The sequence below is a fragment of the Labrus bergylta genome, chromosome 24 (genome assembly GCF_963930695.1).
Source record: "Labrus bergylta chromosome 24, fLabBer1.1, whole genome shotgun sequence".
NCBI lineage: Eukaryota > Metazoa > Chordata > Actinopteri > Labriformes > Labridae > Labrus > Labrus bergylta.
Window position 1 is genome coordinate 12,855,298 of NC_089218.1, and position 60,948 is coordinate 12,916,245.

Genomic DNA, 60,948 nt, shown 5'->3' on the forward strand with positions numbered 1-60,948 from the left:
CAGGCAAACATTGGGTCCAGGCGGCAGTCCTCTACCTGCCGGTGGCTGAAGGGGGACATAGACTTATAGACATTCAGTCAAAAATTGCCTCATTCAGACTCCAGACTGCACAGAGACTCCTTTTCACTTGTGGTCCCAGCTGGATGGACATCGCTCGACTGCTGCTGAGGAGAGCTGGACGGCTGGGGTACACTAAGCAGCTCTTTCTGTTAAAGCTTGAGGAGGTGGATCTCACTGGATTAACATCCTTTTATATGTCTGTAATGCAGGCATGGAAAATGTACACATTCAAAAGGGAAAAAACTGAGAGTCTGGGAATGTGGATCTTTGAGGAACCGTTATTTTTTAATGATTTCATAAGGACTCCAACTTTGCAGTCAGCCAGTCTCCGGGCCAGTTTCAGAGAGGCAGGCTGCACAAAACTGGGTCACCTGGTAAGACTGACCCTGGACGCCCTCAAAGAAAGGACCAATATCACCTCCAGCCGGGTGGTTGAAAGAGTGGTGGAGGAAGTCTTTGCTGCACTTCCAGTAAAACTTGTGACATTTCTAAACATTGAGAATCTGTGTGAGCAGTGGAGTGAAGAGGGCGAATACAGCTTCCCATCTTTGTCTGTTACCCCAGATGTCAGGGAATGGCAGGAAAGAGGAGGTGGACTGCTGTCCTTTAGTACTCCTGTTCTGGGAAAGTTCCAGGATGCAGGGAAAAAGGCACTCTATCAGTCCTGTGTTAAGGTCCTACATCTTCGTGGTCTGTCGGGAGTGAAAGAGTCGAGGTGGATCGAGTTTTTTGGCCCGGAGGTTTCCCCGAAAGGCAGCTGGCGGTCCCTGTCAAGCTGCCTGTTGAGAAGAGAACAGCAGATCTCCAGTGGAGAGTTGTGCATGGGGTTATAGCCACGAACAGATACAGAGCACACCTTGATCCAGGGGTGGGAGAGGAGTGTTTGTTTTGTTCACTAACTGAAACTTTGTCTCATCTGTTTGTTGAGTGTCCCAGGCTCTCACTCTTGTTTGTCCTTATGAAAAGCTTGTTTGAAGCTCTCGGGGAGGATTTCTCTTATGCATTGTTTGTTTTTGGGCCAAAGTATTCTGCAAAGAAAAAGACTGTACATACACTGATGAACTTTTTATCCGGCTCGGCTAAGTTGGCCATTTGGCTTACACGCAAGAACCGAGCTCAGGGTACTGGCTGTGTGGAACCGGTGCTGGTTCTGGAGGGACTTTTGAAGGCCAGACTAAAGGTAGAATTTGCCTATTATCAAATGATGGACAATGTGCAAGACTTTAATAGTGTATGGGCTGTGGAAGAAGCTTTGTGCTCTGTGGGTGGGGATGGAGAGCTGATTATTCATTTTTGATGCAGTAAATGTTGTTTTTGTTGATGTTGTGATTTTTGTTGCTCTTGTTTTGTTTTATTTTTTATTTATTTATTTATTTCCTTCTCTTGATCTGAGTGATGATGTGACAGTGTTATAATTTTCTCCTGGTAGTGGTAAAATAAAAGGTATTTTGAAAACCAAACCAAAACCTCTCTCCTCCTCTCTCTGTTTCTTCTCCTCCTCTCTGTTTCTCCTCCTCTCTCCTCCTCTCTCTGTTTCTTCTCCTCCTCTCTGTTTCTCCTCCTCTCTCTCATCCTCTCTCTCCTCCTCTCTCTGTTTCTTCTCCTCCTCTCTGTTTCTCCTCCTCTGTTTCTTCTCCTCTCTCCTCTCTCTGTTTCTTCTCCTCTCTCTGTTTCTGTTTCTTCTCCTCCTCTCTCGTCTTTGTCTCTGTCCTGGGAATAAAAAAACCTCACACACCATTTGTGTTTTGTAACACTCACGCTTGTTTATAAATAATCTTTCATGTTTCCAGGACGTTTAAAGCACAACAACAACACCACCAACAACAACACCACCAACACCACCACAGGTGATGAAAGTTTGCAGGAGGACTGTAGTTCAGAGTAGAGGTGTGCATGAGGGGAGCAGCAGAACATCTCTCTCGTTATGTTCACAGAGGATTAGCATTATCTTCACTAACGAGAGGATCAATGAACGTTTAATTCATCTGTGAGCTGCTGGAGTTTAAAAAAACAGTCCTCTCTCCCTCTCTGTGTGTGAGCCCAAACAGTCGTTTTACTCCATATCTGTTTATTCTCTCATAGTTAGGCTGCAGAAACATCAACAGGACAACAACAACAACAAGGACTCAGGACTAACAGGACTGTTCTGTAAACATGATGATCACTACTTATTTTCTGCAGCAGACTTAACCATAACCTACACTGATGGTAGAGGCTGCTGAGTAAAGAGTCCATCAGTATTAACTCATCCATTCATACACATTCACACCGCAAACAAAGCAGCTGGAGCAACTTGAGTATGTCCCGCCCAGCTGCACATTACTACGTGGCTGCAGCAGCACTACATTACTACACCTTTAATACATCACATTACTACAGAGTCGTATGGGAGGAGGCTGAGTGTTCAGGTGGAGCTCAGAGAGCAGCTCAGCCAAACCGCTGCACCGCTCCAACATTACATAACGGATGTAAGCCTCTCAGAGACAGCAGCAGGAGCACAGAGACAAAGACACACACACACACACACACACACACACACACACACACACACACACACACACACACACACACAGGTGTAAAAATCTGAGAAGATATCAGTGAGGTGCAGTGTTTACAGAGAGCAATGTGAAGGCTGGACACTCAGGAGGATACACAAACGCTCTCTCTCTCTCTCTCTCTCTCTCTCTCTCTCTCTCACTCACACACTCTCTCACACACACACACACACACACACACACACACACACACACACACACACACACACACACACACACACACACACACACACACACACACCCTCTTATAGTTACTACAATAACCCGAGGTCTCTGCAGAGCCAAATACCTCCACATCCTTCTCCTCCTCTTGTGCGTGTTTACAGCAGCTCCATCCTCCATCCACACCTGCTCATACCTGCCCCCCCCCCGCCCCCACACACACACACACACACACACACACACACACACACACACACACACACACACACACACACACACACACACCTTCGTGAGCTGAGCGATCTTCTTGCTCATCTTCAGGTGCAGGTCTTGTGTGTATTCCAGCGTCAGTCCTCCGTCGTAGAACATGCTGGATGAGAGGGAGGTGGTGTATTTGGAGCTGGAGGTGGTGGGGGGGTTGTACGGAGGCTGCCAGCCAGCCCCCGTCGCCATTTTCCCGGGAAAAAGGGGAGCGGAGAGGACGCGGTGTTTCAGAGAAAATGGAGCAGATCGTTACATCGTCCCATCCTGATGTCTGTCTCTGATCTGCTCACACATACACGCAATGTGTCCGCGACACCGAGCTGCGGGCGCGTCACCGAGCACACTCATGCACCCGCACCGGGAGCGTGCTCACAGGGATCAGAGCGGCGGAGACGCGCCCCAGATGCTCAAGCATCAATTGATCCACGCTGCTGTAATGCAGATGATGGACAGCATGTGATGCGTTCATGGAGGATATTCAGGATACATGGAATATATCCAACCAGTGTCACGAGTAAACAGTGACTTAACCAGTGAACGGGTAATATTTACAGTCTATGATGAACAGCCATGGGCATTTGATGCATTCAGGGGCTGTAGGAAATATTTTATTCTACATCCATGAGTGATAAAATTCACAGGCTGCAGGAAAAAAATCAAATCTTATTAGTGTAAGTAGTAGGCAGCAGGTTTACAATCAGGCCCCCATGAGCTCGTGGTGCTTTACAGGCTGCATGATGGCCTGGAGGAAATATGAACTATTTAACATGTAAAATCAGGAAACAGTGACCAAACCACTGAGGCAGCGATGATGCACAGGCTGCAGGATGGTGCATTCAAGGCCTGCAGGGAATATGATACATAAAACTAGTGCAACCGGTAACCAGCCAACACCATTGTATGATGATGTCTGCACATTATACACTTCCAGTTTCCTGTGGGACTGATGATAATAAGAATCAAACTTTATTATTCATATTCTCTCTATTTGAGTTGATGATTTCTCTCTGTCTGATTTATTTCACCTCCTAAATATATGAACGAAAAGTCAACCTTCTTTATAAATGTGTTATAGGTAATAAAGTGTGGCTGATGAATGAACACTTAAAGATTTGGCATTACGTCACTCTAAAGAAACTGTTAATAGTCCCACACTGACACCTGCTGGACATATTTATGAATTGCAACACAATATCCAAAAAGATCAGTTTTAAGAATCTACAAACTAAAATAAAAATAGATAAAAACACAACATTAAGACAAAAGAATCCATCTTTCATGACAGCCCCATAAAATACCTTTTATCATTGTCAATAAACGATTAGGAAATGATTTTTTTGTACTTTTCTAACCAAAAGCTAATAATCATTACTGTTGTGGAGCTCTGCTCTACATAGAGTGTGTGTGGGGGTGTGTGTCTGATTGGTCAGTCCAGCTGGACTTGCTGCTTCTTGATTGGTTGAAGCCTGACTTCCCAGTTTTTAAATCTGCTGCTCTGTCTTCACCTCTCCAACAGAAAGATCTAAGCATTGCAGCTGAAATGATGATTGTGACACTTAGATAAATCTGAAGCCTGATTACTTCCGGTACACCAACAAACAAAAGCATCATCGCAAAATACTTAGAGCTCCTGTCATTAAATTTCTGTTTGGGACGATTTGGCTCCATCTCGTGGACAAAACGTAGACTGCATATAACATGTGATTTACAGTCAGGGGTACATAGATATACTGTACATACATACACATACATACACACACATATATACATATACACACATACATACACATACATACACATACATACATACATATACACACACATACATACAATAGGTTCTTATTTCACTTAAAAAACATTTGTAGAGTTAAGTGAAAATTCTTTTTTTTTTCAAGATTTATTTTTTGGGCTTTTGTGCCTTTAATGCAGAGACAGGACAGTGGATAGAGCCGGAAGCCAGGGAGAGAGAGCGGGGAATGACACGCGGAAGGGGGCCACGGGTGGAGGTGAGCCCAGGCCTACCGCTCGAGACGAGAGCCTCAACACATGGGCCCTAACCATTAAGTGAAAATTCTTCATCAATTACTTCTTTCATGTCTTTATTCTCGTTGAAGACTTTTGGGTTGAGTATCCAGACACATAGAGAAATGACTACAAACACCAGTAATGTTTAACATAATTTATATTTATTTTTCTTTTGAACAAAATGTTAATAAATGTATTTGTTTTACGTCCAAAAAAGATCATGACTCGTGGGACGCATTTTATAAATAATTTCATCCAAGTCTTTTTGTAGAAAAAAAAGAAAGTAAATTAGCAAACTAAAGCATCTCTAGTATGACAATATGACAACTTTATCATAATTTTTTTCTCTATATTTGAACCCTTTTTCTCAATTCAAGCATCATTTTTTTGTATATTTTTCTCAAGACCTCTTCATCTCATCTTTTAAACATCCAACTTAGTCCTACTCATCAACTCACACCACTGCTTTAGACAACAGAAAATGCGGCAAAAATCTCAAAAAACAGACAAAAAACCAAAGAGGCAAACAGAAAACACAGTGAGATTCCAACAGTGAGGGGTAGGCACGGGAAGATGGGGAAAGGGAAGGTGTGGGGTGGTGGGCGGCCATTTTGGGATTCCACATCCTAAGGACATATTTACAACAGAAAGGACAAGGTGGTGGTGTGACGGTGTTGGTGGAAGTTGGTTTGTGGTGGGGTTCATCTGCATAGATCCACAGGACTCAAATCATGAACAGCTAAGAGATCGAAGGGGACGGAGCACAAAGAGTGAGCCTGTTACATCCGCTGCTGTCTTCAAGGGAATGTCGTTTTTCGTTATCACAGTTTGCCAAGGAAAACAAAAGTAAATGAAACAAGACAATCACAAGAGACTATCAAGCAAAAAGGGGATCAGGGTGTAAACTGGGTGGAGAGATTTGGGGGCCAGTGTAGACTTGACTTTGCATGTGACATCCCACTCCTGTGATGAGTGTGAGAAGAGCAAACTGACAGCCTTTATATGATGTGAAGCGAGGTAAGGGCGGGATTTAACAGGAGTGCACTGAAACCACATTTTCACAGTTAAGAACAATTTGGAGTTCAAACTCCAATCTGTCTTAAATTGCTGTCAATCTGTCAACAAGTTGCTCCAATAAACATCTTTATTTGAATATTTTTGTTAGCATGCTAACATTAGCTTTTCATTTTTTTTGTTGCTTGGGTATCAGATTTAAACATCTCTTTGTGAGTCCCCAAAGCTAAAAATGGGAGTTCTAAATCGTCCTTAATCCCTGTGTGAACTTATATGGTAGCAGCTATGCAGGGGGGGATAAGAACATCGGATGGATCAGCCCTTGGAAACTCCTCACACTCCTCGTATGCTGATGCTAACACAGCCCTTTGCTAGCCTGTGAAAGATAGCAGTTGATCAGCTCGTCTAAGGGTATTTAAGAGTCGACAGGTTGATTGATTGATTGATTGATTGATTGGTCTGCTGGTCACTCGCTCCACTTCCAGGTAGCAGAAAGAGCCACAAAGTAGGACACTAATGCTGGCTGTTTTTTTTCTATATTGCTCCATTTGCCAGAATCTGCCTCACTGGGGTGTACACAGCAGAGAGGCACTCGAAGATCCGGGACCTCATTTATCAAACCAAGTGTATCAACAAGTCGTCGATGTGTTCCCAGAAATTCTTGATAAAAAAGTAGCGATAAACACCCCCAAAATGTCATGGTCGAACACATTGTACTGAAAGTTCTTAATGCATCATGACTTTAGAGCTGAGTTCATGCACTGGCCATATTATTGGCGGCCATTTTATTTTGTTAGGATGGGAGTAGTGGAATATTTCAAGGTTAAACAACACATCTTAATACCTCATAGCTAGGTTTAGACAACAGCTAAGGTTAGCATTCAGCCACTTGCTAGATAATTTACATTAGCTAGAAAGTGACTGAGAGCAAAATACTCTAGTTTGGTTGTGTCACACAATTTGATAAGAAAGATATAAAATCTGAGCTTATGTGCTTGCAAGGAATTACTTCCTAAGTGATAATGTTAGCTAGCACAATATCTAATGATGAAGCTAGCTGTTAGCTAATTGGTTAGCAAATATGTTGCTTTACAGAGAAATCTGCCTTCATGTCCCTCCAGATTTTTACAACTAATTGTCTTTTCAGTTGTTCTTTTGACTTTCATATTAATCTAGCTAGCTAGCGGTTTACTGGAAGAGTGTCCCACTAGCTAACAGTAGCCACCTAAGATATGCAGAAGTATGCTTTGGAGGTCAGCTGTAACACAGAGTGTTGTTGAGGTCTGATAGAATTATCTAACAATTCCTCCTTTTTTATATGCTAACATTGTTCACCATGCAGGTGGTTTTCATGTTTTAATTTGAATTCCTACAGGTGACGCATTTTCAGAGTTTCACAAGCATGGAAAAAAAATCGATTCTGTGTGTAGAAACAAGTATACACATGGTTGATAAAGGAGGTCCTTGGTGTTTTGGCATCATGCAACTGTTCTCTAGTATCCCTGGGTTGTCCCTGCAGCCTTATGTACGACTTCTCTAAATACTGAGGCGTTCAGACGAGCCACCGGGCTGCCTATCTGCAACACCGACACTACCGTGTGAGGTAAACTGAACACTTCAGAACCTAGAGAACACCACTTCCTGTTTAGGAGCCCATTAGCTCCTGCAACACCTTGTCATCATTAGCTGAACCCTTCTCTATGTTAGCCACTTGGTCACTCCCAACTTGCTCAATGGCCCAACAAGTTAGAAGAGAAAGTGAGCCAGTCTCAGAGCACTTAAGGTCCTAAAATGTGTAGGCATGTACCGCCAAAAAGGGGGTTGAAAATAAGTTCCAAGTGTGACAAAATACAAGCAGAACATTAGAATATTGAAGAACATACATTTTGTTTTCAGAGAAACAAGACCCATATGAATGACGATGGATCAGATGGTCCTGGCAGGCCCCTCAAGCAACACATACAAAGGTTGTAAGAAGATGCCTCGAAGGCGATGAAGAGCAGGAAGTGGAACACAGTTGATATGTCAAAACATTCTGGCACCTGAAAGAAATGCAGCAAAAATCTAAAGGTAATGACGAGTGAGAGTGCACACTTCATCAATGTCCATATTTTCCCCTCTGCCATCCAGACACACTTTGAAAACGTTAGGGTAGGAAAGGAGGGAGGGAAGGAAGGAAAGGAGGGAGAGAGAGAAGAAGAGGAGGGACAATATGCTCAAAAAACATTTGGATGGAATAGAAACAATGAGCAGGTTTCAAGTGGCAAGAGGTCAGTTCTTCGGGGGGGTTGGTTTTCAAACATCTCGGTTTGGTCGATGTCCAATCCCAGCGCCCTTAGCTCCAGTTAAAACCTTCCCACTTCCTGTGGTAGATTGTAGAGGCATATTCTGCATGTCTCGCCAGGTGTGTCCCTGGCAGCCATGCCATTTGTAAAAGCCATAATCCTCTGGATGACATCACCTTTTACAAGCAACCAAATTCATCCTCCAAGGTTCACTCCTCGTTAGAAGCGCTCTCCTCAGGCGAGAAAATGGCAGCCACGCCCACCAACGTGGAATTATGGGAGGCTGAAATGATGATGACAGTGTGTAGGAGGACAAGGGCCAGCAGGCAGATCTTCAGTCGCCCGCTACACAGTCTCGAGGTGGCAGCTGAGGTGACTGAGGCCCCCTCGGGCTGGCAGGAAGATGCAGTCCTTTTTAGTGTCTCGCCTGAAGGGTTGTCCATTTTGGAGTCCCATCGGACATCGCAGCACTCCGCTTCACTGTCTGATAGATATTCTCCCAAGAGCCCTTAAAAAGAGATGACAAAGGGGAAATATTCAGTCATTTTCCTGGAATACAAATCTTTTATTTAGAGCCTGACCGATATATTAGTAGGCCAATATGATCAGGCCGATATGGACCTTTGAGATATATTGACATAGGTGAACTGTTTTCTTTTTAGATATGAGTTGTTAAAAAATAATTCTATATGGAACAAACAATAATATCTGTTTAAGAAAGCAGCAAAACGAGTACATTAATATATCTGAAAAACCAGAACACCACACCACATGACATACATTTTATTTTCTTACCACTTTTACCTGCTTTTGTAACATAACAATGAGTAAGATTTTTTACCTGCTTTTTGTAACATAACAATGAGTAAGATCTTTTACCTGCTTTTTGTAACATAACAATGAGTAAGGTCTTTTACCTGCTTTTTGTAACATAACAACGAGTAAGGTCTTTTACTTGCTTTTTGTAAAGTGTCTCGAGATAACACTTGTTATGAGTTGATCTTTTTTAAACTTCATTCATTCAGAAAATTATTTTAAAAATGTCTTTATGACTGCCCTTTACACACTTGTCATTTTGACAGCTCATTGGCTCATAAAATGATGACATGATTCTCAGCACAGGTCCACAGGTCTGCTGTGATGCTCAGCTCTGATGGGTTTGTTTGTTTGTTTGTTTGTTTGTTTGTTTGTTGTTGTTAGTCTGCATCAATCCAGTGTCTGCTCCTCGGTCAGTACTCCTGTATAAACGGCTGTAAATATTGAGACACAGAAAATGTGAAAACGTCCTGCTCTGAGCTCGGTTATGCTCAAACACACCACTAGGTGTCATTGGAACGCCTTGACAAACATCTCTCTGTTTTCCTGCAGGAACTCCTTCCAGTAAATATGGAGACAGCATAAATTACCACCGAGCATCCTTTTTTATAAAAATGCTTTTTTCACTCCTGTAAATTGAATCGGGGGGCTTTCTCACTGCGACGCCTGCATGTGCTGAAAGTCAGCCGCTGATGTCAACAGGATGCAGAATTTGACAGCGAGGCGTTTTTTTTACCTGTGCAGATGAAGCTCGGGCTGCCGCCGTGGATCAGGTCGTCATTATCGGGCAGGATGAACGGACAGCTCTGCTGGACCTCCAGGCAGTACTGGTGGCATGGGACCCTCCTCTCACAGGAATGCGGGGTGGTGGGGAAATACTGAGCGCACAGCCAGGGCTTATAGGCCGTCTGAGGAGGAGGAGAAGAAGAAAATTTAAAAAATGTTTACAGATTGAAGCCCAAACCCTTTAAGGGTCAACAGAACTTTTTTAATTAATTATAGCTCATGAGATATTAGCCAAGACTAGTCTGCTAGCAGGGAGACTGGGTCAGTCGTACTGCAGAGTTTACAGAACAAAACTCACAGCAAATAAAGTCAAATGATTTGCATTATGAGAGGCTGCTGAAGCAGGCAGAAGATGATTTCACAAAATCCTTTACAATGATAAAGGTCAAAAGCATTTAAACAGCAATGAAGGGCTACAGTTCATCATTACCATCTCTATTCAACTCAATGTGTGGGTTGGAGTATGACAATAGTCAGACAGTGGTGGAAACTCCGATCAACATACCCCCGAGGTCTAGCTGAAGTCATCAAATGTCAAAAACATATGAAAAAAGATGATTGTCCAATCCAGAAAAAGATGACTTTTTAAAGTTAATGCTTGAAAACTTACAATCTTTAAAAGTCTACTCTCTAAACTCTACTCCTCTGGAGTCTTATGATTAGGTTTGGTTTAGTTTCCAGGTAAAACATTGAACTTCATAACCAAGGGGCACACAATGCCTGTGTCTTATTGAAGTTTCTGTCGCCTTCCCAAGTGAAATGTGAAGCTGAATGTAAAACAAACAGACGTGAGAGTAGATGGAGACAGATGGTGACATGTAACAGCAAAGCTCAGAAAAACTAAATGAACTTTAAGGAAACCCCCGATCTGGATTCATGCTCGTTTCTCGCTCGTTCTTCTTCATGTGTTTAAAAAAAAACTGAGATTATCATCAGAAAGGAGAAATTACAGCAAAGATCCCCGACCGTCCACTGAGGCTGTTAACAAATCCAGAACCCCTCCTTGCTGCTAGAACCATTAACAAGCTGCTGGGATGAAAGGTTAGTGTGTGTGTGTGTGTGTGTGTAATTATCTAGATATTATCCCGAGTGCAGATGTGAAAACGGCTTAGAGGTGTCATTAAAAAAAATCCTGATTTGTTTCAGCTGCTGTCACTTTAAGGCCCCCCCTCCCCACGTGCCCACTGTCTCCTGATTGGTCGGCTCTCTGGAAGCCTTTCAGGGCCAAAAGCTGCAGGGCTGCCAGAGGGGTGGCTACGCTCTGGTGTAGCATATATAAACGCCTTCATCGGCCTTTACATAGAGGCTTGAAGCTTGGAAAGTCTCTGTTTCAAATCGGGAAAGTCTCTGTTTCAAATCGGGGAACTCTCTGTTTCAAATCGGGGGACTATGGTGTGATTCACAGAACGAGCCATTTAGTGCCCTCTGCAGACTCATCCTGGGATTACTCCAACATACCTAACACCATAGGTGAATTTTTAAAATGGGGATAAGAGGTTAATTTGAATAAAGTGCGCTGATGGGGTAGCTAGCCTATGTTGTGAATTTGACATTGACATGCTGTTAGCATAATGTTTAGCCGTTATATAATCACCAAACTAGTTTGGCATGTTAGCTAGCTGAAAGTAGCTATTTAGCAACAAGCTGCTAATCACTAAACGTAGCTTTTATCACACCTGTAACATGGTTAAAAAGTCGCCAGTGACTACTTCATATTTAAACTTATTTGACCAACATTCAGGTTTGAGGTGACCTACTGATGTATAGCTTAAAGCTAACATAAGAAGCTCCAGTACTCTCGTTAAATTATTTGTGTTTTGCTACAATTATCTGTTAGAAATCATGTTTTGTCTCATGCTAAAGGCTAAGGATGGATGTTTTCATGGTTTCACCCACATGACAAAGCATACCAATGTGACCCTTAATCAGCTAACTGGACAAAGCCCTGCCTCAGCATGTGTAGCCCACAAAAGGTGACTCTAAGCATCAGCAACTTGGACCCGCTGACGTCACAGCAGCAGAGATCATGTCTCCATGGAACCGGATGGAAACACACAACAGTGTCACCTATTGTCTCACGGATGCAAAGGGAAAGGTCTGTCCCTAAAATAATGAAAGAAACGCTTGGCTGTGAGGCAACAAAAAGCCTTTCAGAGAGTCATTTTGATGACACATTCTACATCTGCTCTGATGAAAATAAGCCATTAGCAGCAGGCAGCTAATTAGCAGGTATAGTAGGATTATTAAATATTCATCTTGAGGAACCACCTCCCCAGAAAATAAGCAACAATCAAACATAATGAGTCAAATTCTAAATTAGCAACAAAATGTTATATTTAAATGATAAGTGGTGCAGATGATGACACCACCTTTTTCAAGTTTAGAGCCGCCCACTCTTATTACGACATAAACAACAAAATCCCCTCAAATCAAATCTCTCATGTGTTAACACCAAACCTGTAAAACAAACATGGACGCCGTCTCAGCGACGTTACCCATCACTTTCTGAAGAGTCCATATTGGAAAAGCTGTCACCACCTAACTTTCAATCGGTCTTAAAAAAAAGGCCAAGAGGTGGAGCTGAGGCGGGCCTTAAACCTCCCTTTCTCCCAATTTAGCCACGCCCCAAATCATGCAAATGTGTGCAAAAAAAGAGTTTGCTTTCATACAACATAGTAGCCTAGCAGTGGCCATTTTTAATTGAGAAAACAATACTCTACTTAGACTTAGACTTAGACTTAGACTTTCTTTATTGTCATTCAAACTTGTACTTTACAGTGCAGATAAGAACGAAATTTCGTTGCATTTGGCTCGTTGTAGTGCAGGATAAAACAGCAGCAAGTATTTACATATAAAAAATAAAAATAAGGTGCAGATATAAATAGATATAAAAAGAAAAACTATGAGTAAAATATAATTTTATAATTTTACTCTAATATCATGTGTTATCAATTAAAGGCTTAAAGGTTTGTTGTTGACATTACTTCCTACATTATTTTCAGAAGACAATCCAGAAAATTGTGATTTGTTTCCTGCTTAAACATACAAAGATAACAAACCGTGCACAAGCAATTATACTAATTATAAAAATCTGATTATGGTGAAGACAGCGATAATGACGAGGACAGCATGGACCTGAATGCTGTCTGAGTGTGGCGTTTACTGAAAGGGTTAAGTCCTCATACCTGGCCTCCCAGGGAATACACTCATCCTTCAAAACAAAAAAAAAAAGGTCAACACTCTTTGACGGGAGATCTGTCTCCATTTCAGTCAAGGGTGTGCCACAGGGTAAAAACATGCTTAATTTACTCTCCTGTTTGTTATAACCGACATGTTCATTACAGGGTTATCTGGATGAATCACTTGGTCACGTTTAGTCCCATGATCCTCTGCTTCAGGCAGCAGTGTTCTGCAGAGCTCTACAGCTGGATGTGCAGCTAACCAGGAGAAAATCAACCCACATCATTGATTACACTCAGAAGTTAAAAAGTCACCCTGATTTTGGGATTTTCAGCGCAGCGGCTTCCTGTCTGCGTAAAACGGCTGCGATGATTTAGCATAAATGCCTGCCAACGGTGAGATAATCCGTCTAGGGATGCTGCGGCTATCAAAAGAGAACCAAAACAATACGATCGCAGTCAGACAGGAAAATCTGGGTCCTCCTGAAGATGCAACTGTATGCAGGCAGTTGCCAAGGAAACAGCTTTTTTCTGCTTTTCATTAGAGCTCAATGGCTACTGCCCCGCTTTCTCTGTTGGGTTTTTTGTTGTTGTTGTGTGCACATGTTTAAGTGTGCACACAGGTCTGTGTGTGTGTAAGTGTGTTGGTTGTGATCAGCGTGAAAAAGGAAGCATGTGAGAGCAAATCGAGTTAGTCAGGAAGCAGGTCTGGAGTCTGATTTGATCAGTCAAATGTGTGATCAGTGTGAACGTCGCCGTGCAGCTTAGGTCTGCTTCAAACAATGTGCTGAGCCTTTAAAACACACAGCACTTTGAGGGGTCATGTTGGGGAACCCTTCATATAAACATTTCAAAGATTAAATCAAAGCTTTTAGACATGATGTAAAACGTGCCAATGAGACATTTTCTCCCAGTGCGTACATGCACATCTTCTGAAGCCTAAAAATAACATTTGAAAAATTAAGATTCAAACGCTGACGCTTTGGCAGATAAGTGTCAGCAGTGCTGGCATCTGAAATTCACCACAGTGATTACTATTATATAAGACCGCAGTCTGCAAGTGATGGACTGCTCTTTCTGTTTCTGTAGCATGCAGTCCTCGTGCTCCGGGCCCGCCGCAATAAGAACACACTGTTCAGAACTTTAAAAAAGCACTTTATATTTTTTTCCTTTTTAACATTTTCTTAATGAAAGCTCAACCTTGACTTTTTGTCCCCCCTAAGAAACACAAAAAAACGTCAGACCATGCCACAGATTCTAAACCTGCAATTGAGCAGATGGATGCCTAAGGTGTTTGTTTTTTATACCTCTAAATCGAAAACTAAAAATGTGAATTTTTCTCACTTTGTGCTTATTGGAACATACTGCAGCAGCCACTGGATCTAAAAGAGCCCACATTGTGTTTTTGTAATGTTACAAATTTGCCACATCAGCCCCTCTTGCAAGATGCCAATTGTGCTAGTAGCAAGCTAGCTAAACTAGCTGCAAGTACTGCTGCTTAGAGCATTTTAAGCTAGTTAGCCTACTGGATATATCATTAATGATATCAAACAGCTTCCATAGCTCCCACTCTCAGGATTGTATATGTCACACTTTCTAGATGCTAGGATGCTATAGCTAGCGTTAGCTGCCTTTCTTTAATGCTTCAAGGTGTGTCAGTATGGATAAAGACCAAGCACTCAAAAGTCGCTTGAATAGTCTAAAAGTAACATCAGCACTTCCTGTGTGACTTCAAAATACACAACAAGTTTATGGTTGTGCCTGAATTGCAGGACAATAAACATCAGGACCTACTTGCACGCCAGGAGGATTTACATGGCCTACACTGTCCTCTTTGAAATGGTACAAACAGACACCCAACTAAATCACACATTGAACATGCTCTTGGCTACAGCTTCCTGTTTCAACCAGGCAGAGTCCTTATTGTTGGACAGCCATCAGCAACAGCCAACCAGGTTGAGAATAATGGCAGGGGCCTTCAAGGGGGGTGTTTCTGTCACGCTGTCATCAATCAATCTGAGAGCGAAAAACATTCTCAAATCAAACAGTGGACCGAGCATGTCTCCACGGGGGAGCGTGTGTGTGTGGGGCGGTCACACTATTTCATAATGTACTGATGTTGCAAGCAGCAGGTAGTGAGGCCGCAATACAACTAAAAAGGATGAAAAGCATTATGGCACTATTCCAGTGCCGTAAGGTAAATTAGCTGCTGGCATAATCTCATCAGATGTTTAATACGACAGAGATTGTCGGCATCATGGGGACGCACAGAAAAAAAGCTCAGATGGTTAAAACGTCCTGCCGACACTTCTCTCGTGAAATCGGGTCATTTTTTGGTCATTCAGTAGCCAGCGGCTCCGGCTGTCTCAGGGCTGACAGCTTCCTGTAAACCTGACATGCTAAGAGAAGGCTCTTCCTCCATTCTGCTTCGTCCCCGGCGCAGGGCTTCCCCCTCACCGTTTTCCCATTCACACGCCTGTCATCTGACACAGAGAGAGCACTGTGGGAGAGCTCGCCTGCAGACAAGAGGAAACCACTGAGCTGCCAAAGAAATACACGGCGTTCATTCAGTAGCATCAAAACAGCAGCTGCAGAAAAAATCAAATGTTCAATTTCAACCAGAACTTTGCTGATCTTCTTATAAATAGGACGTCATCTGTTAATTCATAATCCCACCGATGAAAACAGCTGCTTCTTAAATGTGATTTCTTCTTTATGGCAACAAAAAAGAAACTTATACAAACAGAAGAAACCGCTTATTCTACAATTCTACAATCCACTTAGCAGACGCTTTTATCCAAAGCGACGTACATCAGAGAGTAAGTACAACACAAGCAAGGATCTAGAAAAAAGGGAACAATGTCAGTAAGAGCAAACGATTAGCTTTGAGTCTGATTGGACACACAGGTGCTGACAGGAAGTGACCAGAGGCAAAGCACAACATTGAGGCCAGTTCTTGAGAGCTCTAATCAGTATAGAAACCATCTTATAAGTCGTCGTTATCAAACAAAAACCATCGTCATTACCATCATCATCATCAATAATATGGAGACCATCATCATTAAGTTAGTAGGTATTCATGAAAGAGCTGGGTCTTTAGCTTTTTCTTAAAGGTGCAGAGGAGTTTGGAAGTTCATTCCACCACCGGGGGCGACAGAGGAGAAGAGTCTAGTCAGCGTCTTAGGACCCTGTTGTGAAGGTTGGATCAGGTTTCTGCCTGTTTGCTAATGAGCATGCTAGCACTAGCTTCATCTCACGCTGAAGACATGTGAGTGCTGAATCTATTTCTGAACTGTCATGTGTAAAGTTAACTGTACTCCTGTTGGTTTAAAACTCCCAGCTATGTAAGAAAAAAATAAAGTACAAGGTGTAAATGCGCGCGCGCGCGCACACACACACACACACACACACACACACACACACACACACACACACACACACACACACACACACACACACACACACACACACACACACACACACACACACACACACACACACACACACACACACACACACACACACACACACACACACACACCCGCTGTAAAGTGGAATGACAGAGATGACTATAAAAAGCGTATGAGTCAGCCGCAGAGTGAGATCCCGAGTAGAGAGCTGAATGACACAGATCATTACCACGAGCACAAAGCATGGCCGGGGTAGAAGAGGAAGCCTGCACTCTCACACCACTCAGGATCTCTCCAGATGTTTTTCTTTGTTGTTTTGTTTTTGTATTTTATTGCACTGTAATTTACTCATTGTTTAGCAGATTAAACCAGGCGGCTGCACATGACAGCAGATATTTCTCAGGTGGAGTCCATATGAGGGGGTGGGCTTGTTTTTGTTATAGGGGATCTGGAAATTAAAAAGAGATTTTTATAAAACACAACTGAAGAGAAAAACTGTCAATCCTGACAAAATGTTGATGCTCTCACAACTTGAATCTCAGCGGAGGCCTCAGCTCAATGACGCAATCCTCAATAATCCAGCAGGACAAGGTGTCTGTCTTCCTGCATTGATGTCCGTACTTATAACATCCCATTCCCCCGGTGATTTAACGGATCCAGGCGCTGCATCTGGAAAATGACACTCGGAGGCAGAGCGTTCTCATCAAATTAGAATGGTTTGCAATCTCAGTGCAACCCCTTGTTTGTACGTTCTCTGTCATCTCTTTACCAGGGAGGACCCGCTTAAGAAAAACAGGAGCGATGAGGGTAAGGACTACACATTCAACTGAGCTTAGAAATGGTGTCAGGTGTCGGTTTCTTTTCTGGTTGACACACCGGAAAGCGATGGCCTGTGGGTTCGGAAACTGGAGGGGGAACTCGAGCCAAAAGCTTTCATACCTACTAAGAGGAATCTCTGAAACAATCAGGCTTACTGACATGCAACAACACAAAAAAAGGATCAGGAAACAGCGCTGTAGTTAAAGATAAAATGGCATTTGAGAGGACATAAGTACTGCAACAGGATGTGCTAAATGTACAAATGTTTTTTTGCTAATTTTAGTTTTGCTACGTCGTCATAAATTAAACATTCAAATGCTTCAAACCCCATTAAAAAAAGAAAAAAGAAATCTACGCCCCGCATTGCTTATGCAACAAACTTCATGTATTTACATTCTGTAATTAACCTTCCATGTGGTAGTTCTCATTGTTTGATGCGGGGGTTCGTCCCCTTCTAGATACACAAGGGATAACAGGAAGTGATGCCGCGTGTAATCAGAATCATTTCCTTTGAGATACACTCAAGAGTTTTTGGCTATGTTATTAAACTTGTCTTGCATCTAAATGAGTATTTTAAATCCTAAAACAAAGTGTTCAATAAGGGTCTGCAGTAAAAAGTCTTGACAGATTGATGGTTTCATGCTCGGCACATAAAGGACGCATCTGTGCTTCATAAGTATTCAACTCTGCTGCAGAACAGAGAAACAGACTCATGTGCAGCTCAGATAATCTCATAAATAAATCAAGTTAAAAAATCTAAATCGGCCAATGAAGGCATGTCAACTTCTCAGAAGGAAAGGACTTTGTTTAAAGGTGAAGACAGCAAAGAGAGTAACAGATTAGAGTCTTCCAGTAAGCATGCTGCTGTTACAGCATATTACCGCTTTTTTTTGTGGTCAAAGTTAAAGAAGCAAAAAATGAAATCAAACCGGCCAATCAGCTTATTTTGTTAACCACAATATGGTATGAACTCGGACAACAACTTCTACATGTGTAAAATGTTTGTTGTCTTAAATTAATGTGTTGTACATCTATATTCAGAGAGGTTTGTTTTTATCCACACGGCATGAAGTTGCACATTCGCATCCTGACACATTAGCAATCCATCAATAGTATCGACGGGCTTCCAGAAAGCCTGAACCTTTTTCACTGGAAATGCCCTGTCGAGCACACAGCATTGTGGGGCGTCGTGAGTATCGAGGTCTGGCTGAAACCAAGTGAATCCACCTATCAGGACATGGAGGCAAAAAGATGGCATCCATTTCCCTGAACCGTGTTTTGTAGATCAGTTCTGAGAAAAACATGGTCATGAATGTGTAAGGCCGGATTTGTTTTCAAGCCCGGTTTAGCATGCAGGCGCAGAAATGAGTTGGTTACAAAACAGGTAGATCGAGGAATCAGCTTTCAATCTGCTCTAGAAAAAAAACAAAAAAACAATCTCAATATGAATTTAATGTTTTTTTTTATTCTAGGGGTTTTGGTTTCATGTTTAGTAGATTAAGCAGTGCTCTGGTCGCAGGATCCTGCTTGGCTCGGGTCCAGCTCTGCAGCTCTCTCTTTTTCAAAAGGTTTAAAGAATTCATTTTCGGCTCAAAGCTCTGGGAGGTTGCTGTGTAGGTCAGGGTGGCTCTGCTTTCTCTATTGATGCAGAGGCTGCTGACTGCAGGAGGCCCGACCTGCAGCTCAGGACATATTGACTGAACCCCCACCCCCCTCTGAGATGTCGCTCCACGATAGAAAATAAGCTGGATAAATGCTGAGTCTGCACTTCTACACAAGAACCAAAACAAACTGAACTTAGCTTGGCTGTGCTGTTCATGTTATACGTTCTTCTTTAGTGTAAAAAAATACTGTTTTAGGAAACCGCTCATTTGAAACTTCCAAACTCCATTCGATCTGCAGAGTCCCTCTGCACCTTTAAGAAAAAGCTAAAGACCCAGCTCTTTCATGAATACCTACTAACTTAATGATGATGGTCTCCATATTATTGATGATGATGATGGTAATGACGATGGTTTTTGTTTGATAACGATGACTTATAAGATGGTTTCTATACTGATTAGAGCTCTCAAGAACTGCCCTCAATGTTGTGCTTTGCCTCTGGTCACTTCCTGTCTGCACCTGTGTGCCCAATCAGACTCAAAGCTGATCGTTTGCTCTCACTGACATTGTTCCCTTTTTTCTAGATCCTTGCTTGTGTTGTACTTACTCTCTGATGTACGTCGCTTTGGATAAAAGCATCTGCTAGGTGAATTGTAGAATTGCAGAACTGTAGAAACTGAATCTTTTGTATTAATCACCAAATACTCACATAAATATTTCTCACTCCAACCTCATAAAATAGCTTCATCTGTGGCCTTGGGCTTCTTTTCTTTGATGGTCTTAATACTACTACAGCATCAGTTTAGCATGGTCAAGCTAGGAATAATAATGATGTGCCTTAAGGCAAAAAAAATGATAATATGTTTGTAAGCATCAACCAGTCAGATTTTTATTGAAAAAAAGAAAATATTGCCTGGTGGCTTCACATTTTACATTTCATTTGGGAAAAAGATCATGAATTTGAATTAATTGAGGACTAACGTATTTACCATTGGCAGTTGGTTCACTATTCGGGGGTCAGAGAGGACCAGGATGGACTAGGATGTACAGCTTAAATCGTTAGCTTGATGCTAACACATAAGGGCAATTGCCATTAACTGCCTCACAGAAAAAGCATCATGATCAGGATCATTTTAAAGATTCCATATTGTACTTGTTTTCATATTTTATGTTGTCAGTCTGTGAAACTTGTTGAGTAGCTTTGCATTATTTGCAGCTCATAAAACTCCTAACTTATCTGATACTCACGTCAGTTAAAAAAAAAAACATTTTCAGCCTCCGCCTGACACGGTTCATTTTAGCTGCTGTCTCTTTAAGTCCCCCCCTCCCCCACGTTACCAATTTCTTCCAATTGGCCAGCTCTCTGGAAGCTTTCCAGAAGGGCAGAATGCTGCAGGGCTGCCAGGGCACACAGGGAGGGCTGCCCTGGTATTTTGCATGTTAGAATTTAAATTTCCCATGCCACTTTTGCTTCGCCATATAGTGGAAAACATTACCATTCCTGTAAGTAAATTGTGACCTCAGATATATCCCAACAACTTTCACATTTCCAAACTCACAGTATATGTTATGTATATGCAATGTAGAGTTGCTTCCATTCTACTAACACTGTTTGTGCTACGTTTTTTTGCATTCATCTGTTAAAGATAACTCAAGGAATTAATGACGTCATGGATGATCCCTATTTAAGGCAAATGACAATCATTATCAGCCAAGTGTTAATGGCAGTGAGAGAATGGCGAGGAATGACCAGCCTGAGGGAGGAGAGCACTTAGCATATCGATTTATTAGCCGGACACAGAGGGCTAATGTCAGAGATCACCGTGTGAGTGATGGAGGGCAGATAGCTGAGGTGGACACTGCTGTCCCTATGTAACACTGCCTCTGTGAACAGTCACCTCAAGTCACTCCCTAAGAAAGAGTGACACCGTCATTAACAGTCACACAGGAAATAAGAACAAGGGTGTACCATGTTAGCATTTCTGTGGCACAACAATGTATTCAGCTAAATGCTAACACTGCATTACAACATGCTCACATTGATAATACCTTTATGCTCACATTTGGTTGGTATCTGGGTAGGTTAATATATGTTAAACATTTTAGATTAGCAAGTTGGCATGCTAAAATTAGCTAATTAGTAAAGCATAATTCCGAACAGAAGAACAAAAAAACAAATATGTGTTTCGAAATAAATCATGTAGCATAGCTAAAACTGTGCAGTTGGAATATTAGAAAATACTGCGTACACTATAACTGATGGACTTCTTACTATGGCACATGGTACCTGTTGTCCTATCTGCAACCGTATAGCTTAGCTGTCTTATAGTCATTGCAAACAATGAAGATGCTAACATATGTGGATCTGAATAAATCTACAAACAATATGGACACAAGGCAGGATATACAAATGTTATTATTACTCTGTTGGTTCTCATACTTTGTTGACAACTTTTCTTCTAGTGAAATAGATTTTCAGGACCGAATAGCATTTTATTTTAACATGCTAGCTTGCTAACTCAAAGGGGATGACAACAACTCCTAAAAACATAGGGAACTGAGGGTAAGTCAGTGTTGGAAGTTTGAATTCATCAACCAAAGTACGCCTACACGTAATCCCTCGAATCCTGATGCCTTACAGTTATTTGTTTTCCAACTTCAAGAGTTAGCGGCTTGCTAACAGGGTCTTCCCTTTTTTGAGAGCTATTTCAGAAAACGAGCTGTCACACTGGAGTCAGTATGATGTTATCAAATCTTTTTCTACCAAGGGATGAAAGAAAAAACAGAGTCAAGCAATAGCTTCCTGTTAGCACCGGCATTACTCAGGCTAAAGCTAATTAGCAGCTTGAAAAGCAGTGTGTCAAACATAAACCAAAAACAAAAGCTGCTGCTATTTAGAGCTCTGGTAAATTAATAACAGATATCTGATAACTAAAGCTGTCCAGGAATGTGTGATTAATATACAAGGACAAAATTGAAGTTAAACAGCCAAGAGGCCTCTCTTTCCGCCCACAAGCCCTGCGATGATACATCCCCCCCCGGCCCATCTCTCAAATCAACATCACAGCCTTGAAAACCAAACTCCTCGAGTCATTGTGAGGCAACTTTTCTGATATCTTGGCGGCATTTTGAGGCTGTTAGCGAGTGTCAAAGGGCAAACATGATGAATGATATACGGCTAACATGTACTGTTCAAACAGAGCTGAACACTGTAGAGGAGACGGGCCCTCGGGGTGACAGCGGTGCAGCTCCTCAGAGTGCGGCAGAGCAGCTCTCAACTCAGGTGGCCACTTGGCAGATCAGATGTGAGGATTTGGAGGGGAGGTCAGGCGGGAGCAGCATCAGGACTGTGGGTGGACCAGGTGGCTCTGACAATTGCTCAACATCCTCTGTCTCTTCAGCTAAACTGAGCCACTCTCTCAGGCGGATCGCTGCTGAGCATAGATTTGTAGTTTTGTAACTCAATACATTTAATGACCATTTAGTTTTCATCCTTCTCTTGGCAATGATAGAACAAACAGTTAAAGACATGGACGATAAACTAAATGTAAGGTATGGATAAGGGGTAAGGCTTAGTCCTCAAAGACCAGTCTAGAGACCACTTTTTGGAAGGCCTCGGTCTAGTCTCGGAATGTAAAGTATTTTTACTCTACTCTCGGTCCCAGACTGGGCGGATTCCGGATTTTTAAACCAAGACCAGTCAAGACCACAGCTGAAAGACTATTTTTCCAAGTCATTACGGTTGTTAGAATTGAAAACGTCTCTTTCTAAAGGAACTAATGACTTCAATTCATTGGCCTTGTTCTTGTCTCGGTCTGGTCCTGCCTTGTTCTTGGTCTTGGTCTGGCCCGGCCTTGGTCTTGGTCTTGGTCTTGTCCCGGTCAGGTCCTGCCTTGTTCTTGGTCTTGGTCTTGGTCTGGCCCTGCCTTGGTCTTGGTCTTGGTCTTGGTCTTGGTCTTGGTCTTGTCTCGGTCTGGTCCTGCCTTGATCTTGGTCTTGGTCTGGCCCTGCCTTGGTCTTGGTCTTGTCTCGATCTCGTCCTGCCTTGGTCTTGGCCTTGTCTCGGTCTGGCCCTGCCTTGATCTTGGTCTTGGTCTGGCCCTCTCTTGGTCTTGGTCTTGGTCTTGGTCTTGGTCTTGGTCTTGGTCTTGGTCTTGTCTCGGTCTGGTCCTGCCTTGGTCTTGTTCTTGTTTCAGTCTGGCCCTGCCTTGGTCTTGTTTCGGTCTGGCCCTGCCTTGGTCTTGGTCTTGTCTCGGTCTGGCCCTGCCTTGGTCTTGACTCGGTCTGGATCCCTAAAAATCGGTCTCGGAGCACTCAAGTCTCGGATATGTCTTGGTCCCGGTTAGTGTGGTCTTGGCTACAACACTAGCAGCTACTGTTAAAATAGAAAGTGAAGTGAATAGAAGTGTCTGAGACTTTCATGCTTCATAAAGTTGAGCTGCTGCTTTACTGATTCCAGTCTGCTTTTTCTGCAGACTTTCCTTTTATGACACCAGTTGTCCTCTCTGTTGCCTTTTCTCTAAGTCATCCTACCTTTAAATTTTAAACTATCTTGCTGAAAAGAGTACACCATAACTTTGTGTAAATTAAAAGCTGAGCTGGTTTTTGTGTACTTTCAGATTCATACTGACTGACTAAAGAATGATAGTATGGGTCAAATCAATATGTTGCTTTTACTGAGAAGGGAGAATGTTTATCCTAAGCCTGCAAATCTACTCCTTTGCTCCATTGAGCCCCATTGTTTTAAAGATAGTTCAATGAGCCACACTGTTGCATGAATAGAAATGTTCTTTATGATGAACACACTCTGTTGTTTGTTTCCACTCAGTCTCACTTATGCCACCGTGCTGCCAGCAATACTAACCAGAGCACCAATGTGGATTCATCCGCAGCTAAAAATAGTCCCAAACAAATGCACTATTATTTCCTCTTTGAAAAATGGATCTTAAAACCTACATTGGCCAGCTATTTAAGGACTTAGATAGTCTTCTCTAAAATGGAAACACAAATGTACATCCTCTATAAGGACCAGCTGGCTTAGAACTGATGTAGTCAAAGTATTGGAAGGCATACTAACCCATATCATCCATCTACACAAAGGAGTGATTCACAACAACAAAAATTTCCAGAGCATCACAACATTCAAAACTACACTTTGAAATGTCTGAATCACTAGGTTCAATATTTGTTAAAACTCTTCCAAAAGCTCTATTGACTTCAGATTTCTGGCAGCAGCAGTCCGCCAGGCTGAGCCAGAGGAGCACAATAACATTAATAGGCATCAAAACAGAAAGCATCGAGTAGGTTACCTGGAAAGGAAAGGCTGCTTGTTTGTTTCAGTTTTTACACATTTCACATTCTAAAACATCTTCCAAACCTTTTAGAGAATAACTTCTACGACACTGAATCTGCTTTGCCACAGTGTGAATCAAAATGGCATATTTTAAATATCGATACGGATAAAAGAAATCCTTTCAATGGGATCATCTTTGCTGAATATTGACATGTTGGTGCAATTTCATCACTGTGCTACGGTGCTACAAAAAGAGGCAGGAGCGCTTTTACACTTCACCTATTATCCCATTAATGAATAAGAAAGAAAGCTTAATAACTGGCTGCTCATGAATGAGAGAGTAAACAAAACAGCTATTTTCTTTATTGGCTAGCACTAGCATGTTCCTGGCTTGCTAGCTTGTAGGCTACCATGTTGGCTACAGAAGATAGCAACTAGCAAGTATTATTTAGCCCTCATTAACTACCCTCAAGCGCAGTATATTGACAATAAATAAAGAGCTACTGTTATTGACACTAGCATGGTTCTGGCTTGCTAGCTTGTAGGCTGCCTTTTTGGTGAGAGTATTCTTTATGCTACACACCCCATGCACTGCCTAAACAACAAGTATTGGCAATATAGAAAGAAGCTCGCAAGCTTTATCCATTGGCTAACACTAGCATGTGCCTGACTTGCTAGCATGCAGGCTACCATCTTACACCACCTAGTAAGCAGTCATTTTATCACAAGCCTATAGCGCTGCCTTGTTTCAAAAATGTGCTGATGAATTCCCCCACTTTCTGATGTCTATTGAGCATAACTCTGAAACTATAGCTGGTTGTCTTTCTTTATTCTGTTTATATTATCACGTTTTTTGTCCTTCTCCACCACTTGTCAATCAAGAATATTTGTGAGAGAAGAGAAGCAGCATGTAAATATGAAAGGTCAAGTCAGTTTACTATTAGCAACACAAGCTAAACATGAGCTACAAGCACTTAGCATCAGGGGCAAGGGAAAGCCCTCTGCCTCTGCTTGACTGCTTTAAAACAAGTCTTTATAGTGGATAGATAAGGAAATTGTGAAGGAGAGAGGGGAATTACATGCAGGGAAGGGGTAACAGATCAGATCTGAACCCAGGCCGCCTGCTTGGAGATCTGTAGCCTCTCTGTACATCGGGCGCAAGCTAACAGCTAGGCCGCTGGCGCCCCATTTCTTTCAATTTTACAATGTTACGCTGCTTATGGTAGGAAATAGGTTAATTTAATTTTATGGTATCCAGAGGTGGTCCAATTTAAGGAGGCTAAAAACATTTAACAATCTTAAAAATGTCATGTTAAGGTAGACTCGCGTACAATCAGCAGTGAGAAATGTGATGGTACTCAAAGTGTAGAGCACCTTTATTCTGTACTGTAAGGAAAACCTTCATACTGCGCTTTCATAAACAAAACTCATGTCCAGTGACTGAAATTCATTTAGGAGGACAAAAATCATCCTCAATCATCCTAATGGGCCGCACAGAGCTTAACAGGGACTCAAACATAACCTTTTACCTAGTCCACTGTATACATGCAGACCTGGTTTGAAAAAAAAAAGCCTCTAAAAAGGGCACTTGGAGAGAGAGGGGTACCTTACCGCCGGCTAAAGGGGGAGTCAGATAATCCCATTTGTGCCAAATTGTGGTGGAATTTACATGTGATCATCTGGAGGATGCACAAAGGATATTTGAGGTCATCAGTTTAGCTTTGGACAAAACCACTAGTACCCCCATGAACAAGACTACAAAACCTTCACCCTGCTCCTGCTTTTTCTGCATTAGTGAAATACTTAAACTCAATAAAGCACACAACAGCTGGGGTATGCATTCAGGCCGCCCCTGTAAAGATAATCCATTCAAATACCTATGCAGACAAAGGGACTGTTAGACTAATTGATGTCAAGCCCATAAATGAATGAAGGTATTAGTCTGACCCTTAGGTGTTTCACAGGGAAAAAAAACAAAAAACATCCTGCCTGCAACAACTTCATTTTCTCACAATTACAACGCAAAGTAATGGATGTTTTTATTCTAATTACATTCTGATTGTTCCATTATTGCAAACATGAAAACAGGTTGGCAACTAAGTGCAGTTTATCTCCAGGGAGGAAGATTTTCAAGAATGTCATTTTAGAATTCAAAAAGATATGAGGCAGCAAAATGGAACAGTCCAAATTGAAAAAAACATGTGTGTGTGGCTAGGGTTAGGTTGATTGGACAAATAACAAGTCTTGGTTTGGTTTTGCATCTGGAAAGTCCAATCTGATTTCAGGGGAGCATGGCCTGGGTAAGCCCCTGACAGTAAATCTAAAACAACCCATGGAGGGTTCGAGACAAAAGACTATCCCAACTTTTATGGTGTGAAACGTTAAATCACTGGAGATCTGTTTTAAAATGTGCATGACTTAAACACACATTGTTTTTAAATTTGACACAGTGGAAGTTATTTTGTCTTTAAACTTACAATATTTTAAATTTTTACCTTAAAAAAATCTAAAAATGAACTTAACTTATGTTATATTTTTGTTTTTGTTGAGTTGACATTACCTTAAATATTTTCTGACAGCCGGAGAAATCACAGGATGGGACAGAGCCACCATGGCAGGCACAACATGTTTATCGTTGCCGTGGAAACACTGGATGTTAAGTCAAAGACAGCTAAATAAGGAAGTGTGAGAGCTTCTTCTGAAAGCAGATTGTAGATTAAATTTGGACACATCATCTGTAAACATGTTCTCTTCCTCTGATCGCTTTCACCTGTTCGTCTTGACTACAGTCAACTTGGACTTTGTTTACAGCGGGCGAATCACTCCCATGATTCCCCGCCTGACTTGAAGTCATTTTTCCGTTATGGTTTTCATTGACCACCTGGTGGTGGAATTGACATACTGCTGCTTTAAAGACGATATAGAAGCAGTTTGTTCAGATTCAGTTTGTGTTTAGACAACATTTAATGTTTGAGTGAGTTCATAATAATCTTTGTCTAAAAAGGACACACAACTCGGCCTTCCTCTCACATATTGGTCAAATAAATACATCTACACATTTGTTGCTTTCACACATGAACAAAACTCCTGAAAACTTCCTGAAGTCTTCGGCATAAGCTGCATGTGCACAAGTTTTTCCTGCCAACCCCTCTGATACATTTTTCTGCATGAAGTTGGAAATATGAAGAAAATCTACCTGAGTGAGCAGAAGGGGCTGGTGAGGTTTATATCCTGCGACCAGTGTATAGACTGTATGAACAGTATGTTCCTCTCTGCTCTTTTGTTAAATCTATAAAGGTGTCAAACTACATGTAGCATCAAGGCTAACATTCTTATTCTAGCTCCGTACACCAGACTCTGTTCCCTCATCTGCCACTTCTGCGTCATCCTTTTTTACGTCATGTCTTATACCTCTGCCCTCCTGTCCAGCAGGGAAAGTCACCCACTGTGAGGTGCATATTTGAACAAGCAACTGTCAGCGGCAGTCTGCATAAAACATGTTGTAGAAATGTTCTGGAGTCTTGTTGTTTGAGAGAACCTAAAAACTGAAAGTAAATTTGTATTTAGAATCAGACTGAGAAATGACAGCCCAATGCTCAATATGGTTAGACTGTACTTATGCCTAAAACCTCTTTAAGCTAATGCTATGCTAATATTCGGCTTTGGTCACAATCTTAGTTTAACATACTAGCTATGTGGTTGCTTATTAGAATATGATAAAAACTAAAAAGCCATTTTGACCGGATGGTATAGATGAAGCAACAGAATACCTAGTTTACTAAATGGAATGAAAATGTTACTTTGAAGAGACTCTCCTGCCTTTATAAACAACATTACAGCATGTTAGAGTCATTTCTGCACATGGCATCTGCGGAGGTAAATGCACCAGAGGTGCATGAGGCCTTTTACCAGGGTAACCCACTTTAACCCCCCCGTTCCCTGCAGCTACTCCCTTCCTCCTCGAGCTGTGTGTTATCTCAGATCTGGTGTGCTGCATGCTCACTGTTAGAAACAATATGGAAGTGCTGCATGTTCACTGTTTAGTGCTGCATGTGCACTGCAGTAGCTATCCCCTTCTCTCTATCTTCCCTTTCCGCCTCATTAGCATGCAGCTCACGCATCTGCCCATTCATAAAAGGGGCTGCCGTGGAGTGGGCCAGGCTTCTTGAAGAGACAAAACCCTCTCCAAGGTCAGCATTCACAACCGCCGCAGGAAAGAAACAATGGCGGAAATCCCGCTCCAGTTTGCGCCTTTTCTTGCAACAAAGAGTAAACAAAGCAATGCACTGCAACAATCTGTCGTCCATCAATGCACAAGAGCGCACACACACACACACACACACACACACACACACACACACACACACACACACACACACACACACACACACACACACACACACACACACACACACACACACACACACACACACACACACAAGGTGTTTCGGGTAATATGAATAATGGATAAAAGGCTAACAAAGGCAGCAATCGAAAAAGCTTGATCACAGGATATTCATGCAGATGAGGTGAAAACTGAAGGATTTGGGGGATGAGAGAGTCTACACTGATACACACAGTGTGGATCTGTTTGTCATCATTAGCCCTTAATGTCATGACAGGATATCAGATAAAATCATCTGACATAATAGATATGAATGATTGAATGCAAATGTAGTTTAAAGCTTGTCAATGAGATAGGCAACATGTAGGAAACCCTACATTCACTTTAGTACCACAGTGTCTCAAATTACCTTCAATAGGACATTTATGAGTCCCTTCATAACTTAAACACTGACGGGAGTGACATCCCATGTTCCCATACATTTACCCCTGCAAAACAGAAAAGTTGAACGCCAAAACAACTAGCTGAAAGAAGCTAAAACTCTCAATTTAGCTCGTGTGAACTCCAAAATCAGATGATTATTATTTTGTGTTTCATGATACCAGGAACCCAATTAATTCATAACAGAAACGTATGAATGTTAGCACTTTATTAAATATCTACTCAATTAGCAGAACAGTAGAATCTCAGTTTCATAAGACCCAACCCTAGAACATCTACCACTAGCAATTCAAATGTAAAAGAGAATTCCATTAAACTTGAAGCCCACCCAATATAAGGATTAAGGTTGCTGCAACTTTCAACAACAAACTGTTGAAAGAATAACTGTTTTCAATAATAGCAGACTGAAGGAGAGACTACTCGTCTGTTTGTCAATATTTTTTTTTTAATAATGGGAGACTGTTCAGGAACGTTTTAGAATGTGGAACGCCATGCTGTGATCTCTGGATTGCTTTTAAGTTAAATGCTAATTCACCAACAGTTGTTAGCATGCACACGTGCTAATCGTGACAACAAGATTGACTCCTCCACCAACCATCTTGATTTTTTTTTCAGGTTCAGTTTTGCTTTTTAAGCGATATATATTTGTGGTTCATAAAGTATTAGTACTAAGCATGTGTGAAAGCTTCCACACGCTACGGCTAGCAAAGTAGCTGCACAAAGTTCAAACTTTACTTTGATACGGTTAGCAAAGAGACTTGAGTTTGTTCTCACCAAACCAGAACAGGTTAGGTGTAGAAAGTAGAAACGGCCCTTATAGTTGTTTTGATATTTCCAGTTGTGCCATACTGTTAGCAGACTCTAAACTGGGTTTGAGAGCATGGACTGGTTACACATTATGGTGGGATTTGTTTAAAAGACAGATTTGTTGTTGCCTCTTCCAAAACCCCTAAAATGCATTTCTTCACAAGGCTCCATCTGTGTTAGAATTCTGTTTCAGCCCCCCCCCACCCCCCCCCGTCTGACAGCTGATATCCTCGTGGTTACACATCATTTACTGCAGGATTGCATAACCGTCATTATTGTAGGAAAACGAAGATAACAGATGAAGAGAACGCAACTTTAACACTTCCTGAAAACACAAACATGCATATTCCCCTGGCTCTGATGCTACAAATCAAACAGGTTCCCGATTGAAACATGATATCTTCATTGAGCTCGGCCGCTTGCCCCATTTCGGTTCAGAGGAGCTGCCCACTATCAAATGAAGGACGATTTAACAGCGGAGGGGCTCGGCGTAAAATCAATAGGGATCAACCTCTTGGTATTGCTGCCACCCGTCCCTCTGGCGGAGATCAATGCAGATGTGTGCGGTTGACAAGGATCTAAAGAGGGAGCACACTGTGGACGCTGTCCTCTTTTCCACTCGCACACAACACCCGGCTAAGATTAGACTTTCAATTGGACCTGGAGGGGTGGGGGGGAGGAGGGAGGAGACAGATTTGTGCGCAGACTTATCAGTGATTGTGTTTTGAAATGATTTTTGCATCACAGCGCTGGTGGGAAAAGGCAGTGAAGAAGACGCTGGGATTGGCAGTTGTCAATCCTGCAGTAGAGGTCATAGAGGGTCATGACAGTAGAAGTAAGAATAGTTTGAGTAGAAGCAGATTGAGTCGCTCAGGATGAGGGTTTTTTAGGTGTAGAAAGTTTCAGTTTTAGGGTTTAGAGTTCACAAATTACTAAGGAGGAATGATGTCGTTGACACCTGTGCTCTCTGATTTATTATTCCGGTCGAGGTTCAGTGTTTTTGTTTTGAGAAGTTGTACATGTTTTTTTTGTCTCAAGCTGTGATAATGTTCCGCTGGGAACTCGGTTTGTTTTCTGCTGTGAAAGATCAAAAAAGTGAAGAGCCCTTCAAGTCATCATTCAAACTATTGGTTTTGTTGACATGCTCTGTGTTACATTAATGCTCTAATGGAGGCAATTTCAATATTTGAGCAGTTGCTTTAAAAGGAAACATGGCAGCTTTCTGGAAGTTGATCAAATGAATTAATTGATTAGCAAAAAACTCATCAATAAATAAAACAGATTATTCATTGTTAAAATCATTTTCACAAGTTTTCCTTTGTTACTTTAAATTAACTCGACCGATTTATCAACCAGCCGATAATATCAGCGACTATCGATATTTGATAATTTTATTGCAGATATGCGCCGATATTACAGATTCATTCAGCAGTCAAACAGCATTTCATTGTATTACACTAGCAGTTCTCTGTCACCAGCAGAGGGCGCTGTATGAATTGCAAAAAGCATCATCACTCTGCAGAGTGACAAGCGATGATGCACGTACACGCTTAGTTACTTTCCAGTCGAGTGACCATCTTGTCTTCATTAGAAATCTTTATCATCATATCATTATATCATAATATCATTTTAACTTTTTTGTAGAAGCTGACTCAGGGAGAAACACACAAAAATTCCAATGTACCTGTACTGTCCTGTACCTACGCAAATGGCAATAAACATCTATTCTATTCTATTCTACATTGTGTGGGTTTCATTTATGAGAAATGATTGACAGGGACCAACAAACACAAAAAAATGGCATGGTGCATGGGGAGTATATGTGATCAAACTGACCAGTTAAGCCATGCCCCCTTCAACCCAGTGGGAGGAGCAAGTGAAAACATCACTTCGGGGTTTATACTATTTTCCTTCATTGTCGTAAACATGGGAAATATTCAACAGCTTTGAAGACAAAAAAAACCCAACATTATTTTACAACCTTTATTGTTTTCAGTTGTCTTAAGACAAACTTCCAAATGTAACCTCGACTGCTTTTTTCACCTTTGATGACAGTTCATGTTCTAATATATTGCACTGCTCATGCGGGGGAACTGATGGCCTAGCGTTTAGGTGGCTGCCCCATGTACAGAGGCTGTAATCTTCAAAGCGGGCGGCTCTGGTTCGAGTCTGAGCTGTGACTCACTACTGTATCCACTGTGTTATTAAATTAAAGGCAGAAGCCAACAAATACATCTTTAAAAAGATGTTGGTGCATGTGTATATTTCAGCCTATGTGTGTGTTGCATGACTTACAGAGTGTAAAAACTGAAATTTCACCTTGCGGGGATCAATAAAAAAGTTAAAATCTGACTCAGCTTTTGTAGCTGAAGTGGGACAAAGACAAAATTGTGAATGTTATAGAAACATAAAATCTAAATCTAAATGGTGCAGATGCTTTAGGATTTATTAAAATTGTGCTACATGTGAAAAAATCCTTTTTCTGTTTTTAAACTGTGACAACAACAGACAGGAAGTGATAAGAGTTCAGACAGCACAGTCTTTTGTTTCTGTGAGTCTTTGCCCCGGCTCATCTTTGGTTATTGTTTCTTTGTTGTGAAACTACTGGTGAGTTTGACATTTTGGGTTCACACTGACTAAACTGCTTTCAAGTCCGCCTAAGCGCCTCGACCGAGGTTGAAATGTTTCCCCACTGTCGACATGAATGGAGAGGTTTTTTGGTCGCGTCAGGTGATGGAGAATCCCATCGTGAGGTAACAGCACAGCGGCCATGTCCACTGTGTGATACTTCACCTCAGGCTGCAAGAATCAAAGCACCACCTGCGGACAGCGACACAAACACTACTCTCCATGTCGAATAGCTCCACTTCAAATTTCACATATCATCCTTTTAGCTGTAGAAAGAAAACAAAACTCACTAAAACCTGAAACAACCTGAAACAATCTTTTTAGTTAATGTTTTCACTCTTGCTTCCACACTGAAAAATAGAAAAACGCGCCATATTTACACACACACATCCATCTCAGCTGGGCTTAAAGCGGGGCACTGCCAAGCGTCTCGGAGGCAGGTAGCCATTAACTCAACGAGAGTGTGACATTATCGCTTGAGTCACCGCTCTCTCTGTGCCCCTGCCAGCCACCATATACAAGACTGCAGCAAACCTATAATCAAGAAAGTGATAGAGAAGGGTCATTGTTAAAGGAATTAGCAGCTTGACTAAATTACTGTTTTCTCTGGAAGTGCAGAGAGGTTAGCACTGGGAGCGGGGGAAATGTCAGCCTGAGACTGGCAGCGGGCAAAACATGAATGTGCTTCTGTTAAAGTCTTTCTATGTGATTTTTCACACTTAAATGTAATAGAAATCAAGTATATCCTCTGAAAATAACTCTGTGAGTCATGACTGTTTACAATGGGTGTAACACCTGAGTCCCACTGTCTGTGATGTTTTCAGAGTTTTCAGAGTCCTATCTTCAGTTTGTTTACATCGCCAGGACAGCCGGCTGACTCCTCCCCTCATGTATAAAAGTTGTTTAATTGAGGGACTAGAGAAAAGAAGAATAACATACTGTACTCACTGCTTAACTGTGTTTCTAGATCACGTTCATTTCAGGTAAATTTACATGCAGTGTGAAGATACCAGCATAATAAAGATCACTAGCATTAGCATGCTAACACAACAATGCAGCGCAAGGTGTTTTGGTTTCATGCTGGTGCTCAAGGGGCGACATCTGCTGGATCAAAAAAATTACCTGTGAAGCCTTTAAGAGGAATGTAAAGAGCAGCGCCAAGGGTTCTTCAGTCTATATGAATGCAATCTTTCTTCTTTCTGAAACTGGAAGGCTCGGCTGGATTCTGGCATGTTGATGCGATGTTCAATGTTGGCTGTTGCCACCACCTTTCATTCCCTGTGTGAATGCTTGTATTTACACCGACAAACCTGGAAGAAAGTCCTGCAGGTTGCTCAGGTAAAGCTTTACCCACACATGAGTTGTAGTAAGTGTGCCGAGAAAGAGAGACTGGATGTGAAGCTGCCAGTGCTTACCAATGAAAACAAAAAAGAATACATCTTTTCACATTATGATCATTCTTCTTCCTGTTGTGTAAATCTACCTGTCAGCCCATCAGGTTCACAACAGATGGCTGTCTACCTATGAGTCTGCTCTGTAAATAACACCGCAAACAGTATGGTCTGGATGGAAAGTGTCATGACATCAATTTTGTTGTGATTTGGCGCTGAATATAGAGCCTAGTTGACTGATTGATGTATCGATTGGTTATCACATTAAGATGAACAAGTGTTGATTTATTTCCTACAGAATGTCGATGACAAGTTTCCAGAGGCAAATATTCTGTCTTTAAAGGTTTTATATGCAATTTTTTCATCCAGCAGATGTCGCCCTTGAGCACCAGCATGAAACCAAAACAACTCGCACTGCATTGTTGTGTTAGCATGATAATGCTAGTTATCTTTAGTTAGCTCGTAGCTTCACACTGCATGTAAATTTACCTGAAATGAGCGTGATCTAGAAACACAGTTAAGAAGTGAGTACAGTATGTTATTCTTCTTTTCTCTAGTCCCTCAATTAAACAACTTTTATACATGAGGGGAGGAGTCAGTCGGCCGTCCCGGCGATGTAAACAAACTGAAGATAGGACTCTGAAAACTCTGAAAACATCACAGACAGTGGGACTCAGGTGTTACACCCATTGTAGACAGTCATGACTCACAGAGTTATTTTCAGAGTATATTCTTGATTTCTATTATATTTAAGTGTGAAAAATCACATATAAAGACTACAAAAAGTTACAAAAAAAGCCAAATGTTGATGATTATTCAATCCAATAAAATTCTCATTTGAGCATTATCCAATCAAGAAGGAAAGTTTCAAAACATCTGAATGGCTACAATCACTTTGCATATGTCTTTCATAAAATCCTTTAAAAACACAGGTTGCATGAGATGACTGAAACAAAAGGCACTTCATAAAAAGCATGTGTGAGTGTTGAGTAAGAAGAGTAAAGAGCCATCTTTGCTAAGCTTAAGATAGGAGAAAATGAAAGATGAGAGTGAATCACAGAAACACAGAAGAAGAGAGATTCACTGCCCATTTTAAACCAGGTAAAAATGTAAGCTTGCTTTGCAATAGGCTCTGTGTAACTGAATGTAAATATATCTAAATGAATTTTTATAATCAGGCAGATGGCCTTGTTAGATTCGCCTTCCTGACGCCTTGTTGCTTGTGTTTCAGCCACTGGGGTTGAGTGAATGGAGGGGCCATCTGGGATTGGCCAGGGCTTCTGTGAATGAGCCGGCGGAGCGCCATTCAGCACCGCGGAGCTGTCCGCGGTGCTGAATGTGGAGCTGTCCGCGGTGCTGAACGCTGCTGGTGGTTTATTTTTCACACATAACAGCCCACCTTCTTCAGTTGAAAAGCGGGTAAACAGTGACACGGGGCCTACAGCTGAAAACGAGGCCTATACGTGAGGGCCTGCCAGTGAGCAAACACAAGAGCCTTCCGCCACATTAGGCAGGGAAACCACCTCTTGACTTTAATGAAATGCTCTCGATATTAAGTGGGCGGCCATGATGAACACCTGGCGGACTGCGACAGCACACACACAGGCTCCCAGGAGTTGTTTGCATAGGGCAGCAGCAGCAGCCTCCTTCCTGGCTCATTAAGACGCCAGGTTGTAAAAAGCCCCTATCTGTTGGCCAAAGGGAGAAAAGATACTAGCAGGGGCAACATTAGCATGGGGGGGCCTTAAACACAATGAGGGAGATGAATGAACATGAGGCCTGGAGCCGGGAGTCTCCTTGAATCTGTCATCCGTCTCCATGGCGACAGGAGGAGGAGGAGGAGGAGGACCAAAAAAACTGGCATCTATCCGGGCCCCAAATCAACAGATGGCCACCACATCACCCCCCCACCTCCAAACACCACCACCCCCTTCCCCCCCTTTTTTTTTTTTTCCCTGCATCCTACCTTGCACTGCTCCATGCACGTCCTCACCGAATAAGCCCCCGGCTCGTATTTCTGAGTGAGCAGCTCAAAGTCCTCGTATTTCTCCTGGGCGTGCTGGTCGTAGCGCTGGTACGCCTGCACGCACTCGCTGCATCTGTTGGTGTCATCGGTGAGCAACTCGAGGCTGCAGTTCAAATTGTCCGGACTCGTCGACCCGTAGAACAAATCCAGCAGAGAGTAGGAGTTACAAAAGGAGAGGTACAAATCGCTCATATTTACAGCCCGGGTGCCCTCTTTGTCGGAGAGGCCCTCGCACAAATCGTCGGCGTTCGCGAGGGTGAAGCAGTCTTTAGATAAACTATCCTGGTGGCAAGTTTCGAGCCGCCACAGATGTCTTGTGGAGTTTCCTATAAAAATAGCTGGGTTTCCTCTGAGGCTGCTGTGTGCTGAGTGGGTCTGGGGTGACAGGAGGTGGGAGGGTGCGAACTTGACCCGGGTCCGGGCCTCGGCGCAGAACCACAGGTGATCAGAGAGGAGGATGGTTAAGAACAAGAGGGATGCCAAGGACAGTCGCCATCTCTGCGCCCTCTCGGAGTCGGTGAATGGCTTTTGGTTGTCGCGGGGGGGCTCTAGCCAGATTTGGAAGCCGTCGTCATCTTCTTGCTGCCAACACGTCCCAGCACCCCTGGTCATATTTTGGGAACCGGCCGACTCCACCGTGGGGGCTCCTCTGCCGCAACAGTCATTGACGTGGGGGTCCGCTTCGCGTTTTCCTCCCCTCAGTTGTCAGGCGGGTGGGTTGTCCCGGCTTGCCTTTTGCGTTCAGCGGTAATTCCCATCAAAATGCGCGTGGGCCGGGTGGCAAATCAGACGCTGGCGACCACGGGCCGCATCCTCCATGGCTGACCGGTGAAGCCTGTGTCCTCCCCGTCCGCCCTGAGCTCTCCGCCGCCGCTGCCGCTCCGCTCCTCTGCGTAGCCTCGACTCCCCGTTTTTCGAAACACTCACCGACGCGTTTTTACGTTTTCCCCGGCCTCGGTCGTGCAGGGACAAGGGCGCTATCCTCTTCCAACATGGCGAAGCTGTCTGTGTTCGTGTTGGCCGGATGGGCCCTGCAGCCTGTGACAAACCTCTTTTCCCTTTTTCAAGCCCTCGCCGTCTTCATCTTCGCTGCCGTTGTCAAGTTGCCGCCATGTTCGCCAAGAGACGGTGTGTGTTTGCAGGAAGCTGCGTCAAGGTGGCGGCAATGAACAGCAGCATTTCCGGAATTTTAATTCAGAATAAAGTTAGTTACTTTTTACCCAAATCACAGTTTATCAGCACATTAACCACATAATACTACTACTACTAATAATAATAATAATAATAAATTGTATTTATAAGCGCCTTTCAAGACACACAAGGACACTGTACAACAATCAACATACCATATAATACTTTGTTGAAGGTTTAATAGCTCAATACATTTTAGGAATCCCTGATCTACCAATACCAAGGCTTTTCATTGGTTCATAGCAAATGTGTGTTTTATAGCTGTTTTAAATATTCTAAAAGGAAAAAAAGGAGCACAGCTTTTAAAACAGGACAATGTAATTTTATTTATTTTATTCATTTATTTTAATTTATTTTATTTTTTTATTTTTTTATTATTATGTTTTTTATTTTATTATTTTATTCTAAATCTATGTTTTAGTATCTATCTATTTTTTTGTATATTCTTAATTTTTCTTTTTTTATTTAAATTGTACTGTGTGTACAAAAGTGTTCACTTTTTTGCAATCTTTGCTCTTGCTGCTGTAACAATGTAAAATTCCCCGTTGTGGGATAAATACAGGATTATCTTATCTTAATAAAGAAAAAAAAGAAAAAAATAACCTTGCTGGCAAAATATAGCAGAATGAAAATAATTGTTTCTGTGTTGTGAATGACGCAATTACAATTTAGATATCTTAAGATTTTGTTTTAAATAAAAATAGATGTTAAAGGAAAAGCTCGCCATGGCATATTTATTTCATTTTATTTTGAAGGCCTAATTGACAAACATTACAAATCGCGCTCTTAATATCGACGGCTTCACAACACATCTCCAGCTCTGACGTTATGCGCGCGCACCGCAGTTACCGCATCCCTCAGTGCTGAGGTGCGTCAAGTCGGATATGGTGCGCAAAAAAATGTCACCAGCAATCATTTTGAATTTGACTTCAAAATGAAAGCTTATGAGTTCAGTCTGGAAATGAAATACTTTCTCAGTTATGAAGCTGCATAGTACAATAATAAAGAAAAACAACTAGAATAAGAACATCAGCTGTAGCCGAGATACTACTCAATAAAATGTACTAACAGGATAATGAAATTAAAATTGCTATTTTATTTTTTAAACTTCCCCTAGAACGCTCGTGCTAGCTTATTTTATGGTTGACTTGACACTCGTCCATGCAGCCAGGTTGGTACTCACCTGGTTTCACACAAGATGCTCCACTAACAAAAACCAGACTGTTTCCTCTGGAGAGGTCAAAGTCAATGTTTTTGCATTTTCTTGAGCCCATGTCTCACTAAAACAGACACTTTCAAAAAGCGTGTCTTGTGGTATAGCCTCAGAATGTGGCACACCTGACAACTCTTTGGAAAATAATCCCATTAAAAGACTTCATCTGAGATCAAAGGTGACACAGTAATGCAATCCAGATGTTTGCAGCTGCATTACAACCAAGAGAAACCCCTGTAAACAACAGAAGTGAAGTTTGTTTTGATGGATTTTCTTATCAAGTGAGTCAAAAGCAAAGCAGTCTGTCAAGATCAGCCGCATGCTGTGTAATGTCATCTCTGTTGCAGAATGTTAGAGAGCACAAATTTACCCTTAAAATGTGTGTTTAAAAAAACAATCGAGGAAATTTGACTTGGTGTTTTGTTGCAAAGGAGCAAAGATAGTAAGCAGCTATAAAAGCAGCAGTGCTCCTGACTATGGAAGAGGATTGGGGCCACTGAAAAAAAAAAAAAAAATTTGGGGGGAAAATTAAAAAGAATATATTAAAGAATATTTTAAAAAATGGCCCTAATCCTCTTCCGTACCTGACAACTTATAAATAATAAGATAAAACATATAAGAAGACATTTAAAAATATACATACTAGAATATAAACATATTGATGAAATTTCTTTTTTATTTCTATTTTTTTTTTTTCCTGTAGCACTTTGAGATTTTTTTGCAAGAATGTGAAGTGCATTACAAATTAAATGTATTATTATTATTATTATATGATAACACAAACATGTTAACATGTGGAGCTGTGTGCAGGTATATGTATTATTTACAATACAGATATAATACTTATTCAGCACTTTTAGCAGCCACAGTGATTTGAACATCTTAAGATGTTTCAGATCAATCGGCTTGATCATTTATATAGCTCAAAATGGAGCTTAATTCTTTTTTCCCCCATTGAATTACTTCATTAAGGGTGGGCTGTGCTAATTGCTGCTAACAAACCTTCTCTGCAGCCCTAAGCCTCTCTTTGGTCTCCACAGGAGCTCATTTACTTCCGCCTGCACGCGGACGCTGGTTGTCCAGCCAATGCGTCCAACCCATTTGTTTACGCTCTTGTCCATGTAGCTCTACGGCAGAGCTAATTAGAGCATTCATCCCATTAGCAGATGGCATTTCTGCAATGCTAGCTTTTCTGTGGCTATTTGCAAAGGCTTACTGTTTCCATCTCTGACAGTCTTTTCAAACATCCCAGCTCTTCTGCAACACATCACAACAAAAGCCACCACGCGGGTGTAAGCACCATGTTGAGGTCCTCTAATGAAAGCCTGTCAGTCAAACGTTCCCCCCCACAACACCTGGAAATAGAGTAGAGTGGGCAGCGACTTACTAAATGCTTATTGGCGCACAATGTTTTTATTCTTACTAGTAAAGGAGATCATTTTCATCTTAGGTATCTTGAGCTTTTTGTGTTGTTGTGTTTTTTTTTTAGATGAAGCGTTTTTCAAAATAAAAATACTACATTTTAAAGGTATGGTTTAAAAAATCCAACCCTCAAATCCTACAGGGAGCGCAACGCAAGATGTTAAAGAGATCAGGTATTCACAGTAAATAATTAGGAACAGGTACCTCATCACTTTTACTGTCAAATGTATTCACACGGCATTTAAGGCCCAACAATGCCCAGGACGCCACAGGCACCCTGGAGGCGACGCTGATGAAGGTTATAACATATCAACGAGTCCCAAGGCGCACAGGTGACATTCTTGAAGACAGTGGAAACATGGAGACATCTTTGTTGGAGGGCCTTGAGCTGAACCAGTTTTAACGCCACCCCTGTGGTGTTCACCTGTCTCTCTCTCAGAGAGAAAAAAAAACACAGCAGGCACAACAGTAGTTTTTTTATCACAAGATATTTATTATTAACACCAATAATCTTTTTATTTTCACGACTCCAACAGTTTTAAAAAGCTTTGAGAAAGAACTACAGCAGAGCCTTAAAAAAAAGCATAGTTTTTCTCTTCCAAATAAAACATTAATACCAGTTTGAGTGTTTAAAGGAGAAACATGGTGAATGAAAATGTTTTTTAATATAATTTAAAGGCTTTATATGTTTTTCATCCAGCAGGTGTCGCCCTTGAGCAACAGCGGGAAACCAAAACAACTAGCGCTGCATTGTTTGTGTTAGCATGCTAATGCTAGCGATCTTTAGCTAGTTCATAGCGTCACACTGCATGTAAATTTACCCGACTCACAGAGTTATTTTCAAAGGATATATTTGATTTCTGCTACATTTAAGTGTGATAAATCGCATATAAAGCCTTTAACTCTTAAAATTAAATTAAAAATCTTCGCCTTCCATACTTTTCACATTATCCAATCATTTAAAACTATCAAGCGGACTAAATATCTCATTAAAAACAGGAACAAAAACATGGATTGTTTGCATGAAAGTGTAGTGTTGCATCGCATTGCTTATCGAGTGTTTGAAATTTGTATTTTTCAGCTTTTTAAAAACATTTTATGACTGGTATCTTTATAAAATATTACTAATAAAAGAGGATTTATCCCTGGTGTCAGCTGTTCAGGCCAACAGGAAGTCTTCAAACTGAGTAGTCGGAGTCGTTCATCAGATACCCCGCTGTGATTGAATCCGTCACCCATGAGTCTCGCACTATCTTAAACTTCTTCCTGAAGCAGCGTCTCAGAGTTCTCAAATCCAGAAGTCTGGTTTCCTCTGCGATGATAACGTGAGAGACTCCTTCCTCAAGCTTGTGCAACACCTTCCCCCCGTGGTAACGGAACTCCAGCGCCCTGATGTCCAAACATGAAGCGGATAAGGCGGTTTTGGGGTCTCCTATGTTGGCGTAGCGGTCCATGTAAACCTCAAAGGGTCTGAACAAGCTGGTTGGAAGGTCCTCCCAACCGTACCGCTGCTCAACCTGGCCCACGTTCACTCCCGCCGGTGATGATTCGGGGCCACTCATTCGCCCGAACACCTCCCGCAGCTGCCGCTCGTCCGCCGCCACAAAGTAGCTGTCTCCGTAGCAATCGTACTCTTTGGCAAAGTGCTCCCTGGTGGAGGGTGACATGTGGATCATGTGACCAGGCTGCCACGGGACGACCTCTTTGTGGTGGAGGCACTCCAGCAGCCAGGCGGCCCGCACCAAGTCGTGCTGGTCGGAGGAAATCAGGTTCTTCACACGCATGTTCTCCACCCCGGCAATCACGCAGTAGGTGTCCCGTCCCGGGTTTTGAACCACAATACCTCCACACCTAATGAGAAAACGACACAATCAAAGTCTTATTCTTGGGTTTAACTTGGAGCATTATCGCACTCTTAGTTTATTGACCACACCTGGTTTTTGCTGCTTTAGCATTACTAGTTTAAGGTGGCTAATGCTAAAACTACTATGACTTGTATTATCTCTTTTTTGTTATGTAATCAATATTTTCATATAAAGAACGAAGCCGAAGACTATTTTAAAGGTTGCTTTTAAAAAGTGAAAAGTGACATCATTGCATTGAAAAGGAAATTTAGAAAGTCATATTGACTGATACCAGCAATGTAAATCTTCCACTACGATCTATAACTTTAGAAAAGGAGACGAAGCCCTTGGCTCATGAAAGAGACATAAAAAAAAGGAACTCCAATTCAATTCAATCAATCAATTTTTATTTGTATAGCGTCAACTCAACAAGTGTTATCTCGAGACACTTTACAAAAAGCAGGTAAAAGACCTTACTCATTGTTATGTTACAAAAAGCAGGTAAAAGACCTTACTAATTGTTTTATTACAAAGATTGCCTGAGTCTCTTTCATATTTATTTCCAAACTAAATATTTGTAAAAAAAATAATATATATATATATATATATATATATATCAATGCCATATTCAGATGCCACAGGTATGTGTTTGTGCGTTTGGGTCACCAGCACATAAAGGGTTAGGGGTTAAAGACAAAGGAACCTGAGGAGTTGCTGGAGACCAATTGTAAAAGTGAGCGACTATTCATCAGAGGACACAAACAAGCCTCCAAATCAAAGCTTTGCTATGTTGCTCCATGTTTTTCTGGATGTTAGCAACAGGTGATTTTCTAGTCCAACAGTTAAACATTAAACCTCCAACAACAAGGTGTCATGTTACCTGGCTATCCCCTTTTCCAGCTCAGCCTTGGGGTGATCTTCAGTCCCATTCAGAATACAGAACTCAACATCCTCAAACATATCGGTCTCCTTGGTTACCCCGGAGAGATCCTGGGGCTTAAAGTGGTCAACGATCCCGACCACTTTCTTGGGTTTGGCAGGCATCTTGCGCTTCTTCTTCTGCGGTTCGTCGTCGTCGATGCGAAGGTGCCTCGAGGCAAGTTTCCCAGACGCCTTACCACGGAACTGATCCAGCTCGGCGAGAGTCATGCACTGGTGCCACTCCTTGTCGTCCCGGATCTTCTCGATCCTCGGGAAACGCAAGGTGCAGTTGGTTTTGTACATGTCGCTCCCCACTATCTCCGCGGCCTTGACCTGGACGATGACCGAGTTGCAGGGCTCGATGTAGACCTCCGGTTTCTCGGTTCCGCACAAGATGGAGGCCGGCGGGTCGTTCTTGCGGTAGACTTTCCAGTTTTTGGCGAGCTTCAACCCGAGGTTGTACAGCTCTTTCATGGTGTAGCCGGAACCAATTCGGCAGAGGGTGTGGAAAACTTCAGGTTTCTCACCGGGCTTTGGAGCTTCCGCGACGGCGCATAAGAAATGAGACATCATGCCGCCTCGCCTTCCTTTCCCCCAGTAGCCGCCGACGATCAGCAGGTCCAGCTCGTCCATCAAGCCGTCCACGTATTCCGGCTTTATCTTCAGCCATCCCTCCCCTCGCTTGTCCGGTTTATAGATGGACAAAGGATCCTTCACCATGATGCCTTCTTCCCTGGCGTCAATCGCGTCATTGAGCGTGTTCACCACTTCCTGCATGGTTCTGGCATCCGTCTTTGGGACGAGGTGTATCCTCCCCTTGACCGGGGTGAAGACCGTCTGCAGGGTCTCCAGGCGTTTCTTCAGCGTCTCTTTGCCGAGCTTTTGGTCGTTCACCAACAACACATCGAAAACGCAGAAGCACGTCTGTAACTCGGAGTCCTCCATGAGCCTCTTGATGTCGAATTTGCTCCCTTTCTGCATGAAGGTCTCAGTCGTCGGGTTGTACGCCATCATCTCTCCATCCAGGATGCAGTTTACGACGTTGCTTTTGAAGTTGTTGTGGATGTAAGGCGTCAAAGAGCCCTGCAAGGGGGACCCCCCAAACTGCTGCGTGTACTCGAAGGCGTTCCGACTGAAGTACTTGTACACATCCCCGTCTTTGTGCAGCTGTATGCGCTCGCCGTCCAGCTTGGTTTGGATGAAAAAGGGACTGTTTCCCATCTGTTTCTCGACATTGCGGATGTTGGCAACGGCCGCCAACATGGGCTTGAAAGCGGAGAAGAGTCCGATGGAGACGTCGCTTAAAGACACAGAGGGGTTGCGGAGCTGTTGGCAAACCTTGTTCAAGTCTGTGTTGACATTGTAGAGGTCATTGGCGTCTGGATGGAAGACTTGGAGGACGGTCTCTTTGCTGATTCCGAGCTTCATGTCCTTCAGGATCATCCGGATGAGCCACTTTTGTTCAAGAGCCGAACTCTGGGTGATAAGGTGCAGCAGACTCTTTTTTACAAGATCCTTCTTCTTGCTAGCGTTGTTGACGGCCACCGAGTCTAAAAAGTCGTTGACTTCTTTGACACTGAGGTTCCCTTGGCTGGTGCAGCGTTTCTTCAGCACAAAGTACGCCATGCCGGCAAAGTCTCCCGCTTCTCCCTGGGAGGTAGTGGGAGCACGGTAGTTCAAAAGTTTATTGGCTTCTGGTCCATTCTTTGGGAGGCCTAACACATCGATGTAGAGTTTAGCTAGCATGCTCTCTTTGATGCCATATGCCATGCGCTCTCTTTCAAAGGGGGGGACTATGAGGCGCATGGCTGGGTAGAAAGAGTCTGTGGTTCGGGGCTTTTCCTTGTTGAGAGCGGCGTGAAACTTCCTCCATGACTCAATGAAATCCCCAAGGATTTTGGATTTCTCCGGACGAGTTTTAGACTTCTGGATTTTCTCTAAAGTGCTGCAGAGGTGGATAAAGGGAACCTGAGCCGCGACTGAGGGCTGGTTCCCTGTATCGCTTGTTGAAGGTCCTTCCATTGTTAAGACCTAGAACAAATATGTCGATGTAAATCAGCCAAGTCATGCAGTATTCAATAACGCAAGTTTTTCATCAATATAGGAATTATATTGGAGTGTTTCCCCTAGGTCGGACAGCGCCACAGATACTTGAAGGAATAATGGTGTTCATGTGTTTCTTTTAATGACAGCAGTCAATATAACAACTGAACAATTATTTCAACTTGTAGCCGTCTGTCCAGCTTAGTTCTTGTTCCTACAACTCCCGTTTCCGAGCGCACCTGAATGCATCTAGTGATTTTTTTTTTTTTTTTTTTTTTTTACAAATTTGCCAAACATTTTACTGTTTTACATGTCATCATATTTTACAGTTGAATGTTTCTCTTAATTAAGGACTTGATTAATGGAAAAGAAAACATTCTTCTTGGGTTTTGAGTTAATAATCATTAGTTGCTCCCCTTGTCATTTTTTCTCTTATATTATAAGTTCTAATCATCAAGGCCATCTCCGAGACCTAGCATGGCCTAATATATTCAAACAGAGATCATTTGTGTATTTAGGAGATCAAATGTCTAGGTTTAAATACTAGTGTAGTGATCAACAACATTGGTACAAAAATGTCATTGTTATTATAAAACTAATGCCCTCTCAAACTATTTCAGAATGAAACTTTTTACTTTTGAATGTTAATGTATTGTTAAACTAGCAATAAGCTTAAAAATTATGCAATAGCCGAGCAGTTATGTTGTGCGCCTCATGTACAGAGGATGTAGTCCTCATAGTAGCGGCCGTGGGTTTGAATCCGACCTCAGCCCAATCCTATGATCACAGCTCCCAACATTTCCTGTTTCTCTTCAACTGTCCTAGCCAATAAAAATCACCTAAAATAACTTAAATATAACAAAAATTAAGTTAAATAAATAAATAAAAATTGCTTTTACTTCAGTGATTATTTGTGTGTAGACAACAAAAACATTGTTTTGTAAACCTGTAAGATTAAAACATGTTGCTATGTCTAATATTTGATCACTATGTTAAACATCTGTATAACATAAAGCGTGTTGTAATGACTTGTACCTGCTAAATATTCTTCTGACATTAACAACTCATTTTAACAGGAACCTTGTCATCGCTCGAGTTTTCAATTTCAAAATAAAAGTCGGCCTCTCTGTTGTCATGTGACGTAGAGACTGTGTTTCGCCCAGACATGTTTGGACTCATTTTCATCAGTCGAAAAAGAGAGATCATTTGAATATGTATCATCCGATTTACAAACAACTCAATCGTAACACGAAATAATTCAACAAGTTAATCATTTAATGCTAGTTGCGCCTACTTTTCAAGTTCCGGATCAACAACAAAACATCAACAACTCCATTAAATATATGATATTAAAGTTTACCTCGCTGCTTTACTCCTCAAAATCAAAGACCTTTCAGTAGGAGACTTCTCAGCGAGCTACATGTTAAACACTTCCTCGAACTCAGAATGTGGAGCGCAGAGTAAAAAGTCCCCCCGGAAACAAGAGCGTGAACCCTTTGGTTCCTATTTGATGATGATTTGAGTTATTTAGTATTTCATTTTTTTTTATGGTAATCTTGAGAAGTTCAAGTTTCAGAAATAAATGTTTGTTTGTTATGAACTTTGCTTTATAAATTAAAATTAATTGAACATTCTTCTTGTAGTCAGTTCGTGTGGTTTCATTTTTCCTTGCGCTGTTTATTTATTGATGCAATAAAAATACTCCATAATATTTATTTTTAGTTTCAGATTTAACGTGATGTTGGTAATGTAGTTCGTATTTTTTAAAAAAAGGATTTAATTCCCCGTGGATATAATATAGTTGTCCCTTTACTCACCAGCAGAGGGCGACATTATCTCCAAACGTGAAGAGACAGAGTCAGTGTGTTTACCTTCACTGGGCCTGAAGCCATTGAGTCAGTGATAAACACGTAGTCAGACAATAGATAGGGATGAAGGTAGTATATCACATGATTATATAAAACATATTCCACCATTTTTGAGACTTTACAAACTCCAGGAAAACAGAGAAGCAGTTAATAAAATCAGCCTGATTTAGAAATACTGACTGATTTGAAACCACTATTCCAGTCTTCACGCTGACATGTAATCAGTCTTTTAAAGGTCACAAAAACATGACTTTATTGCCTCCTCATGTTTGTGTAAGAGCGTCAATCAATCTTTTAACCTTGTACTTTGTTTCCATTACAAACTTGTTTTGACACTATAGCACCGTTAATGAGCTGGTGTTCCTCCAAGTCCCCATTGTTGTGAATAGATTTTTGGTATTAACTCAGTTACATTAATTCATTAATACATTTGTGAAGTAGTGTGTGTGTGTGTGTGTGTGTCTTTATAGAAAAACATTCAATGTCCTTAGTGGGAGAGATGAACCTGCAGCGATCAATTCAACATTTTGAGTATTTATTTGGTTACAAAAACAGGACAGGGCACATATACGAGATAAAAAATAAAATAATCTCAAAAGAGTACATGAAGAATCATCTTTTATTGTATTCAATCAGGACTCAGGAAGCATTTATGTATCATGTGTATGAATCCTAACATATCCTATATATCCCTTACCCCCTAACCCCTAACCCCTTACATCCTCAAAAACCTATTTCTTGATCTAGATTTAAAACAAATATGGACCATTTATATTCTATTCTTAACCTAGATTTTTTTCTGATGCTTTGCAAGAACAAAATCATGGGGTTTGTTTGATAAAAAAAAAAACTAAAAAAAAAACTCCTCACTTCATCATCATTCCTTATTTGGGGGTTGTGTGTTGCTTCCTGTAGCCAGCAGGGGGCGACCTGTGTCTGTGCAGCAGAGCTGGAGGACTCTGAGGTCCGAGTCACACGCCAGCCAGAGTTGTTTACCTGTCTGCTGCTGCTGCAGTGGGGGATTATGGGATATGTGTGTGTGTGTGTGTGTGTGTGTGTGTGTGTGTGTGTGTGTGTGTGTGTGTGTGTGTGTGTGTGTGTGTGTGTGTGTGTGTGTGTGTGTGTGTGTGTGTGTGTGGGGAGGGAGGGAAGAGGTCCCTTTTGGAGCTACTATGTGCTCCAGCAGTGAACCCGTTGTGTTTTCACTGCACACACACAATGCGAGAGCAACGTTCATGCACCTGCGCCTGTGTGGGAGTGGGTGAAGCTGCGTGCAGGCTGCAGCATAAGACACCCCCAATACCCCCCCTCCACCCACACACACTCTGCAGTAAACGGCCTGTCATGCAGCAGGCAGCAGCGGGGGTTACATAAGCCCTGCTGGATGTGCTGCTGCACTACAACGAGCAGCAAGACAAGTAAACAAGTGACGTCACTGCTTCCGTGGCATGCATCAGCTCGCACGGGGACTGAGAGAGAAGAGGAGGAGGAGGAGGAAGAGGTGGGTGTCTGACATGTTGACATGGCCGATGATGAAGCGGTGCGTCAGCCTCCTCATTCAGACTGAGTCGGTGGTTGATGCGTGGCTGCTGCAGAGACAGTCGTAAACACTTCCTGTTCCCCCTGCTGGTTGCTGACACAGTGACAAAATGTGTGTGTGCCAGAAGAGCTCCCATAGATTATTCACACTGGTTGTGTAATATTTCAGAAAGTGCGACGACGTGGTGAATCCCAGTAAAAGCCCAAATACATAACATCCAAATGATGGAGAACTAGAAGTAGATAAGTGGAGAAGGACTTTTAAAGGGGCAGAGCACTTATTGTACTCACTAAGACGAGTCATAAGCAGGACCTCTGACTCTTTTTACATAAGCTGTGTTGTTTTCTGGAGCTTTTTTAAAGTTTGAGAAAATAACCCTGATGATGTCATGAGTGATGTCATGGGTCTTGTTATTTTTATTTATTTTATTTTTTTTATATGAAGTGTGTCATGGCCTAAGTCGAAGTCTGAAGATGCCTCAAGGCAGAGAGGGTGAAATGAAGGTAAAGGTTCTGATAGCATTGTGGGAAATGTAGTTTCCGTGCACACATTAAGAACCCAGTGAAAACAGCTACATAACCCACTTTTGAGTCCCAGTCCACCAGTTGAAGACCATCGGACTAAGACAGGTTTAGTCTCATGACTCAACGTTTACAATCCTGAGATGTAAAATGCGTTCTTTTGTGTTCATTAAGTATGGAAACCCTGATCCATAATAGTCTTCTAATTTGTATTTTACGGTCTACAACACAGAGAAAAATGCTCCGTTTCAAATGTGCTCTCCTTGTGATGTCACAGTGGGATTCTGGTAAAAAAAAAAAAAAAAAAAACCTCCCCTCCTGTGGTATACCCACTCATGGACTCCACCCCCAGCCTAGAACAAAACTTTTGCGCAGGTCGGCCATATTTATTCTCGCTACAGAGGAGTGATGTCTACTGTGAAAACTCAGGGGGGGGTCATTACATTTAAAGAGACACACACACCAAAACGGAGCGTTCTGAGAGAGCTGGTTTATACAGGGTCACAAACCTCCTCTGGTGCTTGATTCATGTTATATTTTTATCAACCCCAAATATGGGTTTTAGTAAAGTATATTATTCCTTTATTCATATTTTCTATCTACTTTTATATTTGTATTTCACTTCTTATTTCTTTGATTTCCCCTCAGGCGATCAATAAAGTCTTCCCTTATCTTTTGTTTTCCTGAAGTATTGCTATATTTCTGGTATGAGGCACATGTGTATTGTGGCCTGAAGGTTAACGCTGACTTACCAACAAAAACACACACACTGTGCGTAAGAGAATGTCTTTCAGTACAGTGTGTACCTGCTAGTACGACACTTAATATGTTCCCAGGGGCTGTTTTTATAAACAGAGTTCCAAAAAACTCTGTGTGCGCTTGCCAAAGCCGCTTTTGATATGCGGCAGCCTCGAGGCATGATTGAACTCCTCACCACGTAATCTTACACAAATGTCAGTGGAAGATGAGGACAGGGAGATCCTGTTCACCTAAATTGACGAGCGCAAACTATTAGTGCGAGGCTTTTCAGCTGGCAGGGGCGAGCCAGACAGTAACTGGTGACCTTCAACTAAAATTAGATCAGCTTCACACATCGCTGCCATCCCACACTGAGAATTGCCCTCTTTTTTTTGTACCTGTTTAAAAAGCTGTCTGTCGCCTCCCCCTCTTCAATCTCTGCCATAACAGGCTGTGTCATAACAGCTGCCGCTCTCCCTCTCTGTTGTTATTAAATTGAATTTCCTATAAATCCCGGACCTCTGTTTACATCAGAATGACTGGACTGCCTGCTGACCTAAGCGGAGGTCTTGCCTGGTTACATCATGTGGCATAATAACAGAGGGGGGGGGGGATAGGTGGTCATGGCAGAACTTAAGGGACCGCAACTCAGCCTTGGTTTGGGCTGAGATAACAACCAATGCATCAGTGAAGTGAAGCAGATGGGTTCACAAATGAGGTCAAGGTTAGATCTCATAAAGCAGGAAAAAGTGCACCTGATTTGTTTCCTCTCACTAAACGAGCGTGTCACAATTTCTAGCTTAATTAGCTCAAATTTAGAGAGGCTTACGTTTCAGTCAGGCTAATTAAGGCAAGGAAAATCAAAAACACTGTTGTTGGTCCTCTATCAGCGTGGTGCATTTGGGTGTGAACGGAGGTGTGGGCTTAACGCCACACTCTCTTACCAAAGCTCCTTTCCACTGACACCTAAGCCTGTCTAAATTGGCCAATGTCCATTTTGCTGGTGTTTAATCTAAGTGTTGCTTTGGCAGCCCTGATCACGCTATCATGACTTATTTGTCAAGTCCTATAGGCCGGAAAATCCCCAACTACATTTGATTTTCTCTCTTTTCTTACTTTTCAGAGAGGTACATTGTAGTTTCTGATGGGAACAGCATTTCTTTGTGTGCTCTAAGGAAGTGGTGTCCCTCAGGGCACTGTTCTTAGGCCTCTTCCAGTTTCTATAAATGCTCCTCTTTGGGGGAGCTGATGCCCCATTTATAAGCGTGCGGCCAGGGATCAAGTCCAACCTAAAGCTGCTTTCCCACATGTCATTTCCCACTATCTACCGATTTCCTTCTCTAGTCCTTTTGGCAAAATGCCAAAAACTTCACAAACTCCTTACTGCTCACAGTTTTGTCTTTGTTATTTATTGACAGTTTTAGAATTTTCAATTTTTTTATCCACCAAATAATGAATCAGACATTTAATGTAAAGCTTGATAAAAAAAATAAAATATATATATATATAATCATGAGTTTCAGCTAGCTTGCACGCCTCTTACAAAAGGCTAAACATGCTGGGTGTAATTGAAACACGTTGCACTTTGCATTACATTCAAATTATTAAATGTAGCTCTATCTACATTGGTAACTCTGTCAAAGGTTAGCACTCAGGGTTGAAAGCTGAAACATGAATGAGTCATTGTTGAATGAGTAAACTCAACATCATTTACAAAGTAGCCTCACCTGTCTTCTAGGTAAACAAACAGCAAAGTGCTGTATGTTGTTATCCAAATGGGCGTTCAGCAGCATTTGTTCTATTGATTAAGGATGCCATGGATGATCATTTGAAATGTACCTCACCCTTTTATTGTCATAAAGATTAAAGTATCTGGTATATTCAAAATAAATATCTAAATGTTAGAAAGAGAATGTTGAAAATCAGGGTTACTACAGTTAATGGGGATCCACTTAATGAATATATGTAATAAAGACATAATTTATATAGACAGTGGATCAGTAAAGTATGTGTATGCTATTTACAGGTTGGTGCTGTACAACAAAGCCCCGAGATGGTAAAATGTAATGGATTCTGTGTTGAAGGATTTTCAGACACACAACAGGGCATGCAGACAAAATACTCAAAACAGCAACAAGTCACAGAAAGACTAAACATAGTTTGTTTCACACCTGTTTTAGCGAGAGGACAAAGACAAACTGTCCCTGTGGTCTCTTATTTATAAATAACGTTTATTTATCAGAGTTTTGACTACCTTTCTGAAACGACCCTTTAGAACCAAAGGATCGAGCAGCCAAGGAAACTGCAAATTCATTCCAGATATATGTGGTGCAAAAACTCCAAAATACGCTTTGCTGGATTTTTGTCATTTCTAGGCACCTGAAGCTCTGTGATTATTTCTTTCAACTGTGAAAAAAACTGTTTTCTAGTTAATAGTTTTAAAAACAAATCTTGTCTCTCACAGACTGTATTAACATACTGCATAGTCTCAGGGACGTCACCCATTGCTATCTAAGCCTAAAACAAGCAAATAGTAAGAGCTAAGGTTAACCTTAAGCCTCCTGGCAAACAGCTCGTAATGCAAATTTCTGAATGACTCTTGGGCTCAGAGAAATCAGAATGGATTAGTTCATAATAAACATTCCCCCCTAAAGGGGATACCTTAGCTTTTGCAGTCAGCCTCAAGTGGACACTTGAGGAGGTTTTAAAACACAGGTTGCCACTTGGGGTCTCCTGAAGGTCAGGAAAAACCAACCAGCTTGTTGATGAAAGGTACACTAAATATACTTAAGTGCTTCTTGTTATTATTGAATGCTGTCAGCCGAATAACACAAAACCGTGTCATCTGCATAAAGTTCAACATTACAGATGTTAAAAGACTTTGTCATTAAGATAAACAATAATTAAACTGTTTCTGAGATTCATCAGAAAGGTCGTTTTTGAATCTACAGGCAAAGGGATCACTTCCATTTTGTAAATCTGTGCAAATTAACTTTTCATAACTCATAGTGTCAAATTATAGATTCAGTTTTTATTACGCTCGCATGGTGCTTATCCTTCATGACATTTGTGGTAATTAGCACAAATGTAACTTCAGACAGTAAATCTGGGGCAGGGAGGTATTTGAAAGAGGGGCTTCTTGGAGTCTGGCACAAATAATACGGGGGCTACAAGAGCTAAAAAGGGCAAACTGCTTATTTTTGCCCTTCCAAGTGAGTTAATCCAGCCGTGCTTTGGACCCTTTAAGCCTGTTCTTGAGCTGATCTGTGCAGTATTTCTGCAACAGAAACATGCAGGGGTGGAGAGTTAGGAAACACACAAATGTAAGAAATGTAAAATACTTTTGCACAATGTTTTATTTCCGATTAACTTTAAAAGAAACAAGCTGACTGTTTAGACACTCACTTGTAGTATTGGCATTTATTACCTTGCTCCTCTTCCAGTAAGGTAGTTATCAATCACGTTGCATTCTGAACAGGACTTTATGTAATGAGCTGTTATCTGTTGCAGAGTCATTTGTTGTGTTGAACTCAATGACTGATAAATTCCCCTCGTCCCATGGGCTGCACATGGTTACACTAGAACCTACAACTCATACAGCATCGACACAACAAGACTCTCTGCTGCATCTTATCACAGGCCCTGCTTTACAATCCAGAGCTGTACTCAAAAACAAGTCTTTACATAACATTCAAATTAACAGCCAGGGAATGTTCTGTTGATGTAGTGTGACATCTTGTTGGGCCAGGGGGTCAAACTTTGACCCAAAGAAAGATAGTAAGCTAAGGAATGTTTGGGACATGAGCTTTAAACCATTTTAAATAGTGTAGTTAAAGTGGTACCTTTTATTAATACATTTATTGACTGCATTGTGCTATGGGGAAATCATACTGGAAGAGATTTTCACAATAAAAGCATCCATTCATTTGCGCCATTATTAACTTTATCGCCAGTGAAAGATTGATTCCTTTCTGCTTTAATGCTGCCTTTAAGGACCACTAATAAATCACCGATACGACTTCATTTATGTTATTTACTTCTCAGTGGTATTGGCATGTTTTTCTGTTTTCTTCAGGCCAGGACTTTGCCCCCTTAGTACGCCGTGCCAACCTTGAGACACTTGGCACACTCCATAATCCAATAAGCGACTGAATCCACTACAATCTGGTCATTTGTAAACAAACATTTACTCATAGCCTCTTTCTGATCAATCTGTCTGTGTGGTCTGGAGCAGCATGATCTAAACGTCTGCACTCTGCGTATTGAAGTGCAAGACTGAGAATTGCAGCTTCACTTTAAAAACGCTCACTTTAGCCCTAATAAGCTAGCTAGCTGATTAGCTAGTACCAAAAAGTCATTAACCCAAAAAGTTCTACAACCAAACATCAAGTTATTCCTCCTTCTCGATACTTGACTTGTTCAAAGTGTCCTGCTTGTAAACATTAGGGAAAACAGAACTTTTTTTTTTCATTGAATATTGTACAACATATTAACAACTCAACACAACTGACTCTCGCTTATCAACAAAGAAAAACTGCTTTTAAGTGTGCTTTTTTTGTTTTTATTATTCTGTTTTTAAATGTTCAAGAGCCTTTTAAGAATTGATGGCTTGAACCTCGAGATTTTTTATAAATATTGAATTGTTGAGAAATAAACTCCTTTTGATCCGGGACTATGCGGCAAAGCCTTTGAAAGCAACAAATTAAAAATCAAAGATGATAGTAAAAAACAAATTGTTAACTTTTAAGTGACTATACTTTGGCTTAATCACTTTTTTTTATAAACAAATACAATCGTTTTTAAAACTATAAATACTGAAGTAGCAACTTTAGAGGATCAACTTCTACATCTGTGTTGCTTTGAGGTTTTTTTTTAAGATTTATTTTTGGGCTTTTTGTGCCTAGGACCAGGGCCACTTTAGCTGTTTGAATAACAAGCAGTTTCAAACCTATCACTTTCTCCTTTGTAGGGAGTAAACAAGCGGACTTTGAAAGATCCCTAATGGCCTCCACTTATAACACCTGCAGGTGCGCCTCATTGAGTCGCGTTAGCATGAGGTGTGAAATGAAAGGTCACATTGCCATTAATACAAAGAGAATCTCCATTTTTGTTTTGGTGCACACCTGGCTGTCAGATCAACAAAAAGGAGTTGTTAAGAGTTCTGCACCATGCTGTTGATTTAAAGCATGTCTCTGCTTTATGGTGCATGTTTGCAGACAGTATTTGAGGGGGTAGGGCGATTTCTTCTGGGTTTTGGGTGCAACATTTTTGCGTGCAGCCGCTCCACATTAAGCCCCTCTGGATGTGTGTCTCCAACTCCTGTCCCGTTCTGTAAGCTTTAGCCTCGTGGCTGGCATGTTTGACGGATGATTTACTTGGCTGCTGCGCACGCAAAACATGCTCCCGGTGTGACCTCGGTCTTGTTGGTGGGTGTTGGGGCTGCTGACTAAGATTCCTATAGGCACTAACCCAGTCTCGCTAATAGGATTGGGCAAGGTTTCAAACTCCTGCAGACAGCTGTCGGTGAAAAGTTCATATGGGACATTTTCATATAGAAAACGGCTTCACCATGATAATGCTTCTGGACTATGGTTCACGTTCTCCTGTTTTTCATGAGCAAACTTTAAATAGCGCAACATAACGTAGCCCCAGTTGGCACAAACATAAGAATCAAGTAATTATCTTACTCAAATATAAGGTTGTGTAATGTACCTTTGGAGTGTGTGTTGAACTGGAGCACAGCATACAAAGCAAAGACATTGCAACATTTCTCTTTCTGTGGGTATAGGCACATATTTCTCACACATTTTCCATACACTGATATGTTTATGTGGAAAACCTTACAACCTTACAAGGAAAACCTTACAAGCCACGGTAAGTAATAGAGGGGTGTTTATGAGCAGCCAGTCCCACCAGGTCACAGAGGAGATGCATCAGGGCGGAAACCAATCCAATGGGTTCCATGAAGAGAAACCTCCGGAAAGATATATCGACCTCGTCTGCATGTCAATAACACACATTTTGACGGAAACGCATCAGATTGGCATTTTGATCCATCGTTGGGGGAAATTCACACTTTTTATGGAGCTCATTCTGCAATGTGGTTAAAAAAGCCTTGATCTGTGTAATTTACCAATTACAGGTAACTTAAAGTCTTTTTATGTGATTATTCACACTTAAATGTAATAGAAATCAAGTATATCCTCTGAAAATAACTCTGTGAGTCATGACTGTCTACAATGGGTGTAACACCCGAGTCCCACTGTCTGTGATGTTTTCAGAGTTTTCAGAGTCCTAGCTTCAGTTTGTTTACATCGCCGGAACGGTCGGCCAGCTCCTCCCCTCGCATATAAAAGTTGTTTAATTGAGGGACTAGAGAAAAGAAGAATAACATACTGTACTCACTGCTTAACTGTGTTTCTAGATCACGCTCATTTCAGGTAAATTTACATGCAGTGTGAAGATACGAGCATAATAAAGATCGCTAGCATTAGCATGCTAACACAACAATGCAGCACGAGTTGTTTTGGTTTCATGCTGGTGCATATAAAGCCTTTAAGAGTCATCAAAAAGCAGATGAAAGGGCGCTCCTCCAACTGATTTCATGAAGACAAGTAAGACATATTTTGAGAAATATGCTTTTTATCTGAACACACAATCACGTCTCACCGAATGTCTGAAATATCACACGTGTTGTCATCAGACGATAGCCGGTGTGTTCCAAGATTAACAACGCCTGAAGTGTCGATCATCCAAACCAAGAATGCAATTTATACTCTTAAAGCTTCTAATCATAACAAAAGCTCATCCCTGAACACTTAAAGAGAAGCAGCTCATGACAACAGCATTTTGACAGGCAGAAGAAGCCTCGAGCAGAATCCGACTAATTGGCGAGCAGCCATCTGCCGTGACAAAGTGAGATGGAGGTAAATGTTTTTGTTCTCTGTTTTCAGGAAGTGTAGGCTGAGTGAGCCTTTATCTTTGTTGTGCGGCTGTAAAAGCCAGGTTACCGGTCATAAAAGTGCATTAAGAGGACATTTCAATGGGACCTTAACACTTGTGTGTGTGTGCGCAGTGTGCATGTGTGTACAGCTTAGTAATGTGTATGGATGGAGTAGAGTTTGGATGCTACAGCAGAGAAGGCCATCTTATTAAGCTCTGTGTGAGTCAGTGTGGACATCAGTGTGTGTGTGTGTGTGTCAAACTGTGGCCCAGGTAACAGAGGAACATGATTAAGTCTTACGTAACTCCACAGTCCATTCAACAGGTAAACAAGCACCAGGACTAAGGTCAAACATAAGGGTGGCACCGGCTCAAGTAGGGGCCCAGACACTCAAACATGCATACAAACTCAAGCTGTTATCAAAATCTGCACGGCTCAGAAAGCTCAGAGCTATGAGCATCCATTTGCAGAGTCATTGCTGGTGGAGTCCAGTGACAGTCTCCACGAAAGGTTTGAAGAATGCTCGGAGGACTGAAATATGCTGCAAACACGCTTAAAAGGCACAAAAAGCCAAAAAATAAAAAAGCCATGTAGTAAATATCAGCTTCACATTGATCGACATCAACGACGAGGTATACCCTATCCACGTGTCTTTGAAACTTCTCATTCACCGCTTAGTATGAAAGCAAATAAGTGTCTCTAAAAATGTAAAGCTTAATCTGTAAATGTATTCATTTGTACAATGGAGGATTAGGGCCACGTTAAAACTTTTTTTATTTTAATTTTGAGATTAAAGTCATAAATTTACGAGAATAAAGTCGCAAGTTTACGAGAAAAAAGTCATAAATTTACGAGAATAAAGTTGTAAATTTACGATATTAAAGTCGTTAATTTACGAGAATAAAGTTGTTAATTTACGATATTAAAGTCGTTAATTTACGAGAATAAAGTTGTAAATTTACAAGATTAAGGTCTTAAATTTACGAGAATAAAGTTGTAAATTTACGAGAATAAAGTCATAAATTTACAAGAATAAAGAGTTTAATCTTGTAAATAAACGAGTTTGAGACCAGTCTGTGCGAAAAAAATAATAATTATGAGAATAATTTCGTAAATTTACGACTTTATTCTCAAATTTACGACTTAAATCTCGAAATTTTAAAAAGAATAAAAAATTAACATGGCCCTAATCCTCCGTCATACATTTTATTTTATATTTGGGTATTTTTTCATAGTACTGGCGGTCTGTGAAGGGTACATTTGTGTTCTTGGGCTTTGGACTGTGGAAACCAAATGGTTAGAGGTTTATGTTAGACTTCAGGGAGACAGTTTTGAGAGATGAGATTAGAGATGAGAAGACAGGATTTGGACACCCTGAACTCGGGGAAGATGTGGTACAGCACGTCTCTCAGGCAGATCGTTACACAGTCTTTAAAGTGGTTTAATTTCTAAAGCAAGTTTAAATCATTTGACCACCAAGGCCTCATCACATCTCAAATCATATAATCACTGAAAACAAACATTTAAAAGACAAGACGTGTGTGTATACTCTATATAATATTCATACTGTTGGATACCATAGGGTGTAAATATTAATGGATGAAGCATTAGTGACACTACCCGTCTGTTCCTGCAAGGGGTGCTGGAGTCCCATCGATGGCGGTCTCCATGCTGGAAATGCTGTCTCAGTCTAACTTTCAGTCAACCAATATTTTAGTCATTAGGAAGTATTTATCTTTTCCTGTATTTCATCTGTTAATTCATTTGATATTCGAGGTTCATCTGAAGAGCACAGGCTAATATCAGATAAAGTCACGTTAGCTAGCTGGTGTGCATTGCAATCTCACCAAAAGTTGTGTCCCAAGTGTTTGACCTGTTTTAGATCTAAATGTCAGTAGGAAGTACAAACAGCTTCACTTCACTTCTTAGTGAAATTAAATTATTATTATTATTTAATTATGATGAAATTATTATAGTCACATTAGCTAGCTGTTTTTCAGAGCAAGCTAGCTAAAAGTTGTGTTGACGTGTTTGAGGCTCCACCGGTTCCGATTGAGTCTCAACGCTTTCTCTTCATTTCCTGGTAAAAGCCACAGAGGCTTGCGCAGTGCATTTTGAGATCATTGCGGCGCATTTCGAGACAGGCAAGAGGAGGGGACCGCCCGAACTAAACGCATGTTTATCCAATCAGGTGCATTTATTGAGGCCACGTCAACTATTGCGTAACCTACAGTAAAAAATGTGTGGAGAGGTCCAGGAGACAGTAAAACTTAATTTCTAATAAAAAAATGTATTAATTTAAAAAATAATTATGCAGGAGTCTGTGGTCAACACAAAGCATGTAAACAAGTGTGTACTTGTGTTGGAGTGTGAGTTTTATGGCTTTTAGGTCAGCAACAGTATCATCCCAAAAAGCAGGGAGTCAGATTGGTTGTGTGCTGAGTGGCGCCCGCCCTCGATGTTAAACTGCCACGCTCCGCATTATAGGCTTAAGCTAATGCCTCATTAGCATCAGTGTCTCACTGACTCGGCTCTTAAACAGCCTCCTCCTAAACCACTGAGGACCTGTTAGCATCACTGCCAGGCCGCGCAGAGCGGGACAAAAGTGAAGCACGATATGCAGAAAGATGCAGGCCACGCCCACCCTGACACAGATTATAAAATCTAGATTTAAACCTCACATCAGTAAAAATGCTCAAATCAATGTGATTTTTCCCCAAATCTTAAAGGGCCAATTATGATCACAAGTCATCTCCATCAGTGATCTGTGAAGATGGCCCTAAAGTATCTGTATCTGTGTTTACTATCAGGCAGGAAAGGTCAGACACACAGATGGAAACATGGATCAGCTTACAGGCTTTATGTGCATCACTGCGTTTGTGCATCCCACAGTCACCATGACTCTTAATCTTGCTTTTGCGTGTATTGCTCCGGTTGTGACTGAAAAATGCCGTGCTTCAAACTCTGATGTCATGCAGTGACAGTGTTTCCTGACACATGTGGATTAAGTGTTTGATGGATTTTTTTTTGAGTCTTTATGCCGCTTTTCCACAAATTTAAAGGGATTTGAATAATTACAGGAAATAAAGTAAGAAGTCTGCTTTTCATTAAAGTTATAGCTTACATTATTTATGAGTACATGGTCCTGTTGGTCTAAACACAAACTAAACATTTACACAAAACTGAGAGATGGATAATATGTTAGACCTGTACTCACTGGATTGGACATTTTCTCTTTTTCCAAATGTGGAAATTAAATAAATGTTCACTGTTAATCACTTTTGATTGAAATGGAATGACCTAACCTTTGCTATATTGTGTGTTGATGCCTATTTGCCTATGTTAGCATGCTAAGCTAACTATGCTAAGCTAACTAACAAGGTGAACATAGTGTTGTTTGGTAGCAGCGTTTTAATAATATCATTTTCCCCGTGTCATTGTACTAATCGCGTGAAGTTATATACTTTTTTCTTACTTCCGTCGGAGAAGTTTTGACTCAAACTAAACATCGTCCACTCACTCATGCTCATGGCGAGTTGAACCGAGGTGGAGCAGTATGGCGAGCAGTTGACTGCTTTTGCATCCTAACAACATATCTGGTTGCACTTCAAATAGGTTTGAATTTGAATGGATATAAATGGTGAGGCTTGCGCAACCTTTTTTTCACATTTTTTAATAAAGCATGCCGTCATTTGTGCCGACGTCATGTCTGCAACTTCAGCTACCAAGATGGAGTCCACTGAGGGGGGAGGAGAAGGTCAGACAACACGGCAGATTCTACTGTACATCTCTGGTTCCAAACGACATCACCAGCGCGTCAACATGTCGGCACCTGTTGCAGGGTACTTTGAATTCACTTTCATTCAAGGCCAGGAGGTGAAGATGACGTCCATCTCTATTTACCATCAATGTGAAAAGCTTGTCAGCATGTTTTAGTACCACTGGCAAAAAAGAATACTTACAGAAACTCTTTTATTCCCACTGCAATACGCATTTTAAACAAGGCTAGATAAGCATTGTTTTTTAAATGCTGTGCATATGTGTTTTTACCTATTTAGGATACTTTTAGCTATTTATGACCTAATGTGAGTGTTAGTGTGAATGTTTGTATGTTTTGAGTGCCAGTCCAGGAACAAACTGTACTAGATTAAACGTCAAACAATGTGCCATGTAGAAAAACACTTAACCCTCTTTGCTCTGCATGGCTCCAATCTCAAAGTCTAAAGGTGTAGATAAAGTATTCATATTTTAGAATCCAATATCTTAAAGCCATCAAATATCCATCAGGATTTCTTTTCAACAACCAGGGGGTGTAAAGTCAATTGCCTGGAACACGTAGTCGACATCTAAAGGTTGTGTAAACTCTATGCATGCAAAGCAGGCTAAAGGTGACAGCACTGTTGTCATACAGTGGATTTGCATATTAGCTTTGAGCCAGTATTTCATTGGTCTGCGATGTTCAGCCCGGGGGCTGCAGTGAGTCACATATAGGCCAGCATGCTGTTTTTTCTCATCTTGAGAACTAATGCACAGAAACGTAAAATATACTGAGCTCAGATTTCAAACGAGCTGATACTGCTGATGACAGTCTGAGTAATGTTCTACACTCGATCGGTGTGTTCAAAGAGGTTTAATGGAGGGAATATACACTGAAGAAGACATTTATAAAGAATGAGGGTCGAGTTAACCATCAATTCAGAAAACTTCACAGATCTCATTTAACAAAATGTCTTGAACTTAGAAGTCCTGTGATTATAGAAATGAAATATTTTCAACCCATGGAGAGGTGGTTGTTT

At 41.5% G+C, this 60,948-nt stretch overlaps 3 protein-coding genes across 4 annotated transcripts in view; all 3 read right to left on the reverse strand.

Annotated features, from left to right (window-relative positions):
- fam184aa (family with sequence similarity 184 member Aa) overlaps positions 1-3,418 on the reverse strand; it is a 27,323-nt gene extending 23,905 nt beyond the window's left edge. The window contains exon 1 of one of the 2 annotated variants that reach the window (XM_020651741.3): positions 3,063-3,415. In XM_020651741.3, coding sequence (XP_020507397.3) covers positions 3,063-3,230 — 168 coding nt within the window. In that variant the 5' untranslated portion in view covers positions 3,231-3,415. Of the gene's footprint in view, positions 1-3,062 lie in introns of both variants that reach the window. The other variant, XM_065951955.1, reaches the window with a different exon arrangement.
- A 1,787-nt stretch (positions 3,419-5,205) lies between these two features.
- LOC109996582 (NALCN channel auxiliary factor 1) lies at positions 5,206-37,785 on the reverse strand. The gene is made up of 3 exons (XM_020650779.3): positions 35,849-37,785; positions 9,918-10,089; positions 5,206-8,873 (listed from the first exon to the last, which is right to left on the reverse strand). Exons 1-3 carry the CDS (start codon positions 36,518-36,520, stop codon positions 8,575-8,577), a joined length of 1,143 nt encoding a protein of 380 aa, XP_020506435.1. The 5' UTR covers positions 36,521-37,785; the 3' UTR covers positions 5,206-8,574.
- A 2,418-nt stretch (positions 37,786-40,203) lies between these two features.
- lig4 (ligase IV, DNA, ATP-dependent) lies at positions 40,204-46,027 on the reverse strand. Its single transcript, XM_020650735.3, has 3 exons — positions 45,903-46,027; positions 42,459-44,530; positions 40,204-41,585 (listed from the first exon to the last, which is right to left on the reverse strand). The coding sequence occupies exons 2-3, from the start codon at positions 44,519-44,521 to the stop codon at positions 40,913-40,915; spliced, it is 2,736 nt and encodes a 911-aa protein (XP_020506391.1). The 5' UTR covers positions 44,522-44,530; positions 45,903-46,027; the 3' UTR covers positions 40,204-40,912.
- Positions 46,028-60,948: the final 14,921 nt, after the last annotated feature.

Excerpts from the sequence above, each read along its gene's own strand:
- LOC109996582 (XM_020650779.3), bottom strand. The coding sequence starts at position 36,520 with ATGACCAGGGGTGCTGGGACGTGTTGGCAGCAAGAAGATGACGACGGC. Across the intron at positions 10,090-35,848 it reads CGTGCATGGAGCAGTGCAAG|ACGGCCTATAAGCCCTGGCT; the intron begins GTAGGATGCAGG and ends CCTCCTCCTCAG. Across the intron at positions 8,874-9,917 it reads CCCGAGCTTCATCTGCACAG|GGCTCTTGGGAGAATATCTA; the intron begins GTAAAAAAAACG and ends TCTCTTTTTAAG.
- lig4 (XM_020650735.3), bottom strand. The coding sequence starts at position 44,521 with ATGGAAGGACCTTCAACAAGCGATACAGGGAACCAGCCCTCAGTCGCG. Across the intron at positions 41,586-42,458 it reads CTGGAAAAGGGGATAGCCAG|GTGTGGAGGTATTGTGGTTC; the intron begins GTAACATGACAC and ends TTTTCTCATTAG.